Source organism: Lontra canadensis, unplaced genomic scaffold, assembly GCF_010015895.1.
Source record: "Lontra canadensis isolate GAN:19392208 unplaced genomic scaffold, GSC_riverotter_1.0 scaffold2, whole genome shotgun sequence".
Taxonomy (NCBI): Eukaryota; Metazoa; Chordata; class Mammalia; order Carnivora; family Mustelidae; genus Lontra; species Lontra canadensis.
Genome location: NW_022630996.1, coordinates 50180844 through 50252599, shown reverse-complemented (window position 1 = coordinate 50252599; position 71756 = coordinate 50180844). Strand labels below are relative to the sequence as shown.

Below are 71756 nucleotides of genomic sequence, written 5' to 3'. Positions count from 1 at the left end.
GGAGAGGATTTCTGGGTTGGAAAAAGATGTTGTTTTTAATTCTATTTCCCCAGCAATTTATACCATGATATAGTAGCCACATTTTAAAGATCGTGTTCAGGGCCACCTGGGTGGCTCAGTTGGTTAAGCTTCTGACTCTTGATGCCAACTCTGGTCTTGATCTCAAGGTTGTGAGTTCAAGCCTTGTACTGGGCTGCAATGCTGGATGTGGAGTCTACTTAAAAAAATAAAATAAAGAGAATATTCAGCCAATTTTAACTCTTTCCTACAAAACTTTTTGCTTGATAGTGATAAATTTCAATTAATGGTAAAGTAACTCTTTGCATAAAATACGTGCCACTTGTATCCGTAATATGTGTACCTCTTAAATATTGCTGCATAAGTCAGAGACCGCTGGGGTGGAGCGTGTAAGGGATGATATTTGAGTAAAATGAAAGAAAATATAAAGAAATTTTCTAAAGTCAATAACAAAAGGTAAAGAGAAAAAAAGGAAAAGATCAGGGCTGAGCTCATCTGAGAGGTTATTTAATGAGTGTGACGGTTAATTTTAGTCAAGTCAACTTCAGTGGACTATGGGGGGCCCAGAAAGCTGTCAAAATCCTATTTCTTGGTGTGTTCCCAAGTGTGTTTTAAGAGACTAGCATTTGAATTGGTAAACAGAGTAAGGAAGATCTACTTCACCAAGGCGGGTAGGGGTCACCCAATTGTTTGAGTGCCTAAATAGATCCAAAAGGCAGAGGAAGGTCTAATTCACTCCTTTTGCTGGAGGTGGGACATCCATCTTCTCTGGCCCTTGAACATCAGCACTTCTGGTTCTCCGGTTTTCAGCCTTGGACCTAGACTTAAATCATTGGCCCCTCTCTGATTTGGGAGCCTTTGAACTCAGACATATCATAGGCTCCCTTGGTTCTCAGGCCTTGTGACTCAAACTGAATTATGCAAGGGCTTTTCCTGCTTTTCCAGCTTTCAGACAGCAAATCATGGGACTTTTTGGCCTCCATAATTATATAAGTGGATTCTTATAAATAAATCTCCTCCTTTCTCCCTCTCTATGCTGTTGGTTCTGTTTTTTTCTGGACAACTCTGACACATAAAATGAGACTCATTACAATGTTCCCATAGAGTTACCAATTTTAATTCAGTTAAGATCACAAACATACACGCTATCATGTAAACTCAGTTTTATCCAGGCCTTTGAATGAAGCTTTGTTGGTGACCTCACTGCATATATTTGAACTTACTGTACATGTTATAGACCTTCAGGTATTTTCAGAATTTAGGTGTTCAATCTGTTAAAATATCTTTGGTTGCCCAGAGAATACTTGACTCAATGGCTTTATGAAGACTTACGCGGGTCTCCTCTGTCTGCAAGTGTAGAAGAAGGACAGGGCTTCATGATTGACTCAATCCAGTGACTCAGACTCCATTTCTTTTTTATTCTATTGGTTGTGACTTCTTTGTGTTACCCTCATCCTCATGCTTATCACAGCACATTCCATGCTTTACATCCACCCACTATGAAAGGAAACTTTTGCCCAACTATTTCAAGCAAGACTGCTGAGAGTCTCCTTAATCAGACCACTTTTTTCACATGTCTACATCTGAATTAGAGCTGCTGGCCAAGGGAAGGCTATTAAACCATCGAAGACTCATCCTTGTAGATAGAGTGAGATTACCTTCTCCTATATTACATGTACTGCTTGGGAAATTAGTGTATATGTTTATCAAGGGAGAAGGTAGTTGGAGTAAATGGATACTGGGAGGTGCCCAACCCATAATGCATAGTATAGGCCAACCCATGTCTGTTACATAAAATTGTGCAATGTACAATCTACCAAGGAACACAGGAGTTTGTCGTACTAGATTCCAGAAGTTTTTTTTTTTTTTTTAAAGACTTTATTTATTTTTGAGAGAGAGAGAGAGAGAGCATGAGCAGGGGAAAGGGGCAGAGGGAGATGAAGACTTCCTGCTCTGGAGGGAGCCCAATGCAGGACTCGATCTCAGGACCCTGGGATCATGACCTGAGCCAAAGACACTTAACAACTAAGCCACCCAGGTGCCCAAAAGTATATGTTATTTTTATGACTAAAATTCCCAAGTTTTTAAATATGAGTTTCAGGGTAAAGGATTCAAGTAACTACTATGAAGAAGTCCACTTAAGAGCACAAATGAGCTGCACTGAAAATATTGCTTTTTTGCCACTAAGTTGAGAATATATAACAAGGTTTCATATTCTCATACTATTTTCTTGTTTTTTTAGACTTTTTTCTGTATGTTTTATCTCTTTTTCTCTTCACTATGATTTAATGAGGTATTACAAGTAGAGTATAATTGTAGGTTCTAGATGAGTAAAATGAGGGTCATGCTTAACCAAGGTCTAATCTGTGGCTAAAACAAGATTTATAGACTCCCAAATCAGTGGTATTTGTATCATGCCACATGTCAAAACCACTTCTCTAAATAAATATAATAGTCATATTTCCTATGATTTTCTTTAAAAATGAGGCAATAGTTAGACTTCCTTTTAACAGCATAAACTAATTTACTTCATTTTGCTTTAGCTAATTGGTTAAAACTGGAAGTTTACTTTGTGTTTGTCAAGAAACACAAGAGTGATTGAAAACTCTCTTATTGGTGTTATTTTGTAAGTAAGCTCCGAATTTAAAACTATGTATCTCTAAAAATTAGCATTGAAATATTTTATAATACAAATGTTACTTATAAAAAGATTTATTTTCCCACTGAAAACCTAAGTTTACAATGAACATACTTCAGGACCTAGTAGGGTAGTTAGCATAGTGTATTAGATACTGTGGTGGGGGTCCCCAAGCCCACCCTTGGGCTCCATGAGTTACTAGAAGGATTCAGAAAGGCTGTTATACGCATGGTTGCACTTTATTACAGTGAAAGGATACAGACCAGTCAGCCAAGGAAAAAGGTGCATGGGGAGAGGCCTAGGGGTAATCAGGTGTAAGTTTTCAGGAGTTCCTTCTCCGGGGGTCTCACAGGGAGGACACACTTAATTCTCCCAACAATACTGGTGTGACAACACATGCCAAGGGTTGCCAACCATGGAAGTTCACCTAAGCCTCCACGTCCAGGGCTTTTATTGGGGGTCAGTCCCGTAGATGAGCAGTCCAGTATGACTGACCGCCACTCAGACTCCAGGATCTTCCCTGCCCACATGCCCTGCCAGAACAAAACAGACATTTACTATAAAAACATGTAGCCCATGACCTCAGGCATGCAAACACATGTAAGTAAGCTATTCAAAGGGTTCAGGCCATCTTGGAGGAACTGGTCCAGGGCAATCCTCAAGACTGGCTTTTCTTTAGAATGCAGGGTTTGAGTGACTCAGACCTGCACAGAATAATGAACCCTTTTGTACCTAGATGTAGACTGGGACCTGGAATTAGAACCAAGCTGCTCTGTTATATGACCAGTAACGAATTCCTTATGATCCCTAAAACCTCAACTTTGTGGTCCTTAAAATAGAGTAAATAACATTAAAAATTACAGTGCTTTCATTGGAGTATAGTACAAAAACAAGTGAAGGAATAGATAAAAATAAGTGTTATAATTTATATTTTATTCAGGGCATTATAGAAAGTCAGGGCTAGAAATCTTGTAATAAACACGTAATAGTGTCAATATTTTGTGCATTTGTTTATTCATTCAATAAACATGAACTGAGTGTCTAGAATTTGCTGAGACTAGGGGAGAACAAAATGTTAAACTATACTAATATGCTTCCTTCTCTCATGAAATTTATCATATATCAATAAAACAAAGGGAGTTAAGCAAAAGACCTACGAATGTTAGGATGAAGATGGCAACGGGGCTGGTAGAAGCTGGGATGAGGGTTGCTTTGATGAATAATGTGACCAAGTTAGTGGTGTTCACCAATTGTTCCAATTATTCGATTCATTCTAGTCAAGAGACAGTGAATAGAAGGTGCATGGATCCCTTTTGACTGGAGGCTTTAATGGCAGGTGTGTGTTCTCCAGGCTCTTGGGTCACTGCACAGAAGACAGATGTTCGGACTTTGAATTTTGCATGTGTGAGGAATAAAGGTCTATATTTTTAGGATTATGAAAGTCAATGGTCAAACTTCTGTTGTAGCTTAGTCTACCATACTTAACTATTAGAGAACCCAACACAGACCTAGGAGTTAAGAAGACCTAGAGAGAAAGAATATCAGGGAATTAAAATAATACAGAGTGATTGGATTAAGGAGTGCTTGAAGGCAGTGAGAAGTATTAGGATGAGAGATGGGTATGGTCCAAGCTTTGAAAAGAGCCTTGTAGGGGCACCTCACTGGCTCAGTCAGTTAAGCATCTGCCTTCTGCTCAGGTCATGATCCCAGGGTCCTGCGATGGAGCCCCGCCATCAGGCTCCCCGCTCAGCAGGAAGCCTGCTTCTCCCTCTCCCTCTGCTCCTCTGCCCCTCTGCCCTGCTTGTGTGCTCTCTCTCTCTCTCAATCTATTTCAAATAAATAAATAAAATCTTTTAAAAAAGAAAAGAGCCTTGTAAGCCATGTTAAGGCATTGGACAAATGGCAAAGAGCCAGTAAAATTTTAAGCTAGCCTGATAATCAGGTCATATCTTTTCTATGTTTTAGAATGATTACTCTTGTTGTAGGACAGAGAATAGATTGAAGCAGGCTAAAATCCGAGGTGAGGAGGCTAGTTATAGAGGCTAGCACAGCAAGCCCCGGGAAAGCTGTCCTGAATTGATGGAGAGTCTAGGAATGAAGGGTGGGGGTGGGGTGGAGAAGAATATGAATAAGACATTTCGCTGGCTTTGGGAGGGATTCTAGCAATGTATTCAAATAGTTCAGTGTCTTTTTTTTTTTTTTTACGATTTTATTTATTCATTTGACAGAGAGAGATCACAAGTAGGCAGAGAGGCAGGCAGAGAGAGAGGAGGAAGCATGTTCCCTGCTGAGCAGAGAGCCCAATACAGGCCTGGATCCCAGGACCCCGAGATCATGACCTGAGCTGAAGGCAGAGGCTCAACCCACTGAGCCACCCAGGCGCCCTAGTTCAGTGTTTTTGTAAAATTTGCGAACATAAGATATTTTAACCCTCATCACTTGACTCTCTCTATGCCAACTTCCCCCTCTGTTAATCTGCTCCCTTTTGTTGAATGGCTTTGTAGAGCCTGTCAACATATTTGGATTGAATTAGGGGAAGTTGAGTTGGGGATGTATTTCATTTAGGTTCACTGTGAATAGTTGTGTATCCTGCAGCCTCTGCCATATATCATTAGTTATCCCACCCATATTTCATATATAGTTTAGCCAGTCCCGTGTAGGATTGGCTTCCAGGAAAATTCATACCGACACTGGGTCACCTCACCCCATGAAACAGGAAGGTGCAGTGCTAGAAGTCATAATGTGTTATGGCTTTATCCTATGGAACCCAGCGCAAAAAGAATATTAAAAAAAAAAAAAGATTTGTGAGTATAGGGCCAGAAGGCTGTAGAAAATTTTTTCAATCATTGGATATATAAAATTGTAAATGGAAGATTTTGCCTCAACCACACTTCATCAAAATGGAAGTTTTCTCATATCGGAATTACATAAAACTCCTAATATTTCACTACACATGGACATCAATGCAAACTTCTTGAGTGTTGTCAATTCAAGAGTATTTAAGATTATGAAATGCCCTGAAATTAAAGATATTTATTATAGGGTAGCATCTAGCATCAAAGATAAACCCCAGTGCCTCGTGGGGGCTGTGCCCTTCTATAAGGGCTAAGTCTCCTCTCCTGAAATCTGGGTTGGCCATATCAGGGTTTTGACCAATAAAGTAGTGTAGAGCTGATAGAGGTGACTTCTGAAGCTACGTTCTAAGAAGTTTTGCAGCTTCTGTCTGGATCTCTTGAAACATACACTCCAGGAACAGCAATAGATTACGGGAGAAGTCCACTTTCCCTGAGATTACCATGCTATTCATGTGAGGAGCCTGCATCCCCCACCTGCTCAGCCATCCCAGCTCCTGACGTGTGATAAGGAAGCCATCTTGTATGTCTGGCCAATCTGAGCCTCCAGATCACTCTAATGTTAGCCTCCAACTGCCAGCAACAGAATGAGAACTCTCAAGTGAGAGATGACAAGCTGAGTACACAAAACACACAAAACCATAAGTGCTGATAACAAATTATTTTTTTAAATTTCTGTGTTTTAGGGGTGATTTGTTAGGTAGCTGAGAGATAACTGAAATAGGATCACTGTGGTATAATTAAAAACAGCCACAAAATCTTCACCACACTCCTATCAAGAGTTCTGGTCTCTTTTCCTCTCCCCTTGAATTTGGCCTAGCCTCTGGCAGCTCTGCCTGATAAGTCCAGTGGAGATACTGTGCCTGTTCCGAGTCCCACTTTTTAAGAGGATTGTTAGTGTCCACCTTGCTCTTAGAGCACTGAGCCACATGTGGTAAATTCACAGAGATTGCATGGAGAGGCCCTGAAATGACATGGAGAAAGGACGTCCCAGGTGAGCCCCAGCCTGTGAGGACGGACCCTCCAGGCCACCTGGCTGCTACCTGAATATCACCAGTGGCTCTGGCAATACCATGCGGAGCAGAAGAATTGGCCAGCCAAGCCCTGTTCAAATACTTGACCTCTAACGTTAAGAGATATAATATAATGGTTATTGTCTTGAGCTACTAAATATGGGGGTAATGTGTTCTGTAGAAATAGATAATGATGAGGGGTTTTCCCCACATGTATATAGAATTACCAATAATGAATTGTGACTGTAAGTTGTAAAGCAGAAAATGTTCGTTTAAATCACTGATAATAAAAACTAAACTTCAAGCAACTGTGCTGAGGAAAGATTAAATTACGCTTCTATCTTTTTTGTAGAAAACACTATAAAATGGTTTTCATATAAAGAAGAAATCCGAGAGTAAGAAGACAAAATATCGTGAACATGTATTATAGGATTGTATCAAATGGCTAATTAATAAAAACAATATGATTTTTTTTTGTATTTTGTGAGGTTTGTAGTACTTATCGTTTGTTTTAAAAATTAAGAATTCATTGTTTTCTTTTTCCATTTTAAACAATTATTTTTGGTACTTAAGTTCATTTATTTTTGTACTTTGGTATTCTTTTTCTTAAAGAGATCCTCCAAGTTTTCGGAAAACTGAAGTCAAAGGGAAGATTTTACAAGCTTCCAAAGAGAAAAAAATACAAATTGTTGTAAGCAAAGTATCAGGAGGGGCACGTGAGTGTACAATTCTTGGTTGATTTTGGCACAGGTCATAATCTCAGGATTGTGGGATCGAGCCCCTGCTCAGGCTTCATGCTCAGCGTGGAGTCAGCTGGAGATTCTCTCCCTCTGCTCCTCCCCATGCTTTCACTCTCTCTCAAATAAGTATATATTAAAAAAAAAAAAAAAAAACCTTCAAAGTATCAGAATCAGAAAGATTGTGGAATTTTCAAAAGCAAAGCAAGATAAATTTTATTAGAGAAAGCCCTTCAAACTTAGAAGGAGAAACCATATTCAACCTGGATTTCAATATACTACGAGATATTAATAAAATGACAAAGAAGAATGAAAATATTTTCTGGCCACTGTATGATCTCAGAAAATTTACCATGCTCCCTATTTCAAGAAAGTTTTAACCAACGTGCGCCAGTATATTTAAGCCTGTGTGTAAACAGGATATGACCTAACTCTGGCACACTTTTAATTCCTAAAACTAGGTCTTGCTGCCCTAAATTGTACATGGTAGACTTTGCCAAAAATATCATGAAGACACAATTGGCACTTTATGGCAATAACGGCTAGTACCCAAAACCCTCTGATGTGAAATGACAAAGGTCAATTTATCAGCTTCCTTCCCTAAAAAACAGTTACCATTCAAACAAAAAATCTGTGCAAGTAACCAGTTTTGAAAAATACACAGATGTGTTTACTATTTTTTTCTAGAATAACAAGAGTATTGTTTAAATAGTATAAAATCTGAGATTACTTCAGGCTATAAATTTTTCTCCCCTCCTCCACTCTTTCACAATGTAATCACAAAGGGATCCTCTAGGACCATGATTGACACCCCAGGAGTCCCCCTGTGCCTTTTTCCAATCACTGTTTCCACACATAGCTCCTCAAATGCCTGATTCTCCTGACATGTTTATCAATCCCTTGCTTTTATTTCTAGTTTTGACCCTCTAGTACTCATCTCTAAATATTGCATTAGAATTGGTGTTTTTGAGCTTTATATAAATGGAATTATACAATATACATTCTTATATTTCTGGTTTCTTCTAACTCAGTGTTTGTAAGACACATCTATATTGTTGAGGTAGCTGTGTTTTATTCACTTTCAGTTTGGACATAGGTTTCCATCATGTGACTGTAGCATGATTTCATTATGCATTTCCAGTATTGATGGACATCTGAGTGGTTTCCAGCTTGAATGATTTCCACTGTGCCAGGAGCTACATTATGCTATATCAATCTTACTTTTAGAACTCATAAGCTGTTTATAGATAAGAAGCAGAAAGATAGTTTTTTAAAAAATTTCACATCTGGTCCCCCTTATACAGGTCGGGTTTCCTTCCATTTTCTCAAACATAATGTCAGCTTATTTAAATAAATTCAGTTGACCCCTTTAATTGCACCTTTTCCTATTCAATTCTACCTATTGTTCTCTGATACATATGTATTCACTAAGGCAGTATTATTAGCTTTTGATATAAAAATTATATTTTTACTGAAGTAGTTATTGGACTAAATAAATACAATGTAAGTGGATTTACAATACTCAGAATGGAAACAGATCAGGCCTTAGAATCAGTAGGGTAGATTTCCAGAAAGTTCTTTCAGATGTGATTGGAACCTTAAAAATATCAATTCATGGGCGCCTGGGTGGCTCAGTGGGTTAAGCCTCTGCCTTCGGCTCAGGTCATGATCTCAGGGTCCTGGGGTCGAGTCCCGCATCGGGCTCTCTGCTCTGCAGGGAGCCTGCTTCCTCCTTTCTCTCTCTCTCTCTCTCTCTCTGCCTGCCTCTCTGCCTACTTGTGATCTCTGTCTGTCAAGTAAATAAATAAAATCTTTAAAAAAAAATATCAATTCATTTCAAATTGTACTCTCACTGGTACTTCATTAATGTAGCATATGAAAAAAAATTTGGAAGGGAAGATGTGGAGAAAACAGAGGCAAGGAGTAAGCAGATTATCTCCTCCTGAAAGCTGATTGTCTCCCATCATTTGAGGCAGCTGATCAGTGGTCTGGTTGCATTTGTCTGGCCATCAAGCTGGATTTGCCCATTAGTCCCTGGAATTGCGTGCAGTGCTATCATAGCTGAATCTACCACTAAAAATAGTCACAGAAATTCAAAATTGAGATTTTAGTGCCATAGCATATGACAAAATGGTCCTATAGATGCATACCTTTAGTCCCGTTGACATCATAGGGGAGGAAAAAAAAGTAGTTGGTAAAAGCAAAAACAAAACAAAATAAAACAAAAACAAAAAACCTTCAAGTTTAATTTGTGGTTGGAAGAAAAAAATTTCCTGTAAATGAACTATTATTTAAAATCCTTTGGCATCAATAATGAAACATCCTGCATAGCAAAAGGGAGACAATATTATTGTAGGATGGAAGAATATGTTGCTTTCAATCGCTGAAGTCTGGCATAACATCAAAAAGAATAACACAGAGAAAACAGCGGAAGAGATAGAGTCGGAAGGAGAGAAGCAGCTACTGATCAGTTTCTTTGTCTTTTTCTTGGCCAAGAAACTCATTTCTTATGCTTCACTGAATCCAAAAGATTACAAATCATTTCAAAGGAAAGATTCTACAGTTCTTTCCTTTATTTGTCCTGGAGATAGTAGAATATCAGAGGAATAATGGACAAAAAAAAATGTGTAATAGAAAAAAAATCTATCGGGCATTAGAAATCATTTAGCTGGATCAATTTTAGTTAAAATCACTGACAGATATTTTAACAATTGGCATTTGATTTATTTAATAATGATTTCAGGAAACATACTAGGGTTTAGCATAGCAAGGTGTACTGCAGTTGAAGTGATTTAAAATGTGCTATATCACAGATATTTTATGTGACTATAAAATGCATATGAACAATTTCATGTTTATCTAATTCATGTTCATATTTCTGAGAAGTCCAGGAAGTCTTTTGGTAGAGCAGTTAACACTGCTGTACAAAAGCTTAGGAATTATTTTGCTCAAGATTTATTGAAAACACACACACACACACACACACACACACACACACACACACGATTTATTAAGCATGGGGTGCCTGGGTGGCTCAGTCAGTTAAGCGGCTGTCTTCTGCTCAGGTCTTGATCCCAGAGTTCTGGGATCAAGCCTCACATCAGACTCTTTGCTTCACGGGAAGCCTGCTTCTTCCCTTTCCCTCTGCCAGCAGTTCCCCTTGCTTGTGCTCTCTCTCTCTCTGTCAAATAAATAAATCTTAAAAAAAAAAAAAAATTGAACACAATGAAGTCCTTGTATTGAATTATTTCAAAAAATGTTGACCTTAAACTTGAATGGCAAAAAAACAATAAAAATTTCAGGACAATGTCAAGCTCAATCTAAAGCATGAAGAGTTTTTATTAAAAAAAAAATTAACAGCTTTTCTTTTCTTTTTCTTTTTCTTTTTTTTTTTTTTTAGGTAAACTCTATGCCCAGTGCGGGGCTCCAACTCATGACCCCAAGATCAAGAGTCACATGATCTACTGACAGAGCCAGCCAGGCATCCCTATGAAGAGTTTTTAAATGTTTGTTAAAACCTGAAATGGATTACCCAGAAGAACTTAGAGAATTTCCTTCCCTAATAAAATGATGAGGACTGAAAAATTGAAAGATGGTTTGAAATGTGACCACAGAAATATTTTTAGGACATAAGGGCAAAATATAGTTAGAATTATTTTTCAAGAAAATGCACCTCTCAGATCTGTTGTGAAGAGCATAATTGAAGCTAGTCTCAATTTTATATTCTGATATCCATCCTTGCATTTGTGCTGATGTTTCCAGCCAATAAGTATGGTAGGGATACTGAAGCAACTGCATTCCAGGGGAGTATGCTAGATTTTTAGGACACCTGATTTTGTCTCAAAAACTCTCTTCTGGCCTTGCCAAATCTTAAAACTGCCCTGAAGTTTATATCTCCCTTTCTCCCTCTTTCTTCTTTTTCTTCTTCCCCCTCTGCCTCCCTCTCTCCCTCCTTCTCTCTCCTTCCTTCCTTCTCTACTTCACAGAGGTCAGACCTCCATTATGTTCTTTTAGTGCTCACAACTTCCTGTAGCTCGTAGGAAAGCTCACAGATGTGTCTTCCAATAAATCTCTTGCACTGGGAGAGTCCAGTCTTGGTGTCTGCCTCTCCGAGGATCTGGACCAATGCATAAGAACATAAGAATGGTGTTTCCCTGGGTCAAAATAAATAAATAAGTAAACAAAATAATAAAAATAAAACAAAGGAGTAGGAGAAGAAGAAAGAGGGTACCAATCTCCTCAATTGTTAACATTTCATTTCATATTAAAGACTTATTTAAGAACCAATAAATTACATGTAAAACTGATTAAATTAGTTTATCTTTCTTACTCCCATTTATTTTATTTTTTTAAAAGATTTTTAAAAATTTATTTGTCAGAGAGAGAGAGAGAGAGAGACTGCACAAGCAGGGGAAGTGGCAGGCAGAGCAGACAGAGGGAGAAGCAGGCTCCCTGCTGAGCAAGGAGCCCCGATATGGGACTTGATCCCAGGACCCTGAGTTTGAAGGCAGATGCCCAGCTGACTGAGTTACCCAAGCATCCCACTTATTCCCATTTAAACATTATTAAAAATGGTTTGCTTAGGAGACCCAATTTTTTTAATTTTTAATTTTTTTATTAACATATAATGTATTATTAGCCCCAGGGGTACAGGTCTGTGAATCACCAGGTTTACACACTTCACAGCACTCACCGTAGCACATACCTTCCCCAGTGTCCATAACTGAACCACCCTCTCCCTACCCCCCTTCCCCAAGCAACCCTCAGTTTGTTTTGTGAGATTAAGAGTCTCTTATGGTTTGTCTCCCTCCCAATCCCATCTTGTTTCATTTATTCCTTTCCTACCCCCCAGGCCCCCAAATTGCCTCTCAACTTCCTCGTATCAGGGAGATCATATGATAATTGTCTTTCTCTGATTGACTTATTTCACTAAGCATAATACCCTCTAGTTCCATTCACGTCGTTGCAAATGGCAAGATTTCATTTCTTTTGATGGCTGCATAGTATTCCATTGTATATATATACACCACATCTTCTTTATCCATTCATCTGTTGATGGACATCTAGGTTCTTTCCATAGTTTGGCTATTGTGGACATTGCTGCTATAAACATTTGGGTGCACGTACCCCTTCGGATCACTATGTTTGTATCTTTAGGGTAAATACCCAGTAGTGCAATCGCTGGGTCATAGGGTAGCTCTATTTTCAACTTTTTGAGGAACCTCCATGCTGTTTTCCAGAGTGGTTGTACCAGCTTGCATTCCCACCAACAGTGTAGGAGGGTTCCCCTTTAGGAGACCCAATTTTTAAAGAAAATAAGTTTCAGGGACCCCTGGGTGCCTCAGTCGGTTAAGCTTCTGTCTTCGGCTCAGGTCATGATCCCAGGGTCTTGGGATCGAATCCCGCATCTGGTTCCTTGCTTAGCAGGAAGCCTAGTTCTGCCTCTGCCTGCTGTTTTCTGTGCTTGTGCTCATTCTCTTGTCCTCTCTTTTTCTCTCTTTGACAAATAAATAAATAAAATCTTAAAAAATAAAAATGAAAAGAAATTTCAGTTATCCATTCTATTGATTTTATGGCCAAAGATAAATTTATTATATAAACATAAAACTTCCTCTTCCACTGAATAAAATGTAGTCTCTTAGCTTCGTCTCCATTGAAACTCTCTGAGAACTACAGTCTAATGTTCTGTTCTTTTTCTTCACATAAACAAAGGAAATTTGTAGGGTGGCTCAGCTGATTAATCATCTGACTCTTGGTTTTGGCTCCAGTCATGATGTTAGGGTCTTGAGCTTGAGTCCCATGTTGGAATCCATGCTGGACATGGAGCCTACTAGATTCTCTCTCTGCCCCTCCCCCATCATCTGCTCTTGCACTCTCTCACTCTCTCTAAAAAGAGAGGGCAATTTGTCAACAAAGGGGCAGTTTGGAGGCATAATATGGAAAAAGGATATTACTTGTGGCAGATTTTATTTTCCAAAGATACACTGAAGTTTTTCCCATATTTGTGCTCCTCTATAATGTGACCTTGCAATCCTCCCATAATAGGTGGAGTCTGTGTTCCCCTCATGTTGAATCTGGGCAGGCTTATGTTCCTCTGCTCAGTAGGGGATGGTGCAAATGACCATTTTTGGATCGTGGGTTGATAGTTCTAAGTTTGGAAGATTCCTAAACATTGTTCTCTTTATATATGTCTTCTCTCTGATTTTTTTTGTCTTCTGCACACACACTACTCGATCTTGTCTCACAGGTATCAGAGGCCCTGGTGCATTTTTTGGAGGGGGGGCTCTTTTTATCTTTGTGTTTTAGTTTGAGCAATTTCTGTTGACCTACTTTCAACTGATTTTTTTCCTTCTGTTTTATCCAGTTTGCTTAAATCACATTTAAAAATTTTCTGAGTATATCTCTCATTTCATTTAAAAATTTTTCCAACAATCTTGATTTTCAAAAGTCCCCATATGTTCCTACTTGTTTTTCATGGAATTCTTTAACACATTTGTCACATTGAGTTTTTGGGACCTGTCTGATAATTCTAACATCAGGATCATCTCTGGGTCTGGTTCTATTTGCCATTTCTTCTTTTGACCATAAGCCCCAAGTTTTTTATCATCCACAACCTTCATAACTTTTTATTATGTGTCAAATAGTATGTATAAAAGAACTATTGAGAATAAATTAAGTAATATTTAGTCCCAGAAAATGGTACATGCCTTATTCTATCAGGTTGCTATACTGGGTGCTTAACTCGGTCTAAACTATAGTTGGGAGGGGTCAGAATTTGTTAGAGGTTTAATTAGATTCAATCAGCATTGGCTTCACATATTTTTGAGGGAATGATCAAGACTTTTTTCCTACAGAAAGGAGGTCTGTGGAGAGAGCTTTTGTATCTTATACCCAGTCACCAGCTTTCTGACCCCTGGAAGGTCTCTGTGCTTTACAACCTAGCTGTTACCATTTTGTTTGCTGGGGAGTGGTCTTTGTTCTCCAGTCATGTTCTTGGTTTTCATTCATGTCCTTGTGAGGTCTCTCCTTATCCTACTGTTCTAGCTCATGTTTGGAGGGCTGTAACAGTGTACCATAGAGGGATTTTTTTCTTCTGCTGCTCCCTTAGTCTTCAGCAGCCAATGCCTTGGATTAGTTAAAGACCCATATCGTTCTGTAGGGGTCTTTCTCATCTTTCTCACCTTTCCCATCCTTACCCCAGCTGTTAATCACTTTTTTGGGCTGGCAGGGGGGAGATCTGTTAACCTGGAGATAGTTGGGAAAGACCACTCTTCTCTGACCACAGACTTTGAAACATGTAACCCTTGTACTAAGTGAAGGTTCATGAGTTAAAGCTGGCAAGTAGTTGTAGACTCACTCTGTGGCTGGGGCCTCCTGGAACTGTCATAGTTCACATGTGGACATTAAAAGATGGTTAAATGATCAGCTAGTTATTCTTTGTCTCTCATTTGATGTAGTGTTCTTTCTGCAACCAATCCATATGAGATAAAAGCAGCTGTGAACTCTTCTTCCTAAGAATGTCTTATTTCCTCCTGGATTTTAGTTCTTTTAGGTGTCTTTGGATCTTCAGTTCTCTGATAGCTTTTTTTTTTTTTTTTTGTAAACTGAATTTGTAGTGTTTCTTGCTCATTGTTGTTAGGATGGAATTAAATGATCTTTTATAAATCCTAAAAAGAAACCCATTGTATTCATTTTTTTTTCTAATTTGCAGTAGTTCCTTCGTTTTCTCTATTAAAGCCCATAACTCTTATCTGACAATGTTTCTACAGCTACAGCTCTTGCTTGACTTTTGTAACTGTTTCCTAAATTGCTGTTCAGACTTAAGGGAAGTGGCAATTACGTATTCTTGCTAGATCTGAGCTGCTCCACTATTCTTTATTGGCTTCCTTTAAACTTGTCCACACTTTTAAAAATAGCCTCTTTATTAAACTCTTTTTAATTATGATATTTGAATGAGCTCTATCCTTCCACTGGACCCTGACCAATATATTGGTGGCATTTCTCTGAGATAAAGATTCAACCCACACGGAGATAGGAGAGGGTATTACGAAGAAGTCAAAGAAGAGTTGCCATGGTTGGGGGAGCAATGAAGTGGTAGCAGTGTTGGCAGCATCCAGGAATGAGAAGAGGAAAAATAGATCTTCCTGCTAATATCTCTTTAATAAGTCTCTGGCTTTGAAAAAGGAAAGCTGGCCAGCACTGTATTGTTTGAGTTGGAAGGTCATTTTCCAGAGTATTTTTTGGAATGCTTCTGAGTGTCTACAAAAGGTTAATGTGGAATACAAAAGCTAAAGAATCAATGAAGCCTTCTTGGTGTGGTAGGGTTTGGAGAGGTAAAGAGAGCTTAGAAGCGGGAGCAGAAAACTACATGAACGCTATTTTGATCAGCTGCAATGTTCTATTTAACATATATTTAGCATTTGCTATCACATAATTTATTCAACATGAACCCTTAGGCTCCACATAAGTATCTGAACATTTCTTTATATAAAAGGAACCTTTTTTGGGAGAAGGTACTAGGAAACAACCAAGCCTTTATTGGCTTAGTTTACTGCCTGGAACACAGCAGGTATTAAAACACTGTTAGATCTACAAATACTAGCTGACATGCACTGAGCACTTACTTTGTGCCAGGCACTGTGCAAAAAGTGCTTAACATAGTAACTCAATCTATAGGTGAGGGATCTGAGAATACAGATGTATTTCCAGAGTAGACACTCAATAGTGCCAATGCAAAGACTGACGTGAAGACTCTATCATTTAAAAAAATTTGCACAATCCTTATTTGTGAAAAAAGAAAAGCTTATTGAAATTCAAGATTGAAAGACAAAAATTACCTCTCCTGATTTTCTCTTGCATGCACATATTCATAGTTCCTAGTATTTTGCAAATCCTTGTAGAAAAAATTTTGACCTGACAGGAGTCATCACATTTATAGGCCATGTACTTTACCTATTTCCTAAGAGTAGCAGAGATTTCATTCTCTCCTTTTATTCTTTCACTTATTTTCTTCTTTTCATTTTCCCTCACTTCGTTGTCTCTTTTAAATCTTTCACATTCATTAATTTCTCCACCTATTCATTCAAACAAGGCTAGGTGCTTAATTTTCAAATCTCATTCAAAATGGTGCCACGTCATCCACCAGGGCCAAGAACCGAGAGGTGCTGTCATATTCTGCCCTGCCAGCGTGGATCTCCGTCGGGCCCCGCCCTCTTCTCCTCACCTGCTCCCCAGGAAACGACAGCGAGGCGGCTGTCACACGCTCTGGCCTGGAGCTAGGTCCCATACGGCCTCCGCCCCCTCCCCCTCGCCCCCGGGCCGCCCCGCCCCTCCCGGCTGCAGGCTGGCGGAGCGCATTTATTTGCATATTTCTACCTTTGTTCCCTGCCGGCGGCCAATCAGCGCGCGGGGCGAGGCGGGGGGGGGGGGCTGGGCGGGGCTCGAGCTCCGGCTCCAGCTGCGGCGGCCGCAGGTTCCAGAGCGAGTTCGAGCCGCGGCGGGCGCGCAGCGCACTGCAGCCTCAGCCCAGGGCCCCCCACCCCGGCCTCGGCCAGGCCCCGAAGGCGAGGACAAAGAGGCTGTCCCGGAGGCTCCGCTCGAGCCACGTTTACCTGCGGTTGCGGGAACCACAGGGTCCAAGATGGTTTGCGGGGGCTTCGCGTGTTCCAAGAACTGCCTGTGTGCGCTGAACCTGCTCTACACAGTGAGTACCCTTGAGCCCGGTCGTCCCCTCCCGGGGGCTTTGCACCTGCTCGGTTCCTCCTTGGTTTTCCTGCCTGACCAGCGACTCTGACTTCATTCCGCACCCGGTTCCCGTCTTCCCACGCTCGGCGCGCCCCTGGCGTCCTCATCAGTGCCCGCCGGAGACCAGGAGCCGGCGCTTGTCGCAGTCTCTTCCTTTCCTTCATTGTGAAGCCGTCGTCTTTCTGGCTCACTGGCCACGGCGCTGCCACATTGCTCTACCCCGCCCCCTCACCCACCGCCTTGTTTTTCAGTCATTTGACCAGACCTTCCCACTTTCCTTCCCATCGCTGTTCCTTCTGATACTCCCTCCTGGCTTCCAGACCCATCTGGGGCGAATTTGGAGGCGGGAGAGCCGCCTCAGGTTTGAGGAGAGTTTTGCAAAAATAGCGTGGTCTGAAACTGACAAGGCGGCATTATGGATAGTGAGCATTTTGCTTAGCTCTGCGTGGTCTTGTGATTTGAATTGAGGTCACCGAGTAGGTTTACAGGATATCCGCAGCTTCCGAAGTTTGTTTCGTGCTTACATAAAGGGTTCTCTTTTCTTTTTTTTTCCCCCCCTCTTTTTCTTTTTCTTCTTCTGCTTTTTTTTTTTTTTTCTTGTCAGTTTGCTCATACTGGGTGCTTTTTCCATGTGGTCTCCCATCTTATTAACATCCTAACTCCATTTTAAGCGAGATCCTCCAGTAAATAAGCCTCCACCCAAGTCATTTCTTTCTTACTTTCTTTCTTTTTTCTTTTCTCTTTCTTTCTTTCTTTTTTTTTTTTTTTTTTTGCTAACAGGCTTGGGCCTTTTAGTTTAAAGGGGCAGTCTATCTCTATGATTTTTGAGACGCAGTTCTAGGCGAACAGGAGAATAGGGGAGCAGGTTGACGCTTATCCATTGCCTACTACATCCCAGGATTTTGTTCCTCGTTCTGACAGCCATCCAAGGCAAGGGGCATTGTCTACATTTTATACTTAAGATAATAGACCAAAAAGCCCCCCCCCCCCCCCCCCCCCCCTTTACATAGTTGGCAAGTCAGGACTAGAACCTAGACTGTGGGATCCAGATCTTTCCACAGGCTTCTCTCCCAGGTGGAAGAAACTTCCTATTCTGTCATCATCCCTCCATCCTAGTCTTGCTCCCTTCTATAAATACACCTGGCGGTTTGCAGCACCCACCCTGAAAACAAACCCAGCTCGCCTGCATTAGCAGAAGCTAGGCCATCTGTGCAAGCTTAGGTTACATCCTTGGAATGGAGAGGCTGCCTTGTGGTCACCAACAGAAGAGTAAGCCTGGATCATTTTACCATTATTGTTCCTTTGTATATGAACATGCTTGTTAAGCTTCAAAGGCAAGACAGTGGAATAAAGTCTGCTTTTCTGGCTGGTTAGTAGGAATCTAATCAGCATGTTCATCGATAGTAGGCATGGGGGAGGGGAATTGTAAAAACACCTGGTGATGTATCTCCTTGTAATTGGAGAGTGTGTCAAGTTTCTGAGCAAAATTCACCTTTGTCTCACCTGAAGCATGTTGATCATATTGATTGTTTATTAAGTAAGTGCTGACCACTTCTCCGGGTATTTTCTTTTATTAGCATGGATGGCCTGCTTAGAACTTCAAATTCACCATTTTGTGCCCTGACTTTTGCTCCCACCCCATGATTTAGTCATCTGCTCACCAGACACTTAGCCTTATAATGTGTGCTTACAGTGGAAGATCTGCTTTGCATGCTTACTTGACTGTAGAAATTAAGGTGCTATATATATATATATATATATATATACACACACACACACATAATACAGTTGATTTATATAGATTAATGTGCAGTATATATTAAAAGGCAAGTTTTTTTTTTTTTAAAGATTTTATTTATTTATTTGACAGACAGAGATTACAAGTAGGCAGAGAGGCAGTCAGAGAGAGGAGGAAGCAGGCTCCCTGCCGAGCAGAGAGCCCGATGTGGGGCTTGATCCCAGGATCCTGGGATCATGACCTGAGCCAAAGGCAGAGGCTTTAACCCACTGAGCCACCCAGGCGCCCCAAAAGGCAAGTTATTTTTAAGTCTAATTGTTTTCAAGATATGTCCCTTCTAGTTGTATTCACTGTGTATTAGGAAAGCAAGGAGAAAGGTGATTCTAAAGGAACATTTTAAGACTTATATAGCTAATTCAACTTACTGACCTTCAAAGTGTATTCTATTGATTTGAATAGCTATTGCAGTAAACCTTAATTAGAAATTTATAAGGCTGTAAAATGGTTAGCATCCTTTTAAATCCTAGACTTTTTAGATAAAAAGGATATTTCTTAAGATGAATTAAGGTCTACTTCTTATATATTGTGAGCAAGCTTAAATAAGGTGAGCAGTTTAGATTGGAGGTGAATGAAAGGTAAAAAAGTTGGACCAGGTCTTAAACAGATGGCGAAAATTAGCCACTACTCTTACTGAGATTCTGTATCTTCCCTCGTCTCCCTCCATAACTGAAGGTGAGAATTGCGAAGTGGTTGGGGGCAGGGCTGAAGTTGAAGACTTGGGAGATACTTCTAAGGTACAAATAGGTAGACCTTTCATAGGTTCCAATCTCACCAGGATAACTACCTCTAAAATTGCACAGAGTTGAAGGATTGAGTCTGAGGTCATTTCTAAAAGTCTTAGTAAAGCCAGGATTGCATATGGGAGTGGCGGGTGTAAAGGCCACGGCCTGCTTTCGTGTTGAAGCATTTTCTTGAGGAACTTAGGACTCTGTGAGCCAGACTGTCCACATGCTCAGGTGGCCTGCGGATGAGCCTCAGATGAGAGCGAATTCATGATTGGACCAGAAAGCATGTCACTCAAATAGCTTGAAGGAACATCCCTCAAACTTGTCATGGTCTTCTGATCACTAGCCAAAGGTGCAGTTGATTCTTGTTATTTATGGTTTGGTCATTTTATTTTATTTATTCATTTATTTTTAAAGATTTTATTTATTTATTTGACAGAGTGAGATCACAAATAGGCAGAGAGGCAGGTCTTAGGCTTCCTGCCGAGCGGAGAGCCCGATGCAGGCCTTGATCCCAGGACCCTGAGATCATGACCTGAGCTGAAGGCAGAAGCTTAACCCACTGAGCCACCCAAGCACCCCTGGTAATTTGATTTAATTTAATTTTAAATATTTTATTTATTTGACAGAAACACAGCCAGAGAAGGGACACAGAGAGAGTGGGAGAGGGAGAAGCAGGCTTCCCACCCAGCAGGGAGCCCAATATGGAGCTTGGTCCCAGGACCCTGGGATCTTGACCTGAGATGACGCTTAACAACTGAGCCAGCCAGGCTCCCTGGGTTTGGTCATTTTAATCCATAGGATCCCTAGTACTGTATAAGTTCGTGTAGTGAACATAAACTGTTTATAGATATGGTACGAAGAGGAGAAGCATAATTCTTTTCCTTGCACCTTCATGGTGTTAGCAGAAAGAAGAAAACTGGCTTCAGAACTTCTGTATATTTCAAGAAACTGAATGTTTGTTTACTCTCAGTTTGGGAAGTAAGGCCCAGTGAAACAAACTGGGCCTTAAAATCAATATGGCTTTGAGAAGTCGCGCGCTCTCTTTTTTTTTTTTTTAATTACCCTTCTCTTTGTATGACCTCAGGAGCTTTATTCAGTCAATAAACATTTGCCTACTGTGTAGACTCTGCTGAGAACTGTGGGAAGTAATAAACAGATACAAAGACAAAAACCTCCCCACTGTGTGAAAACAGGATCTAGTTAGGATTCATGGAATGGGAAAATTAAGTGTGATAGAAGGGAATGACTGACTCGAGGTACCTTAAAGTTTAGGATGAGGGGACATCTTCGTGGGTTAGAGAAGTCAGGGGAGTGAAGAAGTTATAAAGAAATTGGAGAAAATGTAGAAATAGCATGAATCTTTTTCATACTGCTTACGACATAAATGCAAATGAAAAGTACTTTGGGAAATGGCCTATTTTATGTTTAGTAGTTTGTTTTAGAATACTTCTGATTGAAAATGCTTTGACAAAGAGTGACAAACAACTTTTTAAAATTGTACTTATGATTTGTGGGGAATTTTAAGAATATGAAATATGTGAACATTTAGAAGATTTATAATTTTTGCCCTTGTGCTTCCTTAGCAGAGAAGAAGAGACTTTTAGGAGTTGCACTGCTGATTTTTAATATATGTATTAAATATTATATATATAATATATATTCATATATATGATTAGTTTTAATTTAGAATGTAAAGAACATAAGTACCTGATCTTAAAATGACAAGGGTCATTTCAGAGGTTTCTTCTTCCATATTCTTCTTCTAAATTCTTTCCAAGTTTGTTTTCTTGATTTTTTTTTTTTTTGAGATTTTATTTATTTATTTGACAGAGATCACAAGTAGGCAGAGAGGCAGGCGGAGAGAGAGAAAGGGAAGCAGGCTCCCTGCTGAGCAGAGAGCCTGCCGTGCACCCAAGACCCTGGGATCATGACCTGAGCTGAAGGCAGAGGCTTTAACCCACTGAGCCACCCAGGCACCCCTTGATTTTTTTTTTTTTTCCCCCCTATAACTTTGCTTGCTTTGGGAAAAATTCCCATACAGCATCAAAAATTATACTGATTTATATCCATTCTCAGACCCTGATTTATAAGAATTTACATTTTAATATCTCTGAAACTGAATTGTCTTAAAGTAGATAAAACATACTATACATAAAGGTAAAAAAAAATATCTCTGCAGTCTATAGGAAGAGAAAGAATTGGGTTCAGGAAGAAAACTTAAGTTTTTTTTTTTTTTTAAGTTTGAATATCAACTCTACAACTTGCTTGGAATTTAACCTTGGGCAAACAGCTTACTTTATTCAAGCTTCAGTTTTTCCATTTATAAACTGGTGATGATATTTTTCATCCTTCCCTCATGAGTTTTTAGGATAAAATGGGAAAATGTGGATAAATGCTTTGGATGTTCCACAGAAAGAAAAAATTAAGTTGTTACGGCTTCAAGAGGAAAAAGTTTATTTTAAATTTCTGAATTACAAACCTGCTTGTGATAATGAAGATTTTTTAAGCTATTGGAATTCTAGCACTTAATGAGAGCTGGTGTTGACTCAAGCAGGCTCTATGGAGGCAGCAAAGTTGTAATATTAATCTTTAGTTGTAAGAAAAAAATGATTGTGGTATAGTAAGTAAAATATGGAATGATTTACCTATACATTTTTTTGAGTCTCATTCTGGTTATTAGAGTGCTGGAAAACTATAATTTTGTTCTGTCTTAACTCAAAAATAAATGAGAAACACTAGTATTTCAGCCAAAGAAAAATCTATTCATTGCTGTTTCTTTCAAATACACTGTTATTTTTCAAAATTCTGATCATCGTTTTTCAAATTATTCTTGTTTAATACATTCCTGTGTGGTTAGGTTTGTGTTATTTCTCTCCATGTTCTTGCTCGAACTATTGAATGAATTTAAAATGTTTAAGTGGTGCCTGGTTATTTTCTTGCATTTTTTATTTAAAAATGATTCCCTGTTTATAGAACCTGAGATTTTCATGTGATGTTGCTGTGCTGATATTTATAGTCTGCCTTTTTGCCAAGTATGTTTGTAAAATTTCCAGCCTTTTGATTTAAAAACGGTAACAAAAATGTGCTATTTATGCCATTTCTCTACTTAGAGTGAGGTTATTGACTTTCATAAAGTTTAACGATGTAAGAGGCATTACAAAGAAAGAAACAATTCATTCTGGGAAAATTGTATTTCAGCCCATATTTGAAAAGTGAGATTTGAATACTTTGGTGGCTTGATTTGCATACAGTTTTAAGGGGTTTAAAAATGGGCTATTATCACTTCAAACACACACACAAACACACACACACACACACACACACACACACGACTGGTGACGGCAGGTTAGGTTTAGATCCTCTTTGTTCGTGTCCCATTTCATCTGAATTTATGCTCCAGATTATGTTACCACTGTAAAACAAGTGATCCAAACCCATTTATGATAACAGGTGAAAATTCTTAGAGAATCAACCCAAATTCCTTACATGTCCTTCGAGATCTTTCACCATCTGCCACTCCCATCTGCAGCCCTGGACATCTTTTCACCACAGAGAATTCCCCACACAAAATGCCCTTTGTTGCCTGTTTTTGCTGATCCTCTGCCCTCAGCCTAGAATACCTTGCTCTGTCTTTGTAAAGTTACTCAAATAAAGCCTCTTATTTTTCCTCAGTCAGAAGGCATTGTTTCCTCACATTTTTACTTGGGAATCTTACTACTTGAGTGCCACTCCAGATTAATTCAGTCAGATCCGGGGAGAAAGTGAAGGCATGTGATTATTTTTTTCCTACCTAATTCTAAATTACAGTGAGGGCTGAGAGTCGGTATTGTAAGATTTTGTTTTACTGTGTCTTTGCCATTGACCATCCCAACTTTCCATGTCGTAGACAGCTTTGTGTTTGCTTTTTACCCCAGCTAGATCATTAACCTTTTTTTTTTTTTTTTTTTTGTCGTTGTTGGCAGGGATCATAGCTTTCTCTTTGCTGGATCCTTCAGTGTGTAACATTTTCTTTAAAAAGAAAAACAGAAACAATTGTAGAGTGTATAGTAAAAGCCATACAACTCTAAATACTCCTCAAATTGATTTTACAGAAATGGTTGTTCCCTTTTCACCACCAGCAAAACATACCTAATGAAAACTTCATAAACATGATAAAAATGATTATAATATTTAACCATGAGAAATAATTAAATATTAGGGGTGCCTGGGTGGCTCAGTCAGTTGAGCATCTGACCTTTGGTTTTGGCTCAGGCTGTCATCTCAGGGTTGTGAGGTCAGGCCGTATGTTGGGCTCTGGGTTCAGTACAGAGTCTGCTTGAGATTCTCTGTCCTCTCCCTCTTCTTCTCCCCCTGCCCTCATGCTCACTGTCTCTCTAAATAAATAAATAAAATCTTAAAAAAATATATTCAAAGTCAAATCTAGAAGGCAGGCAAATATTTTAAAACATTAAAGTTAGCATTGGGTTAAAAAATAATAATAAGTAGACATTACTTTTATATATCCTATGTTTTGGATCTAATAGGTTTCTTTTCTTTTCTTTTTTAAGATTTTATTTATTTATTTGACAGACAGAGATCACAAGTAGGCAGACAGGCAGGCAAAGAGAGAGAGAGAGAGAGGAGGAAGCAGGCTCCCCTCTATGCAGAGAGCCCGATGCGGGGCTCGATCCCAGGACCCTGGGATCATGACCTGAGCTGAAGGCAGAGGCTTTAACCCACTGAACCACCCAGGTGCCCTGGATCTAATAAGTTTCTTAAAATACTCTTTTATCCTCTGTTGTTGGCCAACCTTTCATACACTTCCCGGGTTTTCCTAAAACGTTTCCAAAGAACAAATCCACTTCCTATAAAACTGTACTCTAAATCATAGTTGGCTAGGATTTTTTACATTATTAGTCTAATACATTATTTTTAGTCTTATATAAATATAAGATGATCCCAAATAATGTTTTATTTTATTCATTCCAAAAATAAAGATTAACTGAGCATTAAGAGCAATAAGCAAAACAAACCAAAATGTGCTGCTTTCATGGTGGTCTTAAGTTTACGGGATGAAGTAGATGGTGAGCGAGTAAGTAAATAAATTATACATCATATGAAAAGGTAAGAAAATGCTGTGGAGAGAAATGGCGCAAGAAGAATGAAGTATGGTGAGGTGTGCATGGGTAGGGGAGGTTAAATCCATATTTAATATATGGCCAGGATTAGCCTGCTTGGGAAGACAAACACTGGGACAAAGATTTGAAGGAGATGAAAGACAGGTATCTGGGAACCGCGTTTCAGATAGATGGAACTTTGAAAAGACCGAGGAAGAGGAGTATGCCTGGTTTATGCAAGGGACAGAGATGAGTCCATTGTGACTGGGACAGAGTGAGCAGGGCATGGAGGGGTGTAGGATGTGAGTCAGAGAAGGTGTGAGATGCAGGTATGAAAGCCTTGAGTCCTCTGGAAGGATAAGAGCTTTTATATAGAGTGAAACGGGTAGCCATTGGTAGCTTTGGGCCTGATTTTTCCTTTAAAATGTTGTTTGGCCACTGAATTGAGAATGGATTATAGACCACTGCAGTGGAAGTAGTGAGATCATATGGAAGGCTACTGCAGTAATTTAGGGAAGAGATGTGGAGGGCTTGGACCAGTGTGATGTCAGTGTAAGGGAGATAGTCCAATTTGGGGTGTATTTTGAAAGTGGAGCCAACGTAACTTTCTGGTGGATTGGAACGGGGTGTGAGAAAAAGAGAGGAGCCATGGATTACTCATGATTTATGGCCCAAGCAACTGGCAGGATGGATCTTCTATTAATAGGAATGGGGAGACTGTGGGTAGAGGAGGCTTTGGGAGGAAGATAAGGGGTTCAATATTAGATGTGGTTCCAATCAGATACCCAAACAGAGATGTCACCCAGTAGGGAGGCTGACAACAATGGAGTTCAGGGGAGAGGAGTAGCTGGAAGTTAAAATCCTGGTGGCCACCAACATACAGAATGGGCTTTAGGGTTGATGCTGGATGAGATCCACAAGTTAGTGAGGATAGATGGAAAAGTGCAGTCATCTGTGGTGTGAACCAAGGGGCCTTTTAAATAAGAGCTCAGAAGACAAGTAGGAACAAGGAAAGGAGCCTGAGAAGTTAAGAGGTAGAGGTTGGTGTCCTCGACGCCAAATGCAAGTTATTTTAAGGAAGCAAAATTGAACATCTGTCTCAAATGCTGTTAAGTAAGATGGGGGCTAAGACTCAGTTCTGGAATTGATCAGTGAGGTCGTTGGAAAGAGCAGTTACCCTGCTTTTCATAGGGCAAACTCTTTGCCCCTCAACAGTATGGACAGGGTCCTCATCACTTTTCCTCTCCTGACTGCCCAGCACAGCCCTGGCATATGGTTGACATTTAGTTAATTGAATGAGAGAATCAGTGCAGGGCTGTTGTGCCTGTAACTCCACTTCTTGTCTACCAGAACTGCTCCACGGTGGGCAGGAGTAGGGGGGAATTTGGCACTTGGTTGGTAGCTGTGAGTGCCACCTCGAACTCTTACCCTTGGAACATGAGTCAGGATCCCATACTTTTGAATCCTTTTATATAACGTCTTCTTAGCAGATATTATGTAACATGTATATGTGTTTTGTGAATAGAAAATCTGCTTGGCACCATGGAGAACATAAGGAAGGAAAATATGTGACAAAGGCACGTGGGGCGTCTTTGTGTCATTTGAAGAATAAAAACAAAACCAGGAACGGAGGTCCTGGCTTCAACACGAAACGTGTGGATATTTAACAAGATCTAGATTATTTATAGAATTTTCAAGTTTCTATCCAGATGTTTGGCATCATAGAAACACATGCTTGATCATAGCTGAGTTGTTCTTCAGTTTTCCACATTAGGCAGAAGTTCAGAGGGAGAGTTCAGTGATGAAGTGTAATTGCTTGTGATGAATGTTGAAGCAGGAACAGGGAAGGCTGTCTTGCAGTCTTTGCTTTCCTCATGTGTCTGTGGATGCTGGGCTACATTTTGGTGGTCTAGTCCCTCTGAATCTTACTCCTGTCTTAGATTTCTTATCCTCAACTATTTTTTTTTAAAGATTTTATTTATTTATTTGAAAAACAGAGATCACAAGTAGGCAGAAAGGCAGGCAGAGAGAGAGGAGGAAGCAGGGTCCCTGCCAAGCAGAGAGCCCGATGTGGGGCTCGATCCCAAGACCCTGGAATTATGACCTGAGCTGAGGGCAGAGGCTTTTAACCTGCTGAGCCACCCAGGTGCCCCTATCCTCCACTATTATCATCACTTCCCTGTCTTTAGTGCCGACAAAATATTTTTGAAGAACTTAATACAAAATCAAATCCAGTTTTGTCCAATGTTCTATATTCCTCTTTCATCCTCAAAGCAATTCACTTACCCTGGTAGAATTCAGAGGCTAAAAAAAACCATGTAGAAGTAATGAGAAATATTTTAAGAATAGTTCAAGTTGCTCTTTGCCTCTTGTTTTGAAATGTGGTGGGTATCTGATGAAAGAATGGAAGAAAGAAAGAAATTTTTTTAAATTATTTTTTAAATTTTATTTGACACAGAGAAAGAGATCACAAGTAGGCAGTGGGGGCGGGGAGCAGGCTCCCCACTGAGCAGAGAGCCCAATGCAGGGCTTGATCCCAGGACCCTGAAATCATGACCCGAGCTGAAGGCAGAGACTTAACCCACTAAGCCACCCAGATGCCCCAATTTTTATAGGTTATATAGAGAAAGAATAATCTGGGACATCATTAGGCTGAGTTTCTTTCCCCCAAATATTACTGTTTAGGGAAGAAGCATTTACCTGTCCTTAAAGCATAGTGAGCAATTTCATAAGCTCTTTGATTCAGCAGTGTATTTTGAGTACCTCTTCTGTACCAGGCACTTTGCCAGGAGCTAGGAATATCAGAAAAACATGTGCCTCGCTTATATGGCACTTAAAGTATAGAAGGCTCTTTGAAAGAATTTGAAGTCTGGCTGGAAGTGGGGAATAGTGGCTAATGAATTACCTCCAGCAGTCATCCAGGCTCTTCACGTCCTTGAATTTGTTAGCCTGGGATTTGGACCTTATTCCAAAATGAGAAACAACTGATCGCCAGCCGGGGAAGGACCAGATCTTACTGGCTTTAGAAAAAGACCGAAGACCACTGTATCTGGAATAGAGTCCAGCCCCTGGTAATACAAACCCAGTTACTGCTGCTTAAAGTAGTAAACCTTATTATTTTCACGTAGATAAATGTCCAGAAGCAGGTAGTCTAGAGCAGCAGCATGATTCAAGGGTCTTATCAATGTCCCAGTCATCATTGTGTTCCTGCTTTACCCTTCTTGGCGTCTAACTTTCTTCCTTTTCACTAAGTTGCATTGGCAACTCTAGGCATTATGATTTGCTCCATTCCCGAAGAAGGATGATACTGTAAAATGCTTTTTCTTGGAAAATGCTTTTTCTTGGAAAGGTGTGTCTTTTGTTAAAAGTTTTATTGAGGTATTATTTATACCATAAGCTGCATGTGTTTACAGTAGAAATTTAGTAAATTTTGTATATACATTAACCTCTGAACCCCATGGCCACATTCAAGACCTTGTCCCCCACCGTTTGCTTATCCTCCCTTGTAGTCCCTCCCTCCTGCTGCACAACCCCTGCTCCCAATCTGCAAGCAACCACTGACCTGCTCTGTGGTAGAGTTCAGGCTGGAGTTAAGTTTGGTAAGTCTAGACAGGCTGTTTGCAGACAGAAGATGGTGTAGGGCATTTCTCTGGATCACTGATTTCCCTTCTTGTTTTGTCCTTCAAGTTTCCAGGAGGTCTTTTCAGCCAAAAGGGGGGTGCTTATGTTTTTTAAAAGCCTACATTCAAGGTGAAGTGCTTTGAGTTAGTCTAGGTGGGGAAAGTGGTCCTAATTGTGAAGGTAGACAAAAGCTCTGAAAGTTGGAAGGTATTAAAAAATTTATGATCAACACTTGGGAGATGAAGCTTACATTAACCAGAATTCTTTATGGGTTTTAGATGAGCTTTAAAGAATATGTTTTTGAGAGAGCACAAACCCTTGTAAGCATACATGGAATTGGGACATCCAAACAGGTGGATTGTCAAGTATGGCTGGATCAAGGGTCTCAGAAAGGGTCAGAACTCTCTTGCTCCTTTTTTCTCAGCTCAGCTTGACACTGCTTACATTCTTTTTGAAGATAGATTTTTTCCATGTGCCAAAGTGGCCACTAGTAGCATCAATTTTAATTGTTCTTATAGCTTGGTATGCCAGAGGAACCCATTTATTTTCCTTTCAATATCCTTTCATTATGGAAAGGAACCGCTGATTGACCCATCGTTTATGGACCCATTCCATGGACCAGTCACTGTGGATAGGAGGCCAGGCAACCAGGATTGAGAGGCCTATGTTGTGTGTCTCTGTGCTGGTGGTGGTCAGATGAGGCTGTAAAACACCACGATTAAGAGGCTTATAGGAGATGGATGTGCTGGGTTGTAAAGGCAAAATATGTCTATTACAGAGGTCATTCCTCTTCTGGGCAGTAATTTTGTTCTTCTATTCCTCCTTCTAGAATATTCTAGCAACTTCATCATTTGAAAAGTTTAGTGTAGTGGTTTAATATTTCCACACAGTTAAGCTAGATTATAAAGATCATTATGCACAACGTATTTTTTTCTTTGTTCTGTAATGGTGTTGCATGTATCCACAAGTGTACAAGTACATGCATGCTTATTTTGAACAATTTTATGTGCTAGAGTGATGTCGAAGATAAACACTTTCCTTCTTGCTCCCTTATTCTGGACAGTGCACTATGGACTTTTGTGTGAATGTCAGTGTAAGTGCCAACATTTCTGGGTTGGATAAAGGGAAAGTAAAAAATACAAAATGAATTTGGTAGTTAACAAATGGAAAAGTCATATAAGTAGAAGACTTCACTCTTCTGTTTTTATGTGGCTATGCAACCAAGTCTCCTGGGGAGTAAGCTGAAGAGATGCTATGCAAACCCACAAGGGTCTGGCTACAAAGCAAGAACTGTATCTTACGCATTATAACATTGGTCTTAGTATTATATCTCGGTGTAAAAATTGCGTAAATATAATGCTACACACTATGATATGCTCCCACAGGGAGAAGAAAAAACAACAACACACCAAACAGAAAGTTTGCCACATTTCTGCCTCCGTGTCACTGGGCATGGAATTTTGTTACTTTTATCACCTATAAAATGGAAGGGAATAGATGACTGGCCAGGTAGCCTTGGGCTTTGGTGTTCTGTGAATTTCTGCTATCTTGTGAGCCCTGGTTAGGATTGCCTTGTCTCTTCCACTAGCATCTTCCTCACAGTCCACCCCCTGTGAACTATTGCTTCTGCCCCCACCTCCTCCTTTCAGGGTTTGGCTAGGGAAGTAATGCCAGTTGTAGATACTTTTCTAATCCTGCTTTGTGTGTCTTTTCCATTATAGCTCTTCTAATCTCTCTTTTTAGAAGCTCTTTTCATGCGATGCACTTCTCTTTGTTTTAAAGAGAAAACAGGAAAGGTTGGTGCTTCCTGCTCATAAAAACATTGCTATCAACGAGTTAACAGATCCATAATCTGTTTTTATCAGTATCTGTATCCCAAAGGAAGGAAACTATTTGTCATAGGTCTAAATTTACTTTCTATTACAATTGGTCTCATAGGAAACTGTTGTTATTATCGAACAAAGGATTCTTGCAGTTCCTTTGTCTACCAAGTTCTAGGGACAAACTTAGGCTTTTTAATTATATAGTTAGAATTAATTTTATCAGAATCAATAATTTTTAGATCACTAGTTTGGAAGACTTCATATAGCCCCATTATCTTCAAAATTACAAGCCAACCAAAACATATAATTACCACTAGTCAGAAATAAATGGTTTCATTACTATCTTTAAAGGGTTTCTTTACAGTAAAAGTTAAAGAAACTCTGATAGGCAAATTTAATTAATTGAATTTAATTAAAGACATAACATAAACCTTTGGGTGCTATTTCTAATTTTAAAAATTAATTATGAATGCTTGTGGGCTCTGTGTTGCAGTGTGTTAGAAACATTAGCCACACAGAATGTAACGTTTATGTTGTTTTCAATTATTTTATTAAAAGATATTTTGGGGGCTTATCACAAAATTGACTAGCCCAAGTAAGTTTATGTTTGGACAGTCATACTGTTGTAGTTATAACTGCAAAATTTGTTTTGGATTGGACAGTTAACTCAGTGTTCTGTTCCAGCTTACAGATGAGAATGTGTATTTGTGTGTGTGTCCACATGCCTATGCCTGGGAGTTAGGCACAAGAAGGAGAAACAGGGTGGTATCTTTTTCACACATGCAACCATCCAAGTGTGACTGGTCCAAACCTTTGCTTTCTGTTGTAAACAAGTGAAAATACAACAAATCATTGGCTACTGCCTTCAGGTGTATACTACCATCATTTGAAAGCCTTCCTTTTTCCTAACTGGGAGCCCATCATAGGAGAGAATATGGACAGTCCTTGAAGAGGCACAGATTAAAATTAACATGAAATATTTGAGAGATGATTGAGAATATTTTGATTTATGTGCCTGTGTTTGGGGAACAGTGGAAACAAAGGCTGGATGAGGAAAGTTGGACCAATTGACAGAGGAAAGCAAAATAGGAGAATTTAAAATTGGTGCCATCGTAAGAAAGAAGCTGTTACATTTTCAAGGCTGGTTTTAATTAGGAAATATTTCATGTGCAGAGAAGATATAATGGTAGACTCTTGGGAACTCAAAGGCTGATTCCACAGATGCCAGTGTTTTGCCACATCTCCCTGTTTTTTAGAAGTTAAGTGTTACACAGCTAAAGGCCTCCTCCATCTCCTTTCCCATTTTTTCCCCTTCTCAAAAGTCATCACTGTTCTAAAATCAACATCTGTCATTTCCATGCACGTTTATGTACCTATGACAGTTTGAGCTATTAGTCAACCACAAAGACTATCAGGTGACTTTTTGTGGGGCACCTGGGTGACTGAGTCAGTTAAGCATCTGACTCTTGCTTTCAGCTCAGATTTGTGAGATGGAGCCCTGTGTCAGGTTCAGTGCTGGGTGAGGAGCTTGCTTGAGATTTTCTCTCTCTTTCTCTCCCCCCACTTCAAAACAAAACAAAACAAAACATAAATAGGGTAACTTTTTGTGTGCTTGAATTATTAAGTGGTATGTCTTATATATTTATGTAATTTATTTGAAATTTATTGATTTAATAGAAATAGATCAAAATCTTTTGTATTCTACTGTGTGATCACATGAGTGTTTATGAATGCCATAGTCATGGTTTCTGAAGTGGTTTTTAGTTTTTTACTGTGACAAGGCTGCAGCAAAATCCTGATGTATGATGTCTAGTTGGGGACATGGGTATTTCTTTTGGGTATTAATCTAGAAGCAAAATTGCTGGTTAATAAGGGATATGTATTTTTAGTTTTCTTAGGTGCTTCCAGATTGTTCTATGAAGTGGCTTCAAAAATTTACACTTTGACTTGAATAAATTCTAGATTCTCCACATCCTTGGTGTCATCAGGCTTAATTTTGCCCAATCTGGTGCATGTGAGATGATTTTCCATTGCTGTGATTTTTGTTTTCTTGATTATATAATGAGATTTAACATCTTTCAGGTATTGATTGCCTTTTGGACTCTTCCTTGGCAGATTGCCTCTTATTACCTTTGTCTGCTTTACTGTGTGCTTTTTGTTCTTATAAATTGATTTGTAGGCATTCTTTGATATATATGAGCTCAAAATATCTTCTAGTTCTGGGCTTATCCTGCATTTTCTGATGATTTTTTTAAAAGATTTTATTTATTTAACAGAGAGAGAGAGAGAGAGATCACAAGTAGGCAGAGAAGCAGGCAGGGAGAGAGGAGGAAGCAGGTTCCCCACTGAGCAGAGAGCCCAATGCGGAGCTCAATCCCAGGACCCTGGGATCATGACCTGAGCTAAAGGCAGAGGCTTTAACACACTGAGCCACCCAGGTGCCCCTGTCTGATGATTTTTATTGTGTAGAATCAAAAAATTTAATGTGGTATATAGAGTGATAGGTAAGAACACAGAATCTGCAGCCATACAGCCTGAATTCATATCCCAGTTCTTTCCTTGCTGTGTAATCTTGGGCAAGTTTCTTAACATCTTTGTGTCTGACTTTCCCTGTCTGGAAAATGGAGGCAGTAGTACTACCTACCTCTGAGGGTTATTGTGAAGATGAAATTAGTTAGTAAATGAAAGCATTTAGAATATTTCCTTGCACATAGTAGACACTACATTAGTATAATACTTGATTGGGGGGGGTTGTTTAAGAAGTTTTTCTTTAACTACAAAGTCAAAACATTTTTCTTTATTTTTTTTCCTAAAAGTTTGGTTTTATTTCATATTTAGGATTTAAATCTATGGTGTGCGGTAGGGACTACTCCTATTCTTTTTCAGAATGTGCAGGTAATTATCACAGTGCTATTATTGAAAGTCTCCTCTCTCCCTACTGATTTGGAATTCCATCTCCCTCCAAGCCTACACTGTTGGTTTATTTAGATTTGTGTCAACTACTTGGTTTTAATCATTGAACCATTACAACAAGTTGTTATATTTGTTTGAATTTTTAACTTAGTTTTTTAGTTTTATTTGTATGTTTAATTTTACTGATTAAAAAAATAAATAAAACCTGCCCAAAGGATGTAGAGTCAGGCCCAGGTTTTGCAGAGCTTGGTGAAAACAACAACAAATAGAGAGTCTGGAATGGTTAGTTGAAGGCTGATTTGCTACTAAGAGCATTTCTTAAGCATGGTGCTGGCAAAGGTACCTCTGGGCTGAGAAGGAGTGGAGCAAATACAGCTTTTCTCTTTAATCTTAAAAGATGTTCCTAGTCCTTGGGTGACAAGTGACATTTATTCTACCATGGAAATTAATGGATCGTTGTATCAAGTTCCACCCTAAAAAAAAGTTATTGAGACTTTAATTAGAAATAGATTGAATTTGGGCACGTGGGTGGCTCAGTGGGTTAAGCCTCTGCCTTCAGCTGGGGTCATGATCTCAGGTCATGATCTCAGCTTACTCCCTTTTCTCTCTCTGCCTGCCTCTCTGCCTACTTGTGATCTCTCTGTGTCAAATAAATAAATAAAATCTTAAAAAAAAAAGAAATAGATTGAATTTGTAGGCTAAATTGGAGGCAACTCGATGGTTTATTATAAATAAGTGTTCCCCCCATGAATATGTTATATCTCTTCATTAATGCAGTTTTTTATGTGCTTCAATTAATTTCACAATTTTCTCCTTGAAGGTCTTATAATACCTTTCTTAGATTTACTTATATATACCTGATATTTGTGGGGCCCATTACAAATCACATCCTAAAAAAATGCATAACAAATTTTGGGGGGTGTGCATCAGGATGCTGTTGATGTTTGTGTATTGTTTCTAGTCATAGTAATTTTTCTCTATCTTACCAGTTTTAATATTTGCAGTCTCTTGTTTTATTTCTCATGTGGCTACTGCTGTTAATATGAATAATGACAGCTGTGTTTCCTTTGAAGCTTCACTCTTACTCAGTTGTCTAAGATCTCCACTATAATGCTGAATAGAAGGGGTGAAAACACCCTGGTCTTAATCCTAAATTTTGAAGGAAATGTTTCTCAGGTTTTATCATTGAATATGATTTTGGTTTTGAGTTTTTGATAGCTATTCTTAATCAGCTAATGACATTTTGGGAGAATTTAGCCTTATTCTTTTTCTGAAAAAATAATTTTTCTGAAGGCCTATCATTCTTTTCTTTTTTAAGGAAGCTTTATTTATCTTTCCTCTAATACGTTTCTCTTCTTTCTACGTTGGCTTTGCTCTATTGGCTCTTTTTCAAGTCTCTCTTTTTAAAATTTTTTTTTTGTCCATATTGTTTTTATCCTTTTATCTTTTTAGTCCGTTTAAACATCATAATTTTAGTTAGTTCATAATTTTGGTTAGTTCTATTATCTCAGCTTCTTGGGGGTGCTAATTCTTTTGCTGTGTCTGTCTTCTCTCTCTAGTATAGTTTTTTGTTTTTTTTTCCCCCTTACGTGTTTTGTGATTTTTGATTGACAGAAAAGTTTTTCTTTTGTCTTTGGGACTGGTGTGAGGGCTCCAATTTGCAAATGTCCTTCCTGAATTATTCTGGATTTCCTTCTGAGAGTTTTCCTTCCCTAGATCCCATCACTGCCTGTGATCAGCTTTTATCTGAATTGCTTGGCTGATTGATCAGAATCAGCTTCCTGCATGCCTGGGTAGTGACATTTAGACTCCAGACTCTAGGCCTAGAGCCTCTCTTTCTGGCAAAAAACTTTCTGAAGGGACTCAAATGTCTTTGCTATCACCCTGGGTGTGGTGGTATAGTTTTTCTATAACACCTTACACTGAAAATACAGCTTTCTAGAAATGCTCGTAATTGGTCTTAGCTCTCCATCCCAGTCCTGCCTGGTTTGAAACCCAAGTACTTCCTCTTTAGGGACTGTTCTGATCTAGGAACTCCTTCCTACCCTTCCCATCCAGAACTCCTGCCCCACCTCTACCAGCTCTATGCTTGTATTTTTGACTTTGCAGTTCCCCTTCCTTTCTGGCCTATAGGACTTTCCCATTGTTTCTTGGTGCTCAGGTATATATTTAAATAAAATATTACAATCTTTTACAATATCTTAAAGTATTTGGAGTAGGAAAGATTCTATGGTTGCTCAGTTGCCGATGACCTCAGAACCCTCTAAAGTAGGCTCAATAATATCCCTCTGCCCCCAAAGGTACACATCCTAATCTTTGGCTATGGATTGTTATGTGACCTTACACAGCAATAGGGACTTTGCCGTGTGATTAAGTAAAGCATTTTGAGATGGGGCAATTATTCTGGATTATCTGGGAAAGCCCTATGTAATCACAAAGGTCCTTATAAGAGAATGCAGGAGAGCTATCCTCAAAGTAAGAGATGTGCTTGGGGAAACAGGTTGTAGACTAAGAGATTTGAATATGCTACGATGTTGGCTTTGAAGATGGTGGAAGTGGTTACAGGCAATGGAATGCAAGTGTCTTCTAGAAGGTGGAAAAGGCAAGGAAAGGGATTTGCCTCCAGAGCTTCCAGAAGGAATGCAGCCTTATTGACATGTGATTTAACAACCCATGTTGGACTTCTGACCTCCAAAATTGCAGCAGAATAAATCTGTTCTTTTAAGCCATGAAACTGATGATGATTTGTAAAGTGACATGCTGATAAACTCTCTTCAGTGTTTTTCAAGAAGGAGCACTTTGTATTAGCGATAGGGATGGATTGATGCCTATGTGAGAGACACAGCAGAGTGAATTTGGTGAAAAGTACTTTTGACAGAGAGGTCTACTGATGGGAGTAGCCCCTTTCTTCCCCTACTTAGAAAAGAAAAATCTGAGCGGAGATATTTGTGAATGTTCTAGATAATGTTCTCAATAATAGCATAATGCCTAATCTGAGACCTGGAAGAGTATTCCTCTCTTTTAGTTGTAGATGTTGTTTTTCAAAAGGGAAAATATTCTTATTATTAATGACCCTGTAAGTTGGTAACTGACAGAGCAGAAGACATTTTTCACATTTTGTTGAGATGCTGAAGCTATAAATACAGCATTTGTTCTTCTAGGAGGGTGCTGACAAGGATACCTGAATACTTCACTCCAGCCGCATGGTAGGATTCCACTAGTGGTAAAATAGCAGGCAGCTTTCTGTAAAACGGAGATTCCTTACTTGTCCAGTGCCCACTGTGCAAACTGTTCTGTGTTAGTTTCCTAGGGTTTCTTGGATGAATTACCACAAACATGGCAGCTTAAACACAATAGAAATTTATTCCCACAGTTTAGGAGACCAGAAGTCCAAAACGAAGGTGTCATCATGGTTGCACTCTCTCTGAGAGCCCCAGGGGAGAATCTGTTCCTTGCCTCTTCTATCTTCAGGTGGCTGAGGGCATTCCTTGACTTCGAGCCATGCCACCCTCTGCCTCTGTCATTACGTGGCCGTCTCCTCTCTGTGTGTCTCCTTCTGCCTCTCTTATAAAGATACTTGTGATGACATTTAAGGTCTACCTGATAAGCCAGGATAAACTCCTCTTTTTAAGATTTTTTAATTTAGTCACATCTTTTGCCATATAAAATAATATTTATGAAATGTTTTATAAATATTATTATATGTTTATTATAAATAATAGAATATTTATATCCTATTCTTTTGTTGTATAATGTAGTATTTACAGTATAGTCATTTTTTTTCAGCCCATTACCTGCTCCTTTACTATTTCTTTGCAGCCTCTGACCTATTCTATTTATCTAGATTTTTTGGATTATTGTTCCATCCTCGGACCCATCTTGTAAAAATATCCGGTAAGGCAATTATTCATCCCATTTTAACGTTTTAGTCTCTGCTACCCTGACTCCTAGAGCAAGGGTCAGCAAACTATGGCTCATGGGTCATATCCATTCCACTGCTTGTTATTGGATAGCCTGCCAACAAAGAAGGGCTTTAAAGTTTTAAATGATTAAAAAAATCATAGGAAGAATAGTATTTGGTGCACGTGAAAATTACGTGAATTTCAATTTCAGTGTCTGTAAATGAAGTGTTATTGGAACACGGCTCTGCTCATTGGTTTACTGCTGCTTTTGTGTTAGAGTTGCAAAATCGACTAGTTGTGGCAGAGACCGTGTGATCCACGCGGACAGATGATCACTATCTAGGCTTATATAGAGAAAATTTGCTAACCTTTGTTCTAGTAGGGATATCTTGTCTCTGGCTTTGGGTGTACAGTGGGCAGTAGTCACTTTGTTGTTGGTTATTTGGACTTGTAAGAATTTCATTAATATAGGAAGGATTTGGTAGACTTCCAAAAGGATTTTTTGAAACTATGGGGTTAAAAGAATTATAACTATCATATTATTCATGCTTCTGATCTTTTTGACTCTAAGACTCAAATAAAGAAATAGAGAGTGACAATCCTGCTCCCAAATTTAATTGAATTGGGAAATAGGCATCAAACCCAAGAATTGAAGTTTGCACGTGCACTGGTTTATTTTATCTGTCAATTTGGCCAGGCCATGGTGCTGAATGTTTGTCTGGTTGAATGCTAGTGTAGCTACTGATTTGAAGGCATTGTTTTAGACTTAACCTTTACACTCAATTAACTTTAAGTTTAGCAGATTACTCCCATTGTGGTCTGCCTTACCCAGTCTGTGGAAAAACTTAAGAACAAAGACAGGCTCTCCTTTTTTTTTTTTTTTTTAGAAGATTTTATTTACTGGAAAGAGAGCGTGTGAGCGAGGGCAGGAGCAGGAAGGAGGGGCAGAGGGAGAAGGAGAAGCAGACTCCCCACTGAGCAGGGAGCCTGATGTGGGGCTCAATTCCAGGACCCTGTATCATGACCGGAGCTGAAGGCAGACGCTCAACCAGCTGAGTCACCCAGGTGCCCCAAAACTGAGGTTTCTTTTCTTTTTTTTAAAGATTTTATTTATTTATCTGATAGAGAGATCACAAGTAGGCAGAGAGGCAGGCAGAGAGAGAGAGGAGGAAGCAGGCTCCCTGCTGAGCAGAGAGCCCAATATGGGGCTCGATCCCAGGACCCGAGATCATGACCTGAGCCCAAGGCAGAGGCTTAACCCACTGAGCCACCCAGGCATCCCAAGACTGAGGTTTCTTCAGGAAGACAGAATTCTTCCTCCAGACTGTATCAGAGAAAACCTGCCTGAATTATCAAGCTGCTTTCCTCCCACACATTTTGGACATGCTGGCCCCACAAATGCATGAGCCAATTCCTTAAAATAAATCTCTTCTTCTAAATATATATCCTGTTAGATCTCCTTCTCAGAAGAACCCTGACGGATAGAGCACATTGCATTGCTCTGATGTGCTGTGAACGCAGAGCACCTTCTGTGTTTGGTCCCATGATGCAGTGCGGAGGCCTGTCCCCGCATCCTCTCACCTCTTCTTTGACCCCTCATGGAAGGAAACATGCTGTATTTGGATGCCACGGAGTCGGAAGTAAGCTTGCTGGTGATGGATCAGAGGACTTTTTCTCAGTCCAGTATAGCTGGAAGCCATAAGAAGATGGTGAGTGAGAAGAGAAAAACAAGCCAGAAGCAAATGGACCTGTTGATGAGGAGCACTTCAGAAAATGAGAGGGACCAGGCAATTTTTGGGTGGCAAAGATTCTGAGAATTTCTTCCCTCTCCTTCTCCCTCTGAAAACAAAAGACTTCTGTGTGTACTCAGTACCGCGGAGAACAGCAACTCCGTGTAACTCCGTGACTTGGTTCTAGCATGCTACAGACAGTTTCTTTCTTCTCTAGATCTGCTTTGTCATAAGTGATAAGAAACAGGTGGGGCGCCTGGTGGCTCAGTGGGTTAAGTGTCTGCCTTCGGCTCTGGTCATGATCCTAGAGTCCAGGGATCGAGTCCCATATTGAGCCCCGCATCAGGCTTCCTGCTCAGTGGGGAGTCTGCTTCTCCCTCTCCCTCTGCCTCCCACTCCCCCTGCTTGTGGTCTCTTGTGCTCTCTCTCTCTCAAATAAATAAAAGCTTTAAAAAATACAAATACGTGTTCTTTGTCAATATTAAGCAGTTTTACTTGTATCTGTACACGTGGAGGGCATTTTAGATATGAAGATATTTAGAATTTGTGTTCCTAAGCTATGATTTCATATATAAAAAATTAAATATTTGAGTAAAAATCCTTTTGAGTGAGTGGTGATTTATTTTATCTTTCAGAACAAAGTTTATTGGGTCTTGATGCCAGGAAGTGTATTTTATGTATTTTGATTCCTCCCTACTGTATATGACGCTATCCCCTTGCTCCAGGAAATGGCTGACTCTCAGAGGATACGGCCTCCTTCCTGCCCCAAACCCCAACCCCCATCCCTCCCACATACCTGTTTCAGCTTCATCTTATATCAGTTCAACATCACATTTACATGGTGTGTTCTTCATTTGCTATTTCAAAGAAGTGATTGTAACTTTGTGTATTACAGGTAATGGCTGATTTTCAGGCATGTGTTCTACTTCTTCAGTTGGTTTTATTTCATAAGTATATAAATAAATGGAGTATAAAATAATTTTATCTTGCTCAATATACCACTTTACTCAAAAAAAGCTAGTCTCTTACATTGTCCAAAGAGTTTTAATGACCTCTTTCTCTCTCTCTCTCTGAATTCTAATAGGATACACGATGATACCTAAAGCAATTTTTTTCAACAATTCTTTGAGAAATTTTTGATTGTTTGCAAGGCCTGGGTTCTGTGCTGGTTCTGGGGATAGAGACAGATGAGAAGATGGTTCCCCCCTCTCAAGGCGCTCTTAGTCTTCTAGGAGAGACAGGCTTGGCAACAGAATGAGAGTGTGACAAGGGGAACAATAGAACCAACTTTGAAGAACAGTTTATGGAAGACGAGGAAAGCATCATAGAGAAGGTCACAACTGGTTTTGAAAGAAGCATAAGTGATGTCCATGTGAAGAAATGAATACTTTGGACTGAGATGTGTTGGCATCTGGGAGTCTCACTTACGCCATGATTGCAAAAGCTTAGGCAGAAATCATTTAGGCTTAGTAAGCCAGATGACCTCTGAGGCGTCATAACAATTTCATAGCTCATTATTACTTATTTTAAAGCATGCCTGAGGATTAATTTACTTTGTTAAAACAATAGTATCTATTAAGATCTAGCGTGTAATCTGGTATTGAGTATGAGCAGTCATTTGTAAGATACTGAAAAATGTTCTTTGTATTATTATAGAAATTGATGTTTTCCTCCCATCCTTCTCTTCCCCTTGCCCCCATCCCATCCCTGGCCCTTTTGGTTGTCTTTGTAGTTGGTCAGTCTGTTGCTCATTGGAATCGCGGCATGGGGCATTGGTTTTGGGTTGATTTCCAGCCTCCGGGTGGTCGGCGTGGTCATCGCCGTGGGCATCTTCCTGTTCCTGATTGCGTTGGTGGGGCTGATTGGAGCCGTAAAGCACCATCAGGTGTTGCTTTTTTTTGTATCCTTTTTTAAAAGCAGAATTTTTAACCCAGTTGAGTTTGTCCTTTTATTGCTTACTCTTCTGATAACTGCCACTGATTTGGAATTCTCATTAGGAACGTCATGGCCAGAGAGCAACTCCTAGCATGCCCTATGCGTATTTGTTCCACCAACATTAGGAATATTTCTTAGGGTAAGATTACTGTATATGTTCCTGCTTTCTCCTTTTCACCTCATGAAGAATGTATTCTGCAAATTATAGTCCTATTTATACATTGCAAATTCAGAGTTAAATTGAACTGATTCAGTGACCTCTAGACCCTTTCCAAAAGGTTAGTATGTGGTTGAGAATTTCAGTGATTGTTTTTTAAGATTTTAATACTAAGAAAACCTAAGTACATTTATCTATACGTATTTCTTATTTTATACATGTAAGGATTTTTATTTCAATCTAAAAGAAATTCTAATATTTTATCCTTTAAATAGTAGTATTTTTATTATGAACTATCTACAGTATATTAGTGAAAATAATAATTGTGTATATTCTTTGTAAACTTTCTAGGTGCCATTTGTTCTGTTTCCTGGTTGAATTCCTTCTAGTACATTCCAAAGTTGTCAGTACCTCTATTTTGTTACTGTAAGAATGTTGAGAAATACCTTAACTTGAATTCTCAGTACATGATTATTCTCTTACTTGTATTTATTGTTCAGTTTTCTGTGTCATGTGCTTGCTTAGCCCTGAACCAGGAGCAACAGGTAAGCAAAGACTTTTTTTCTCTTATTTTATTACACCTCACAGTATGTGTAGGAAAAACGAGGGAGAAATGATTGGAATATATGATAACTCCTCTTCGCTCAGAATGGCATTTCACTGGAGACAGCTAGAATCTGCTGTTCCCGATTGCATTAGTGCGGCTGATTGGAGCCCTGAAATGCCATAAGGTGTTGCTACTTTTCAGCATCCTTGAAGTGAGATTTTTCCCTTCCCTGGGTAAAAAGCACCGCTGCTGAAAGATGTTTCACCCAGCCTTTTCCAACTATCACGTAGTGAAACATTTGTGATACCTTTCTAGCAATTACACTTTCCGAACTCTTAATTTGTGAAACAATATGCAGTTTTGTTTAGGACAGTTGAAAATTTGTCTTGTTTCAGTCTTAGAATCTTTTGAACTAAGTGCTGCTTTTATTTTATTTTATTTTTTTTTTTTAAGATTTTATTTATTTATTTGACAGAGAGAGATCACAAGTAGACACAGAGGCAGGCAGAGAGAGAGAGAGAGAGAGAAGCAGGCTCCCTGCTGAGCAGAGAGCCCGATGCGGGACTCGATCCCAGGACCCTGAGATCATGACCTGAGCCGAAGGCAGCGGCTTAACCCACTGAGCCACCCAGGCGCCCTAAGTGCTGCTTTTAAAGGGCATGTAAAAATGAAGACTCTTCACTCTTGGAATAGAAGCAGTGCTTTAATTTTTTTTTTTAAAGATTTTATTTATTTATTTGACAGACAGAGATCACAAGTAGGCAGAAAGGCAGGCAGAGAGAGAGGAAGGGAAGCCCGCTCCCTGCTGAGCAGAGCCCGAAGTGGGGCTCGATCCCAGGACCGTGGGATCATGACCTGAGCCGAAGGCAGAGGCTTTAACCCACTGAGCCACCCATGTGCCCCCAATGTACTTTAATTTTTGTTGTAGATTTAGGTATTACCCTTTGAAAACTTTTAATCATCTTAGGAAGAGCATTTATTTTAGGTACACTCAGTATTAAAAATTACAGGCTCTAGCTCTATACATTTTGTGCAGGGATAACACATGTCAGTGTATATATTACATGCATTTTTCAGGGTCAGCTTCTGGAAGTGGGTTGGAACAATACAGCAAGTGCTCGAAATGACATCCAGAGAAATTTAAACTGCTGTGGGTTTCGAAGTTTTAACCCAAATGACACCTGTCTGGCTGTAAGTACAAAGTATAAAATATTTTCTGGAGATGTATTATATACAGAGGAATAATGATTAACACGAAGAAAATGGAATTTCTGACGCTGAGTTGTATTTTTAAAATGCTTTACATGAACCTATATTATATTCCATATACACTGGTGTGTCATTTGTCTCTTTTCATATCCACTCCTGAGAGTACTAAGTATCCCAGAGCCCTGCCAGACACAGATGCTCACAGTTCTTTGCCCCTAATTCCTTCCCATGCAATTCCTCCTAGAACAAGTTGTGGAAGAAAAATAAGACCACATTAGCCTTAGAGGCGCAGAAGAGCTGTAGAAATATCTTGGTTTTGAAGCATCTCAGGGTAGTAGGAGGAAGGGTCTTTCCTGAATTTGGGGGCTTTTTAACCAGTTAAACATCCCCAGGGGGGAGGATACATGGAACTAACCCCTTTCCTCCCTCCCCTTGTCCCCATTACAACTTCATGCTGTTTCCATGGGAGCTGAGCTAGCGATGGACAAATTAGAGCCATACTATTGTCCCAGGACAGACCCCAATATGAGGCTAGATTTGGAGCTTGACTCTCCTAGGAAGTACATGTGTTTAAATTTCCAGGAAACTCCTATTACCGTCTCTCTGAGCCGTGAGCTGGATTTCCTTTCAACATGGCCTCTTTTGTGGGATTATTAGTTTTCTAGTGCTGTGTGACACATGAATTCTACCCAGGTGTTCTCTCAGTTTCCATGGATCAGGAGCGTGAGAATGGCTTCGTTGGGTTCTCCACTTAAGATCTCACCTGGGTGAAATCAAGGTGTTGGCCAGGGATAATCTCATCCGAGGCCTGGGGCGGGGGGGGTCTGCCAAGCTCAGCGGGTATTGGCAAAATTCAGTTTCTGGTAGTTGTAGTGCTGAAGTCCCATTTTTCTTGCTGGGTTTTCCTCAGTTCCTGGAGGCTGCTCTCAGGTTCTAACTATACAGCCATCTCACAACATGGCGGCCTCCAAGTCAGCATGAGAATCGCTCCATTCTGTTAAGATAGATGGTGTCTTGTGTAACCACATGTTAAAGATGGGAGTGACTGTCGTATTCACAAATCCCATCCATGTTCAAAGCTGGGGGCTCTGAGGGGGTATTCAAGGTGTGTATACTGGGCTTGGGAAACTTAGGAACCATTTTATTTATTTTATATATTTTTTAAGATTTTATTTATTTGACAGATCATAAGCAGGCAAAGAGGCAGGCAGAGAGAGAGAGGAGGAAGCAGACTCCCTGCCGAGCAGAGAGCCTGATGCGGGACTCGATCCCAGGACCCTGAGATCATGACCTGAGCCGAAGGCAGAGGCTTAACCCACTGAGCCACCCAGGCACCCAGTGGGAACCATTTTAGAATTTAGGATGCTACTAAACAGCCCAGGCCCAGATTGGATATAATATTCCAGCCACTCATTTTTAGGTGGGTTCAGTGTTTATCTGCTTTTCATAATTGCACTTTGATATAAAAGTTCTTTTTTTTTTTTTTTTTTTTTTCCAAATTGATACAGAGCTGTGTCAAAAGCAGCCACCCATGCTCACCGTGTGCTCCAATAATAGGAAAATACGCCGGAGAGGTTTTGAGGTTTGTCGGGGGCATTGGTCTCTTCTTCAGCTTTACAGAGGTATGTGCAAATAATTCCCTATCTTTCCATTTTCGTCAGGGGGTTTTCTGTTTTATACGGCAAGAGGGCATGGCATTTTGCCTTAGCGTGGCCCCTAATTTGGGGGATGTATTGATAAATATCTTTGTTGAGAACTAGTATTATAATCAGAGGAGCCCTGGCTTGAAATCAGAAGACCCCACAGATCTAGCATTAATTTTATACAGGGTGGAGGCTTGATTATTAAATTACGTAAAATTTAATGAACACATGAAATGGGTTTAGGCTGGGTTATTTCTAGAGTCTCTCCTATTAGAGTTGTATGATAAATTATAATTCTAAATTTAATTTTGGAATACGTAAGACATTCACACTTTAATATATATAGTATAGAACACACTCACATACATACTTAGAAAGATATGCTTTGAAAAATGGCTTTTCAAGCCCATCTCCCAAAAACTACATGTAAACACTATTATTAATTTCTTACTTGTATTACGTATATTGATACTATGTTAAAATATCTATCATATTGATTAATACATTTATGTATAATATAGGTGTCTGTAAGCAAAACCACACTCATTATTTTATAATTTTGGAGGAATGCTAATTCCGTTTGCAGTGTCTTTATTAAACTCTCAATATCTACAGATTTTTTTGCGATAGCTGACTTAACAATATGTATGAAAATTAAAATTTTTTAAATTCATACATTCTATTTATAGCACTTTATTTCATGGAGATCGTCCTATGGCTATTTAAATGACTAGAAAGGAATGTTCATTGTTTATAACTGCAAACCCTTGGGGCAGCTTATTGATCTTCAATAATGAGCTGGTTAAATTAGAGTGGGTGGGAAGGAACGCTTTTTTCTTCCCTTTAAGTTCCTTCTAGCTGGACAGAGTCAGACTGACATGAGATTGATTAACAGGAGAAAATAAAATTTAATGTGGTATATATAATGCGTAGACTGCATTTGTGTAGATTATGCATACACTCTACATGGATATGACGTCAGGTCAATATACAGCACAGTATAGATACATATATATGTATAATATATTTTATTCTCTTCAGTTTTCTTTTCTTCTCTTAAGAATGAAAAATTCACATTTGGTTGTTATTAAGAAAGTAGATATAAAAACCAAAGTTAATATTCATTTTTTACAGGAAGTCTCCCCTGACATCTCTTCTTATCCTGAGCATTTTTTTTTTTTTTCCATTTCATTTTTTCTCATGAAAGAGCTGTCTTACTTGTGGGTTGGTTGTGACATTAATTCAAGAAAATTGATGTACTGTTTAAAAACAATTCTGTGCATTATTCCTTCATTTCCTTTTTAAAAGTACGATTTTTTTTTTTTTCATGAAAACTTAAAAATACAGATAGGAGAAAAACCGGAATGAGCAATCTCCATATAGCCCGTGAGCCAGATTTTGCCACATGGCTTCCTTTTTATATTTGGCATTTATTTTGAGAATTTAATTCTTTTGAGCGGCTCCATTTTCTTTTCTTTCTTTCTCATCAGGTTACATTACCTTCAGTTGTCCCTATTTTTTTTTTCCTAAGGACTTTTTTTTTTTAAGAGCACTTTTAAGTCCTTAGCAAAATTGAGAGAAAGGTTACAGAAATTTCCCATATATCCTTTGTCCTTACATAGGCATGGTCTCCCCCATTATCACCACTACTCAACAGAGTGTGTTTTTGTTGCAGCTGATGAACCTGCATTGACATATCATAATCACTCAAGGTCCATAGTTTACATTAGGGTTGACTTTGGTACACTTTATGGATTTCAACATACATATAATGACATGTATCCATCATTAGAATATAATACAGAATATTTTCACTGCCCTAAAAATCTTCTCTGTCCTGCGTATTCATCCTTCCCCCTACTGTTTTTAAAAAAATATTAATTCTTTTAAGAATATAAACTCATGGGGGCATGCCTGGGTGTTTCAGTCAGTTGAACAACGTCTGTTCTGATTGAGGCTCAGGTCATGATCTCATGGGTCATGGGATCAAGCCCCATGTCTGGCCCTGCACTCCCTCTTACTCTCTCTCCCTGCCCCTGCCCCCCCTCACATGCACCTATGCTCTCTCTCTCAAATAAATAAAATCTTTAAAAACAAAAAGTATAAACTCATGAGTCTTAGGTGTCTTAAGAGCTAAGAAGACTTGGTGTTCTTTCATGGAATCCTGCTCTATATTTTAATATTTTACGTACGTGGCTAGAGATTTTAATAATAATTTATCCAACCTGATATTTTCTGGATAGTGAATATTTTATAGGTATACTAACTTTTTAATTTTTTGTTTTATTCAGTAGTTCACTGACTCAGAGAGATGAAGTTAATGACTTCCTTTCCTTGGTGAAACAGATTGATTTTGAAATATTTATAATAGCTGAAAATAAATTTAAACCATAAAAGAAGCTTTGATTTAGAATCTGAAAAATAGCTGAGACGTGATAACTTTTAACAAGTTAAAGTTAGTACATGTTCTTTGTAGAAACTTTAGAAAATACAGAAAATTTTGAACATGAAAATTTAGATGGATTTACTAACATGAATGAAAAATAACCAATGTTTATATTTTGGCATATTACTTTCTGCCTTTCTATATGTAATAAATAAGCATACAATTTAATAAATAAATATAAAAATAATGTATAGGCTCACTGCACATATTTCTGTGTAATATACTATATGCTTTAGTGGGCTGTATACTAGGCCTAGGTCCTAGGATCACTGGAGTTCATGATCAGTTCTAGTCAAAGTTACTCTTGAGAATTTTTAGATCATTTTAACCAGCTTTGTAAGCTTAAAATCCATTAGTTATCTAACTTTGATCTTTTTGTATTTTGGGTGTGGCATCCCCTCCAGACTCTCCTGGGGAGGGAGGGATGAGATCATGGTTCAACAATGGGACAAAGTCCTATTTTGTCACTTACAGGTGAAACGGAGGAATGAAGTTTTGGTAAAATGTGGCTTCAGATTATGAGTGTCTAATTTAATTTACCTAGTTGCTTTGTTTTCCCTGTAACTTACACTATTGGCCTATATCCAGGGCTGATAATCAAACTATTTAAAAGCTCAAAAAATTCTCACCCAAACTCTCTCCCTGTGTGCCTGTGTTTCTGAGGCGGGGGAAGGAAATGATGCTTGTGCAGATTAGGAGGGGGGTGGGGGTGTCCAAGGAGTTGCTGTCCACAACAGGTGTGCAAGTGTTTCTGTGTTGTAAAAACCAGCCTGGTTGCCATGGTGGGTAGAATGTTCACCTGAGATTGACCTTCAGTACGTCAGATTGATTACACATACAACCCCAAATATGACTGAGGGCATATAGATTGTAGGTTTGAACCATGGTTCTAGGCCTCATGACCTGTGTGACTACTACCCTCTTATTTAACCTCATTTGCCTCAGTTCCCTTGCTGGTAAAAGGAGGATACTGTTCCCATCATCCATGGTGTTTGGGAGGACTGTTTGAATTGGAAAGTGTGAACGACAGAGCCTGTCACAAAGTACTCCTTTATGTGTTTATTAAGTAACTCCCCCCATTATATATACTCCACCCCAAACTTTCCACTTCCTTAAATTAGACTTATCTTTCCTTGATTCCGCTCACAAACTATAGTTCTATCAGCTCTTTCATGTTATAACTATAATCAGTGCCAGTTGTGAATTTTAGAGTAACACAGGGATTATTACTCTGGTAATAAGAAAATTTTGGATTGATCATAATTCTCTAGAAGTAGCTTAAAGGGCTAATGGGTAGTTATGAAGTCAAAATTTAGATGAAAAGTTGGCACAAATCTAAAGTGGAAGGTATAATTTGAAATTCATTTTGTTACATTAAAATTTTGTATCTTTTTCAAAGAATTTTTGATTATTTTAAGTAAATCAACTTTGAGGTAGTGGAAACAGAATGAATACATTCTTAATTTAAAAAAATTGTATTGGTTAACGCTTTGGTGAACCTAGTGTGGGAAACAACACAGTAACAGTAACCACTCAGTAACAGTAACAACAGTATTTTTCTAAATACTAACAGTATTTAGTACTAAATACTAAAGTACTAAAAATACTAAGTACTAAACAGTAACAGTAACAACTCAGTATTTTTCTAAAATGAGAGATCCCCAGGCCTTGAGAAAGGTAGGAATTAGAGTATTTTTTAAAGATCTGCTTTAGCAAAATTTGTTATTGTGGAGTTTTCGTTATTGCTGAATTTTTCCTGAACCCGGTTTGTTTCTCAGTTATCAAAATAATGTGATATTTTAGCTATCCAGACAATTCAGTGTTTCAGCAGACAATTCAGCAGTAAAAGTTCCTCTTGTAGCTCTAGCAAATATTCACAAATGGAATTGCTTAAAGCAGCACAAATTTATTATCTTCTACTGCTAGGGGTCAGAAGCCTGAAAGGCAGGCTTCTGCGGGAGGCTTTCTGCGAGAAGCTGTGTCCTTGACTTTTGCAGCTTCTTCTGGCTTTGTCCTCCATCTTCAAGGAAGCCATGCCACGTCTTCTCTCTGACTCTGCTACCTATTGCTTCTGACATCATTTTATCTTTTCCCAATGTCTCTGATTTTGTTTTGCCTGGCTCTCTTTTATAAGGACCCTTGTGACTACATCAGTGAACCCACCCATATGATCTCCCTGTCTCAACAGCTTTAACCAAGTCACATCTGCCTGGTTCTTGTTACCATGTGAGGTAACCTATTCCCAGGTGCTGGGGATTATGATACAGACATCTCTGGAGGGCTAGTGTTCATATTACTTGTTTTTAGGGCTTTAGTTTGGGCTACTTTTAGCAATTTCAAGGGAAAAAGAATTCTCTTCCTCTTTGAACAAAGAAAGCCAAGTGCTTCAGAAGTTCCGGATTGTGTATTGATAAACTGAAGAACAGATACCACTGATACTTTCTCTTTCTTCTTTTTTTCTTTCTTCCATTCCAGATCCTGGGTGTTTGGCTGACCTACAGATACAGGAACCAGAAAGATCCTCGTGCTAATCCTAGTGCATTCCTTTGATGAGAAAACAAGAAACATCTTTCGTATTTGGATCTTGTTCACTTTCTCTAACTTAAAGTTCAACTAATTTGCCTGTTTAAGAAAGCAGTATCTGAAAAGTTACATTATTATTGACAGTGGAATTATATATTTTTACTCTTATGTTTCTCTAAATGTTTTTCTTTTCCCATTGCTGAAAAAAATTAGAAACTTGTGGTCTCCTCTGATCCTCAGTGGTACCTGTAATCTACTGTATTCACAGTGTCTGGCACTGTCCACTGTGGCCTTTCTTAGCATTTTTACCTGCAGAAAAACTTTGTATGGCACTATTGTGTTGATCATATTGTAAATCTAAGTATACATCTCACTGGAATAATTAATTGTATGTCGCACTGTGCTGTGTAGATAGTTCCTGTTGGAAAAAAGAGTTGAAGTTTATTAAAGCCAGAAAGTATGAGAGTCTATTATGTTAAATTCAGTAAGGGAAATCCAAAATCCTGCATTTTTTTTTTTTGTCTTTTTAGGAAAGATGTATTGTGAAAATTGTTAACATAAAAGTGATAATTTAGTTCTAGTAGTCTTCTATGATTACACTAATGTAGCCTAGAAATAGCTGTGTCCTTAGGAAAGTATGGTCTGGTTTTTGATTTTTATAGGTAAGTACAGAGCAGATATGATCTCATGAATGTTCTGATGTGTAACATTTGCCTTCAGCTTTTGAAATGGAATGGGTCTGAGAAATTCAGAAAGTATGACTATATAATCTTCATATTCTTTTATAATAATTTGAGGTCCAAAAGACTGCATTTTTAAACAAGTTACTATTAATGCATTGGCCCATGTAGCAAAAAGATATTTATCTTACCAATTGTTAAATACCTTTTTCATGAATTTTCTCAGTATTGTAATAGCAGCTTGTCAAATCCAAGCGTATTTGAATGTAAGCTCCCATAATTTGAAATTGAAATAGTATTGTGGTTCTGTATATTATGTTAAAAAAATTAAAGAATGGAAACCTTCCCTCGTGTATGAATGTTTCAATTAAAAGAAAGTAATGAAAGAATTGCTAAATGGATTAAGTGGAATTCTTTCCTTTAATGCTTTGTTTCCTTTGGCCTAGAACTGAGTGCTGCTGTTTCCATGTATAATACAGCTACGGAAATGAACTTCCAGCACTAATGTCTACTAGTAGTCCTCCCCAAATTCTTTCTTGAAATGTTTCAGCGTTTAATATTTTCTCCACAGTGAGAACTGTTATTTATTTATTTATTTATTTATTTATTTAAAAAAGATTTTATTTATTTATTTATTTATTTATTTATTTGACAGAGATCACAAGTAGGCAGAGAGGCAGGCAGAGAGAGAGGAGGAAGCAGGCTTCCTGCTGAGCAGAGAGCCCGATGTGGGGCTCGATCCCAGGACCCTGGGATCATGAACTGAGCCGAAGGCAGAGGCTTTAACCCACTGAGCCACCCAGGTGCCCGAGAACTGTTTTTTTAGAAGAGAGGTCATTTGTATTTATTTGGCGAAGATATGTAAGTTCTTTCGTGTTACTGACAGTTATTAAGTTCTTGTCTTGCATTCTATGTAGAATGTAGTATTTTATTGGTAATTGTCATGATGGCGGGTTTTAGGCCAAGAAAGAGGGCAAGTGGTTGATCTGTAGAATTTTAGGGTATTATGGGGTCATTTCATGTCCATGACTCTAGAAGACTGGCTGATCTTGCAAGAGAACCCGATTGTGCAATTCCCATGATAAAGTAAGGGAGGAAAAATAATTTTCCCTTTACTCTTCTGAGTTCTTGTCTTTGGCCCTGTCCAATACAAGTGAGATTAACAAGAGGAAAACAGGTTTATGAACATGCATGCATATCTGCTAACATGTATACATGTTAGCCAAAATGGAATCATTCCCCTAGATGGCCCAAGACACCATATTAGATGCTATTTTTAGCTAAAGACAAAATAAAGATGTGTGTGTTGGGGTGTGGGAATTGGAGGGAAGGACAGTTATGAAGGTAAAAGCACCAGGAAAAGCACCCCAAATAAAGATAAGACTTGTGAGATTTAAGTTAGTGACTTCTGCAGTGCTAAGTTCCTTGTGATTTAGAGTCCTCCTTCTCCTCCTGCTGCAGAGAGGAGACACTCCTAAGTACAGAGATTTCCTTCCTAAGTATAAATTTTTCTTAATGAAGGGTTAACTTCTCTGTTTACAGAGCTATTCCTGTGTCTGCATGTTTTCAGAATTAATGAGCTCAAAATAATCTTGATGTCAAAGAGTGCCATAGTCTGCTATCCTTCAATGCCATCTTGAGCTCTGGGCAACGCTAACGATGTTCCCACTTACACGGATGAGATTGTAAATGACACACGGAGCAAGTGAGCTTTTTGGATACTGTCTTCACTTTAAGGCATTCTGTATTTGCCTTGTTTGCTTCGTCAGATTTTGAAGTTCCCGTGAGAGTCTGGTATCTCTTCATGTAATACTTCTCTTGGTACAAGTGACTATATTGGGAAGAGCTCTTCCATAGGCTTGGTCTGTGCTCTGATTGCAGTCACCTTATTTGGGCCAACCCAATTACAAATCAGAGCCTGGGAAGCATGAATCTTTAGGGCTATTGAACTATAGGATTATAAGAGTGGATTGTAACTAATGACTAACCACTCAAGATATAATCCATTTTCAAGTACCAAGAGCAGCCTTGTTAGATGAATTCGGGCTTTCTGTTCCTGCGGGCAGATCTGAAGGTGATAAGACTGTCCTGGGAGGTCTCCTGTGATCTTGGTTTGTGCCTGTGTGCTGACGTACAGCTCACATTGCAGTGTATTATAAACCTGCTGGAAAGGCCTTTGACTAGGTCTATCCTGATTCCTCAGTGGCTGCGAATGAGGCTGCAGAAGTCGGGCTGATCCCATGATTCCAGGAACACCGCTGCCTGTGTGCATAGAAATGTTGCCGGTAAACACAAAGGATCAGAGGAGGGTGTTTCAGAGCAGTCTGTCCTTGAATTACAACAAGCATCCATAATGCATACTCAAGAGCTCTCTCTCTGCATCTCCCCACCTAGCATTTATTTAATAAAGAAGCTCTACTTGTTTTTAGAAGTTCTCTTATTCCCTACTTAGTATTCCATTTAGGGGAATAGTTCTTAGAACATAGCCTTGATGTGAAGGGTGAAACTTGAGTTAATAAAGTGCAAATACAAGGGAAAAATGTTAGGCTGCAATTTCTAAAACCAGAGTTCATGGGGCATAAATTCATCTCAGACACCGCGTGATCAAAACAGCCAGTTTGGTCTGAAAACCAGTTCCGCATGTTCAACCTAGGTCCTCTGCTGCTGTGTACAATCTTTCAGAGAGAGAAAAGCGTCCAGAAGTGGGGTGTCAAGTTCTTAGTTTCCTTAAGCCAAAAACCTCCTGCAATTTTTCTAAATATTTGTTTAACCCTGTTTAAGTTTATTCATCCTTTTGAAAAGGCACCAAGTAAATTTATGAAACAATTTCATTGTATAGCTGGTACTGAAGAAATTAGAGGAATTTTTTTCATAGTATTTCATAGGAGGAAAGAACACTTTCAGGCATCGTGATTGTACAAATATGATCTTTCACATGTCAGTTTTATTAGAGTTGACAGTAAAGTTAAGACCAAGTTTTTCGGATTTGTGGAAATGTTGAAGGGATTTGTGTAAAGTTGCTATGCACTCGTTATGTTGGGGGCTGGTGGTTAATTTTTACACCTGGCTACTCATGCCAAATGCAGTTATGGTATGTGTTATTGGTCAGTATTTTCTAAACAATTTTAAGGGAACAACCCAATCATGCCCTTTACTCCATTTCTCCACTGAACCGCAGGGAGAGGGAGAGAGAGAGGGAAAAGAGAAGAGAGGTCTTCCTGTTTGTCACCATCACGACTGGGTAATTGTAGTTATCAACATACCTCCTGAGACAGTGGGCAAGGAGGAAAATCAGACCTTCTGCCATATGCCAGGCTACTTCTCATCCACTCTTCTCGTGAAAATCAGCTTTGGGAATTCATTCTCGAATGAGGGTGGGAGGGAATTGCCGGAGTTAGATTATATGGCAAACAGTGGACTGTGATATCACTTGGAAGGTGAAACCACTGTTGCTTACTTTCAGGATCTAGCTTTATGGGGCCACAACTTGACAAGTGCCTTTTTAAAAAGCGAGGCTCATTTGGGGCAACTAGGTGGCTCAGTGGTTAAGCCTCTGCCTTCTGCTCAGGTCATGATCTCAGGGTCCTGGGATTGAGCCCCACATCGGGCTCTCTGCTCAGCAGGGAGCCTGCTACCCCCCTCCACCCCCGGCCTGCCTCTCTGACTACTTGTGATCTCTGTAAAATAAATAAATAAAAACAATCTTTAAAATAAGTGAGGTTCATTTTACTTGGATTTTGAAGTCTGCTTCCTTCGTGAGTAACTGAAGGAAGCTCTGTTCCTGCCTAAGAGCTTTTTTTTTTTTATTCTTCCCCCACTCCTGTGCTCACCAGTGACTGCTAAATATAAGGACCTTAGGAGATAAAAGAAGCTACTGAGGATTATTGAATGCCTGAAACACACAAAAACCCAGAGTAGAGCTAAACAGTGTAGATGATCGTTTGAGGATGGCAGTTCTCAAGCAGGTGAAAATGGTTTAACCAGAAATGTTGCTCATCATGTAAATGAATCACAGATGATTTATGTTACCAACTTTTTTGTAAATTACCCCTTCCCCTCCTCAGTTGTGGGGCCTCCAATAGGACGGATAAAACATTCTTTTCTTAGTGTGGTAAAATACACATAGTATAAAATGTATCATTTTAACTATTTTTAAGTGTGTAATACAGTGTCATTAAGTACATTCACATTGTGGCCCAACCATTATCCCCCAGGAGCTTTTTCATCTTCCCAAGCTGACAGTATGCACCTGGCAAACAATCCCCCCACCTCCACTTCCTCCCCTCCCCCTCTTCCATTAGCCCCTGACAACTACCGTTTTCCTCTGTGTCTGTGAATCTGACTCTTCCAGATCCCTCCAGTAAGTGGAAACAAAGCATTTGTCCTTATGTGACTGGTTTCTTTTTTCACTTAGCATAGTGTTTTCAAGGTTCATCCATATTGTAGCAGGTGTCAGAATGTCTTTTCTTTTAAGGGCTGAATAGTGTCCCGTTGTTGGCGTTCGCCATATTTTGTTGATGCACTCAGCGAGCGATGGAGTTTGTGTTGCTTTTGCCTCCTGGCTCTTGTGATTCGTGCTGCTATGAAAGTGAATGCACAAGTGAATGCACGGATAGAGTTTTCCTGCTTTCAGGGGTTTTGGGTACATGCTCAGAAGTGGAATTCCTGGATTGTCTGGTAATTCATTGCTAAAGTTCTTGAGCAACAGTCATACTGTTTTCCACAGCGGCTGTACCATTTTGTATTCCCACTGTGTTACCAACATTTTTCTTCAGTGGTTTGGAATAATGCTCTCTAGACCTACAGCTTTCTTCAAGTTCTGTGTGGTTGGAGAAAGGTATGCTTTCCCTTCAGTTTATTTGAACATAAGGGAAAGATTGTGAGATGACAAGAACAAACGGGCTTTGCTAATAACTCCGTAAGCTTCAAGCAGAAGTTCCTCCCTTTGCACCTTCATTTCTCATTCTAACCGGTGTGTGCACACACTTCCCGGAGCTACAGTTACAGCACAGAAATACCTACATTCTGGCTCACTTACTCTTTGTTTCTTCACAATGTTTATGTTTATAGATGAGAACAGACTGCGTTTTGTGTGAAAACACTATGTAACCACTATATTTGATAGTTGCCATTTCTTTTAAGTATGTTTAAATAATGTTGCCATTGACATCTTCACAGAACTTTGTTTCTCTTGAATGATTTCCTGATTTGCATTAGGACAAATTCTCAGAAGTAGAGGAGACCGCGACTCGTTTAACACTTTTCTAAGGGAGATTCATCTTCCTTGCAACCTTAACATTTGACTTCCCAGAGATGTATTTATATCTTAAAAATTATATATGTTGTTAAAATAACATTTTGTCATTCAACAAATTTTAAGGACTTAATCTTATTATCAGCCCAATAAAAAAACCAATTTTTTGCTGTACTATAGAGGAAACCTGAACATCTTAGAAGCTGTCATTCAAAATATTTGTATATATTGGGACACCTGGGTGGCTCAGTGGGTTAAGCCTCTGCCTTTGGCTCAGGTCATGATCTCAGGGTCCTGGGATCGAGCCCCACCTCGGGCTCTCTGCTCAGCAGGGAGCTGCTTCCCCTCTCTCTCCGCCTGCCTCTCTGCCTACTTGTGATCTCTCTCTCTCTGTCAAGTAAATAAATAAAATCTTTTAAAAAGTGTATATAAGTGAAAACGCTTTTTTCCCCTTCATTAACTCTGAGAACTTTCTGAATAGGATATTTAACCTTTTCTAAACATATGTACCCACTTGGAAGAAGAGAGCCCAATCCCTCTGCCGATATCTTTACTGAGGATTTGTATGTCATTACATCAACCATATGTGCACAGAACCTATTAGTTAGTACATAGCTTTTTGATAGTACTGTGAAAGAAAAAAGAATTTAAAATGTATATTCTGCCCTGGAAAAGATAAGAATGCCAAAGAAAAGTTTGTCAAGACAAGAAGTAGCTAATCAATATCTCAATACTCAAAGCATTGTGCAGCCCACCATGGACCAAAGAAGCCATTCGTGGACCAAAGAAGTCAGCAGCCATTCGTGGACCAAAGAAGTCAGCAGGCGCAGGGTGAAAAAGCAATTCCATGTGACAATGAATGTGAGATTAAATATGTAGTGAAGAAATTAATACACAGTTCTAATTTTTGTCATTCAGAATCAAGAGGTGAAAGTAGCAAAAGCTGCTCCGCTATTTGATGCCACTTCCTCTCTCAACTTCAAAGGTAAGTGGTGACCTCTGACCTTTGCTCTGTAGACATGATGTCATTACCCTTTGCTCTTCTTCCAGCTAGTCACATTTTGGTGAAGAAGGGAACGACTCAGCTAAATTTATCCCAGGACAGCGCTCTAAAATCTTGAGAGACCAAATGTACTGTAAGGCGAATTTTTAGGATTTCTTTAGGCTATGTTCATGGGTACAGATGTTCTTTGAATGACCTTTTCACTAAATCAGGGCTGATAGAGAAAGCTATATGTAGAGACTTACCCTGAGTTGGTTCAGTTGTGCAAAATCTAATTAAATTGAATTCTTGAAGTGAAGTGTATACCTGGGAGTTTCTGCTCAGAGTGGGAAGGGCTGTCTCCAAGGAGGTACCTGATCTTCTTGGGGTGCCTTTCTACACATTCTTTTGCACTAACACATCTTCTGTTTTGATACTTCTATTGACTAAGCTCACGCCTACTTCTCGTCACCCACGGAGAAACTCTATAGTGAAGTGATTACTTTGACTTTGGACTTCATTACCCCCAGTTAAGTCTGTTTTGTCTCCTCTTTGAACATTTCATGTGTACAGAAGTCCTGTTGGGTGAATGAACTAAATAGCTTTTCTCCGAAGGACTAAGTTAGGGGTGACAACAACAGTTTGAATACCTCAAAAGGGTTTAATTTTTTTTTTTAAAAAAGCATGGCTTACTATGCTAGTATGCAATATTATTTTCATACAGGTGTACTTGAGACCAGATTTTAAAAAAATATCTGTTGTAACAATAACCATAATCTAATCAGCATGTCCATCAGTGTGCCTGCATTCTCCAGAGTCTTCTAGGATCTCCTCTTGATCCAAGTCTCAGGGCCAGACACAGAGGGAAAAGCTTGCCGACGTTTTTTCTCTACAATTCAGTCTTCAGCAGCTTGAGAGCTTTCTTCATGTTGTCGAGCACTAACAGGGAAAAAGTTGCCAAGGTCATGATGTCGCCAGAGTTATACCGATAGCTCTAGTAAACCCCTAAACTTGGGTACTTTATTCATTATTGAATGGGGCACTATTTCATGATAGGGTGTATTGTTGGTAATTTTGTCAAACATTTTTTTCTAAAAGTATGTGACATGGCTTTTACTACAATCCAGTTTTCTCCCAATATTTCTCACATGTCTTTTCTACAAAGCGCGTGATATTACCTGTGCCAGATACGTGCTTTTAAGGAGCTCAAAGTCTTATTTCTTATTAAGACTGGCCATTATCTCGAGAAGGGCTAGTACTTGGAATGTGCTTCCCTGGTCCTCCCCGCACCCACCAGAGGCATTTCTAATGGACCATGAACATCTTTGCTGCTGCCCAGATACAGCCTCTAGTCTTCCCCAGCACACTGTTTGAGGTCGCGCCACTCAACAGGTATTTTTGTGATGAACAAAAATATTCAGTGCCTGTGCATTGAGAACTTAAACAGTGGTTAGTGTGCCTGCTGACTTGAATTTTAAATTTTAATTAATGTGATGTTAAAGAGCTACATGGAGCTCATGGCTCACATATTGGGCAGTACAGTTCCAGGCAGCCCTAGTCACTGAGCTGAATTGGTTCTTAGGACAGACCCAATTGTTTTCCCAGAAGGACTCATTAGTGACCACAACAGGAACAGTCTCCTATTGAGGTGCTCTGTCTGCTCTGAGTTAAACTTTTTTCCTTTCCATTTTATGGCAACTCCGAGGATAGTGAGTATCTTGCCAACTCCTGGGAACCATCTTTCCTACTGATCTTTAAAATTGAACTTAAACTCAGCAGCACCAAATGGACCATATCATTTTACTTTCATTATTTGGAAAAAATATTGAAGGCCTGAAGATTCCTATTACTCGTATAATAGGACAGTTACTGTATTGCACTTGATTCTGTCATAGGACTCTTTATGACAGGGTGCCTGAGGAACCCTTGAGAAGCACGTAATATGGCTATAGAATCCTCCCAGAGAAAAAGATACCCAATCAAAAGACTCTTTCATAAATTATTCACTTAAATAAATGAGACCAAAGTGAATATGATTTGCCTGAGGGCACAAGGCTAGTTAGGGTCACACTGATTCTCTGCATGTCTGAGCCCAGCTTCCTCCCTCCTCAACATGTAAGTGGACTGTAAGTGCAACAGCAAGACACGTTCACAGGAGGTGACACTTACATAGAGCTGTATCTGAAGGTTCATAAGCGTAGAGACGATTTGAGTATCTTCCAGTGATGTCAGCTCTAACTGTCAGGGATGGGTCTACAATGAAAAAGCAAATGGGAATGGAATCAATGTTTCCAAGGAAGCTCTGTTGCGCGAGGAAGCCCACGTACTTGTCCATGGCCAATGAGAGGAACACAGCATGTGATCCCCCTCATGAAGGTCTAGTTCATCTACTTGGCAACCCAGCCTGTGGCTGCCAGTCCCCAAAGCAGGGCCCAGAGCCCCCGACAGCTGCACAATGCTATTTGTAGCCAAGGTTATGAACCCTGCTATTCTATCTATAGCAACCTGAAAACAGAAGAAGACATACTGGCAGGGGAATGTTGGGTGCTTTGGTGAAAACCCTGGCATTCTATACTAAGGCATTTTGAACTTTTGAAATGCTTATGTTGTAATCACAGCCTGTTACCAGGAGCAACCTAGCTAATTAGAAACTGACTTCCAATGCTAGTTCTCGAAATAAAGGGTTGTTTTTAATGAATAAAATAATGCAAACCATTAATGGCAGCAAAGTTCAAATAAGCACGTAGGGCCCCTCTCTGTTTTTTACTTTTTTGTGATCTAGCTGTATTTAAAAAACAAAGATTTAGGAGTCTTCCTTTATGCATACCTATGATAGTCCTTAGAGTTTTAAATCCATTTTTCCATGTTTTATATTTATTTTGAAGTTATCCACTCATGGGAAAAGAAGGCATTTTTAAAATAAGGCATATCGACAAGGGAGGTACTAGGATTTACGCAGGCCTAGAAACCTCTTGTCAGAGGTTTGAAAAGGCCGAAAGAGCATGTCCTGAAAATCAGATGGAGGAGGCACGTGAGACCCAGTTGGCTGTGTGCACAGTCTGGCCCTGGTACTTAAGCGGATGATCTGTCATTTCAGAATGTTGGAATGGGTCCCACTGATGTTAATGACAAGAAGCAGACATTTATTTGTTCAACAAAGACTTAAAACCTATTATACTTCTGCTAGTGCAGAGGATACAAACACACGGTCTACTCTTTGTGATAAATTAACATAAGAAAAGCTTTTGAAACACCCAACCCTAGACTCACAAAGCTGCCCCCCTGAACCACCTGAAGAGCTTCAAGGAATACCTCCTGCCTCCCATTCCCGGCAGGATTCTGATTTAATTGGTTTGAGCTGTGGCCCAGCAGCTGGTTTTTCTAAAATCTTCCAGGTGATTCTAATCTGTAGCCGGTGTCCATGCTCCTGAGCTGTAGTTGGTTCTTTTGGAAGGCATGGAATGTGGGTTACAATGCCCTTAGACAGGAATAAATACTATAAAAAGAACTCTAGCACAAAGTGTCACAAGATGACCCATAAAGTCCCAATTTAAACGTTCTAGATTTTCTAAATCCTCACATAACTGAGTGTATAAAATTAGCTCGAGTTCAGCCTTCCTGCTTTACACTCCTTCACGTGTTCCTCTCCCCTGTCCTGTGCATTTAGTGTGGACTTGGCTGGATCCCAGCCCCGAACCACTTGATCAGTGCGAGTTCTGCCGTGTGATGGATTTATTTATGCGTTGTCCTTAAATCAGTATGACTTGGCTCAAAGCCAATCTGAATTCATGTGTCCAGTCATTTAACAAATATTTATTGCCAGCCTACAAGAGCGTCATGCTGAAAATATGATGGTCAGAAGAAACCCACACAACCCCAGCCACAAAGAGCTGTAGTCCTACAGGGTAAAATAGATACTAAACAATCACCCCCGGGATGCCTGAGTGGCTCAGTGGGTTAAGCCATTGCCTTCAGCTCAGATCATGATCCTAGGGTCCTGGGATGGAGTCCCACATCAGGCTTCTTGCTCAGTGGGGAGCCTGCTTCTCTCTCTGCCTCTGCCTGCCACTCTGCCTGCTTCTGCACGATCTCTCTCTCTGACAAATAAATAAATAAAATCTTAAACAAACAAACAAACACAATCACCCCATAAATGCAAAATTATAACTGAGGGAAGAATGACTGCTGAGAGGAGCATGGTGCCACATGGGCACATAGTGTTAGTTGTGCCAGGTCAGTGAGCGACTGTGATGACTAGGTGCATGGGGGAAGCAGGAAAAGCTTTCCAGCAGAGGGAACAGGATGTGAAAAGTACCAGCAGCTGGAAGGAGCATGGCTCCTCTGATTTCTTTTCTGGCAGTCATATTCCTAACTTGCCCAGAAATAATTACCAAAAAATGTCAGAAAGAAAAATCCAGCATACCAATTGGAAGTTCGCCTAATGAAAAAGAAGAATTTACCAGCCTGATGTTCGCAGGAAAACAGGCAATACATTTAAAAGTTAGCAGGGTGCTTCCCTCTCCGATATACTTTTGATGGGACATGATAAGTTTACATGTGCAGATGAGAAACAAATGAGGAAATAGGTAGAAGCTTGAACTTTGTAATGAAGAAATGTTGAGAAACGTAAGGGAATGTTACACTCCTTGCTAGGGTGGGCCAGTGACATTGGCCATGATAGAGTGGCAGATGAGGGAGGGGGGCTCTGAGGAAGAGATAGCAAAGTGCTTGGGCAATTATCAGTGTGCTTAATCTCATTGTCATTTTTTTTTTAAAGATTTTATTTATTTATTTGACAGAGAACACAAGTAGGCAAAGAGGCAGGCAAAGAAAGAGGAGGAAGCAGGCTCCCCGCTGAGCAGAGAGCCCAATGCGGGGCTAGATCCCAGGACCCCGGGATCATGACCCAAGCCGAAGGCAGAGGCTTTAACCCACTGAGCCACCCAGGCGCCCCTCATTGTCATTTTTACTTACCAATAAACATGATCCTGGGGACATATTGGCCATCAGGAGAAAGGTGTTTGTCAGTTGTTTCATACTAAGATTAAAAGAAAAGACAGTTTTAGCTTGTCTGTTCTTCAGGTACTGTCAAACTTGTTAATACAGAAATGTGTCTTCTACTGGGGGAGGCGTCTTGAGATACTGTAAGGCATCTCTCTTCCCCAGAGAGTTGATAATACAGATGAGGAGGTGAGTTACACACATGAAATAATAAATAAGATAGAGCCAAATGCAATGCGGAACCTGAGGTAGAGAGCTGAAGGAACATGATAAAGAGCAAAAAAATTCAAGAAGGGAGAATATAAAGGGAGTTCCAGTATGTGGGGAAGACATCTTGGATGAGAGAGGGGGAAATAGAGTAGTGAAAAAAACAGGTCAGTTTTGGAAAATTACAGAAACAAACAGGCTTGTCTGTGGCACTCATCTTTAAGGAACACCGGTCAGCTGAGAGACACAGGTAGGAAAATGAATACCGAGGATCCACTTGGTGTGGTATTGTGGAGGCCGTGCAGGTGCGGTGGGTGACCAAAGCAGGGCATTTAACCCTGTATGCAAGGTGGGCTAAGACTTAGGGAGGGAGAAGTGTTAAAAAAAAATAAATAGGATGGGACACCTGGATGGCTCAGTTGGTTGAGCGGCTGCCTTTGGCTCAGGTCATGATCCCAGTGTCCTGGGATTGAGTCCTGCATTGGGCTCCTCGCTCCACAGGGAGACTGTTCTCCCTCTGCCTCTGCCTGCCACTCTGCCTGACGGTGCTCTCTCTCACTCTAACAAATAAATAAAATTAAAAATAAATAAATGAGTAGGAGTCAGGTACATGGAACACAAGGTTACTCCAGGCAGTGGGAAGAGTTTGTCCAAAGGTAGAGGGAAGGCACAGCACTTTCTGGTAGGACTGTGTGTTTTGGGAGGATTGAAATACAGAGGACACAGGAGGCAGTGGTGAGAGAAGATGCTAGAGAGCTCCTTTGGGGTTGGCTCATGAGAGGTCTTGCACACCATGCCAGTTTTTGCCTGTGTTCATAAATAGATCAGAACCCCTGGAGGGATTTAGAAGTACCATGATCCCAGTTTGGTTTTGAGAGTCATTATCCTGAAGGCTATGTGGGATTAGCTAGGATTTATTTTGTAGGCAGGGAGCCATTTAGTAATACTGTAGTGACCTAGGCAGAGGGAGAAATCCTTACACTAAACAGTGGTCCTCACTTTATAGGGAAGTGACCTACAGCGAAAATATTTAGAAGTTAGAACGACAGGGTTTCTTGACTGCTGGAGGGGAGTAAGAGTGGAATCTCGAATGAAACTTTCAGTGAAACACGGACTAATGAAAGAAGAGCTGTGGAAAATCCCGCACCAAGCTGATAAATTCAGCACTGAGCACGTTGAGTTTAAGCTAATAATGCAAAATGTGGACGATGATCGCACACACAAGTTGGAAATTGTTGCGTGTTTGGGTAAGATTTGGCAATTACCAGTGCACGGGCATTGATTAAAGGCAGATGTAGATGAAGTTGTCCACAAAGAATATAAAACATTAAATAGAATATAAAATATTAGGAAGAGAAGCGGGCAGAGATTCACCAAGTCACTAATATTAAAAGGTAGAAAGAGGAGGAGAAGCCTCTGGAAGGAGGGTGAGGAAGAACGACTGATGTGAATGTTCTTTGAAGAAGCCAGATTTGTCAGCTTGCGAAGAGGGAGGGAGGGAGAGAGAGGGAGTGATAAGGAGAGTGAAAGGAGCTGGTGGGAAGGGGGAGGGAGGGCGGGAGAGGACCTAGGGTAGGGAGAGTGGTTTTGTGAGTTGTTTATTGTTACTTGTTTCCCTTTGGAAGGAAGGTGGAACTGTTTGCATCTGAAGAGAAAGACCTTGCGGACCGAAAGCTTGGCCAACAGAGAGGGTGTTGATGGCAAAGTAAGGTGGGAATGAGTGCTTTAGACAGCTGGGGACCTGTCACTCTCCAGGAGAGAAGAGCTGAGAACTAAGAAGGGGGGCAGAGCATCAGGACTGCAGGGAAGAGGGCACAGGAAGAGATCTGCACAGAGAGCCTTGCATTTTTACAGTAACAGAGAAAATCCTGACCACAAGAACGTATTTTTCAGACAGCCTGAAATTGTTAATTACTGAATAAAAACACAGCCATGCAAGATAGATTATGAGTAAAATATCTCTTTTTTTTTCTCTGTCATCTGTGAAATGAGCTCTCTGGAACAGCCCCCAGTCAGTGCAGTATGACTAACATGCATAGGAAACCTGAATCATCCATTTCACATAATGAGCCACGGAGAAATGTCTGTGATGACGAAAACTGAACTTACAACTAGATTGAGGAGGACAAACTGCTCTGCCAATTTCTGGATTTCTTTATTTTCAGCAAACACTTTCTTTAAAGCTAGAATAGACCAAAGAATCAGTAAATATCCATCTCATCGCTGGTTGAAACCATTGATCTCTGTTATATCTTAAGCTGGACTGTATTTTCAGTATAATATCCAACTTTGCTTTTTTAGCAAACAATTAGTGAAGTAATATCTAGGCCACTCGCTACCTTTGATGCTTGCCATTCACTCATTCATTCATTCATCCATTCATTCATTCATCCATTTTTTTCCCCAACCTATATTTATTGCTTGTCATGCGGTACAAACTGTTTTATGGAAAAAAAAAAAAAAAGAAGAAGAAGAAGAAGAAAGAAAAGTAATATGTTGTCTTCCTAGAGCTCAAATGCTTCTGTGGGAAACAGACCAAAAATAAATAAACAAATACATTATCTAATAACTTCAGTTGGAGATATGTACTTCGAAGAAAAATAAAGCAAGGCAAGAGGTTTAAGAACTCTAGACTGTTCAAGGCAGAGCTCTCCCAGGAGGTGACATCAAAGGAGAAAATGAGCCATTCGAAGATTTTGGGGTTCTGTCATGCTGGGCAGAGGAGGCCGCAAGAGCAGTGGCCTGGAGGCAGGAATGAGCTTAGAGGAAAACTGCACAAAGGCCAGGCTAGAGGGAGTAGAGAAAACACAAGGGCAGAATAGGAAGGAAAGCAAAGATAGCCAGGGGCCAGATTATGTCCAGCCTTGTAGGCCATGATCAGGAATTCAGATTTCGTTTACTTGTGATAAGAAGCCACTTGAACACATGAGCGAAAGGGTCTGATTTATGTTTAACAGCCTCAGTCTGGCTTCAGTGTGGAGAGCTGAGTATGGGCTGATTAGTTAGGTGGCTGATACAGTATTCTAGACCAGATGGAATCTTGGCTTGGATCAGGGCAGTAGAAAGGAGTCAGTAAGAAGTGGCTGGATTCGGGCAGGACCTGCACGATACATGGATCCCAGGACAAAACACAATTATGGGGTGTCTGGGTGGCTCAGTGGGTTAAACCCTCTGCTTTCAGCTCAGATCATGATCCCAGGGTCCTGGGATCAAGTCCTACATGGGGCTTTCTGCTCAGCAGGAAGTCTGCTTCCCTCTCTCTCTCTCTGCCTGCCTCTCTGCCTACTTGTGATCTCTGTCAAATGAATAAATAAAATCTTAAAAAAAAAACCCCACAATTATGGAGCCCCTTATTAAAAAATTCTACAAATTTTAAGACAACAACAACCAGAGATTTAAATCCAGCACAGAAAACTTCCAGGCCTCCCGCCTTGTGTGAATGCACAGTTTGCACATCCTTCAAGCTGGGGCTGGCTTCTGGGTATATTTGGGAGGTAAAGCAGTGGTGTTTGCTGATGTAGTAGATATGGGTTACAAGAGAAAGCAAGAAGTCAGGATGAATCCTAGAGTTTGCTTTTTTTTTTTCCCCTTCAAAATGCACCAGTGGTTAGCACAAAGTATGGAAATATTTGAAGTTACTTTAAAATATGTTTTTCTTACATGAAGATAACTGTTTTATTTAACTGTGCCAGGCGCTAAGGATAAAAAGATGAGTGACCTGAGCCTTGTCCCTAAAGCTAAAAGCCGATAAAGGAAATTATATTTAGAAGAATAAATTACCTTGACTGTGTGGACATTCATCCAAGTGATGAATAATCATTATGGGTTTGTTGCTGTAAGAGACAAAGAAAGATTGGGTCATTTTTAACGAGCAAGATTTCTTGTATAGCGACGTGCCACTAGAGGGTGCTCTTGTGAGCTTGGAGAGAACTCTGTAACCTGTATCTTTACCTTGTCTTGGATTTGTACAAAGCTTCTTCATAAGTCTGAGTCCAGATGAGTTGATCACCCCAACCTAGAGCAAAAGGAACGGGTGTATTTAAAACTATTATAATTTCTGACTAAAGCTGTTGAAAAGCAGTGGTAAAGCCTGGAATAAATATATACTGAATACCAATCAGATGCAAAACCCTCTAAAGAAAGTCGAAACAATGATCAACTTTGATAAATTTAGTTCAAAACTATTTTTTGGCACCCAAGCCTCAGGTTCTCAATGAAGGCACTGAAAGCTGACCGGAAGCGGACTCCTACCTCTGGAGAGGGTCTGGGGCAGTTTGGGTCCAGAGTCCTTGGTGTCTTTCTTAGCTCCTGATTTGGCTGTGATATCTTTGGCCAGAGTGGAAGAGAGGGCGACAAGGAGCAGGAATGCTGACACCGAGATCTTCTCCATGGCAAATCTGATATGGAAAACAAGGAAAATGACAGTGAAACAAAAGGGAATTAAGAGCCTTCTCAGTCTTCAGACTGTATCATGACCCTGGGATACAAAGGAACTGACGTTTAGCTGAGACAGAAAACATGCAGCTGGTGTGAAAAACTCCCTTCCACAGACCTTTCCTAAGAATGCTAGTGTGAGTATCTATCTACTTTTGGATCCATCAACATATACAGACCCACGTAGATATAAATATAGTGAGGGAGCTCTCCATAGAAACCTACAGTATAGAAATAGGTATATAGATGTATTTTAGGAAAATAGATGTATACACTCTTACATTCAAGGGAATTTACATTTAAATTTTATATTTTAAAAATTTTACCACTGGAAGGCACCTTGGGGCTGCCTCCTCCATTCCCACTCCCCACACCTCATTTTATAGATGAAGAGTCTGAAATTCAGGGAGATGAAGCCTCATGAGATGGGTAGAGAACCAAGTCCTCTGCATCTTGCCATTTTGCAGCGCTGGCTCCTGTTTTCCCCATCCTTGAAACAATCACCCTCAACATACGTACTTCTTTAGCCTTCTGTGAAAATGGGGCCGTTGCCATTAAAGAATAAGATCTAAGTAAAGAATCCTTATATAACTCAAAGCTGCCAACTTTGTCACATAACTGAAAACTTAGGCCCAACTAACTCTCTCCCTCATGTAACATTCACTCAAATTCCATTTATTAGTTCTGAGGTGACAAAAATATGTCCACGCAATTTTATTCTATTGAAACAATTCTTTGACTCTCTCCATGGGCCTGTATCAGTAGGTGATGGTGGGCATGGGTTTTGGGCACAAAAATATTCTATGGGGCTTATAAGACAGAGAAACCAACCCCTGTGTGTCTCCTTGTTAAATATTTTTTTTCCCTTCCAGTATTTCAGTTAATTCTTCAGGAACGTTACACCACTACAAAGCAGATGCCCATAAACAGGAAAGGGAAAGGTTAGTTAAGGTCGATGAGTGAGCGAGGGAGTTGCTAACTAGTTAAGAGAGAGTTGCACTAGCAGATCACTACAGTTACCCATCGCGTGCACGATTAGAGGTGGGATTCCAGGAAAGACAAAGACTGAACTCGCTTCACAAAATCCTCACTAACATGGGTGTAGGCCTCAGCAAAGTGCAAAGGAAGCAGGATGGACTATCAATGCTTGGTATTTTCAAGGTGGGAAAGCTTCTCACGTTCTGATAGCTTGAGTGGGAATTTTTGCTGAGCGTTTGCTCTTTTTTTAAAAAAAGTGTTTGAAGCTACCAAATTCCGATGATGCCTTGGCTTCACCTGACCAATTATCATCTATCCCAGTCATACTATGTGGCCACAAAATGTCTTACTCGAAAGAAGACCTAAACAAAAAGCAAAGATACACTTGCTTCATTTTCTACTCGGATAAGAATGTGTACTATAGGTCAGCAATTCCCAGCCTTCTTAGTACAAAGACTTCTTTTTCATATAGAAGAGAAACACACACACACACACACACACACACACACACACACGCCAGGAACTTTGATGTGAGCCTAATTGTACTTTCAAAATATGAGTTGATTCAGAAACCTATGACCTATAACCTATAACTGGCAAATAACTCCTTGGAATTTATCAACAAACATTTGCTTTTGTCTTTTATATATAGCAATAGCCTCTCTTTATGTTAGGAAAAAATCGTGACTCGGGGGTGAAACATTTGATCTGTGCTGCTCCTGGAGGGTTCTTGCGGCGTGCTCCCTTGTCACAGTCCTGTTGCTCAGCGGTTGGAAGATGCACTTAATGCCTGTGTTTCTGCAGGATGACTCACTGAAGCCTATGGTCGCTCCTGCTGTATAAACACATTGCTGTGGCCTCACTTTCTGAGATTCATTCTATTGGGTTCTCATAGTAAGTAGACTCTGCTCTGCAAGGGTCCTGCCCGAACCACCTCAAAACAGAACGCTAACTGGGAGAGAGAGAATTTGGATGCACACGTGTGTGCGCGTGCACACACACTCTATGGAACCAGCCCTTTTTACTGGTCACTGTACGTCTGTCTTCTTATCTTTAGCAGGGAATGAACCTGCAGAAGGTTTCAGTGTCCCTGCTCATAAATGCTTCCAGAAAGCAGCCAGATCTCTCCTCTTAGATCCCATGCCGTGAATTTCAAGACTGCAAATGCAACAAGAATATCTTCACGGCAGATGGAGAGACAGAACTGTGTTTCCTGAGGTGCAGTGATAATCGTGAAATGCAGTTCCCAGCGGGCAGTCCGAGCTGAGGTTTGCCAGGCCCATGAGTCTGTGCTCCAGCCGTGGGTGAGAGGCAGAGAATTAGATGTGACCAGTGCACAGTAGCAGAGGACGCTGGGTCCTGTCCCAGGCCTGAACGCCGTTAGAGCTCACCCGACCCTAAACCCCTTGTTTCTAGAGGGAGAAAGCATTACCTTGAAACAGCTCAGGAATGCAGCCCTCTACCAGCTCTGCCCAAAGAGAGGCCCCAGTAAGCCTTGGATGAAAAGTCCATTATTCCCCGTCCAAGTCCCTGGGAACTCTCTCCTTGAATTCCTGCAACTTTACGACGTAATCAGAGTGAGAGCCCTGCAGGACAGTCTTGTCAGGAGTCTTACCTGGTTTCCCCACCCACCTGTCAGTGTGAGCCAGCGGCCTCTGTGCTGTCCGAGCCTCCTGGTGTGCTGGCTCCCTTTGAGCTTCTATTTATGTGTGGCGCACACCTCAATCCCACCCACTGATCCCGTATTTACATGTTGCAAACCCAGAAAGGAACTTTCCTTTTCCCCAGCGATGATCTTCCCTGGGCTAAAGAGTTCCATGTTTTTAAAAATAACAGTGCAAAGGATATGTTTTTCAGTATGCATATTTTTATCTGTTTGTGAAAGTATATTGTGAAGAGATTTGGAAAAGATGGGCAGAGTGCCAAATCCAGGTAAACTTTAAATGAAGACATTTGATTTGCCTGAAGGCTGATTTGTCTTTACATGATTGGATGGAGTGTGTGGTTTGTAGATTTTTTTCCCCCTCCCCCTTGGGCAGATTGCCTTTACGTAGTTGAGAACACACAAGAGATGATTCACAATTCTTAACTCCGCCAGTCTTTGACCTGCTACCCTCCATTGTAGTACACATTATTTTCCACCCTACACTTCCTCTTCCTGGCAAACAAAATGTATATTCACAATGGCAGTGAAGAAATTACAAATCAAGTAATCACAAAGTATTTCAAAGTTGAGGAAGTTACTGAAAAAACCCTAATACTATGGGTTTTTATTAATTACACTGTAGTTGAATCTATGCAGCAATTTCACTCAGAAAAGTTCAAAAGTAATTCACAGGTATTCTCTCATTTAACTGCAAACTTTCCTGTGAGGCATGCAGAAAGCCATTTACCTCATTTTTCAGACCTAGAAACTAAGGTCTGCAACTAGTTTTTTTCACTCAAGATTACACAGTCATTCACTAAAGATTTTTAGACTGTCTTTTTTTTTTAAGATTTTATTTATTTCTTTGACAGATAGAGATCACAAGTAGGCAGAGGCAGGCAGAGAGAGAGAGAGAGAGAGAGAGAGAGAAGGAAGCAGGCTCCCTGCTGAGCAGAGAGCCCGATGCGGGACTCGATTCCAGGACTCTGGGATCATGACCAGAGCTGAAGGCAGAGGCTTAACCCACTGAGCCACCCAGGCGCCCAAGACTGATTTCCTATAAAAAATTTCAATCCTGAGTTTTGTTGATGAAGCCATATACAATCCTTAAAGCTCAGAATGGGTAAGTCTTTAGCAATAGAAAATTAACTAATGAGATACAAACCCTATAAAATAACTTTTTAAGATGGGTTAAGATCATAATATTTCAAAACATTTTCAAGTGTATATATATTTTTATAAAGCCAAAATTCCCATGGGCAAAATAGTGATTCCCCAAATACTGAACTTTCTTTCACTTCTGAGTTTACAGAGGTAATTTCTTCAGAAGTTTGACTGAAGACTGGTTCGCTCAGTCGGTTGAGCTTCTGACTCTTGCTTTCTGCTCAGGTCTTGAACTCGGGGCTGTGGGATGAGCCCTACGCGGGACTGCACACTCAGCAGGGGTCTGCTGGTGATTCTCTCTCTCCCTCTCCCTCTGTCTGTGCACGAGCACTTTCTCTCTCAAGTCATTAAATAAATCTTAAACAAAAAACAGTTTTGGAAGACAGTGATTTGAGCTAAACTTTAAAACTGGGAAGGCTTATGTGAGCCCTTAGTCTATTCAGCCTGTAGAATATTCAACTCAACCTCCTCAACTGTGCAGAGAAAAAAACAAAGATGATAAAAAGTTATGACTCCGAGGGTCCCCACAACTCCTTTAGGGCATTGCTGGGACCAAAGCCCAGGGGTCCTCTAGTCCATCACCTGCTCAGAGTAGCAAGTAGGCAGGATTTGGGACCACAAGATTTCAGTCTGAATCCTGCATCCTGGTGCGTGCTCACAGGATAAGCAGAGATGCCATTTAACTTCCCTGAAACTTCAGTTTCCTTTTCTATAAAAAGGGGTTACTGTTACCATATATAATTGTTTTGACTACTAAACGGGATTTGAATGAATTAAGAAATGAGAAAGTACCTGGTGTGTTAGTTTGCTAGATGAGCTGGAACACAGTTCCACAGAGTGGGCGGCTTAGACAACAGAAATTCATTTTCTCAGTTTTGGATACCAGAAGACTGAGATCAAGATGTTGGCAAATTTGATTTCTTGTGAGGCCTCTCCTTGGCTCCTCGATGCCATCTTCTTCCTACATATTCACCTGGCCTTTCTTCTGTGCCAGTGTCCTAATTTGTTCTTATAAGGACACCAGTCATCTTGGATTAGGGCCCATCCTAATGACTTATTTTACCTTACTTACATCTCTAAAGACCCTGTCTCCAAATATGGCCATATTCTGAGGTACTGGGTATTATGATTTTAACATGTGAATTTTGAGGGGAGAACTCAGACCATACACTTGGTAATTGAAAACATCTTGCATTTGTTATAATTAATTATAATGGTATCATAATTATTCAACTGTATTCCTGTGCCTGATCTTGTGCCATTAGTATTTGTCATAGTGACCAAAGTATGACAGGGAGAAAGTAATTATTAGAACATACCTTACACACGTCATGACTGTGGTATCCTCAGCATACGTATCTGTCTTGGTGTGAAGCAATGAGGGTTTTGTAGATGGTACCAGTTTTTCTTTTATATTTCATTACTTTAAACAGTGATATCATGTAATCAGTCTTCCAGATTTGCCAAATAGTGTAAAAATCTATTGTTCATAAATTACTTTATCTTATTTTAAAAATAGACTCCACACCTAGCGTGCAGCCCAACATGGGGCTTGAAATCATGACTCTGAAATCAAGACCTGAGCTGAGATCTAGCAGCAAACGCTTAACTGACTAAGCCACCCAGGTGCCCCAATAAATAAACATTTTGATTCCCCAAGTAGGATTTGATAATGTGATATATAAGATAATGTTTGGCAAGTGAAACTACACATAGGACCAGTGACCCTAACAATAAGTTATTTAAGTGCATGCTATACATTTGTGTTTTATGCATTTATGTTATCATACTTTTGGAGGCTTTTACTTAAGCATGTTTTAAAGTAGATTATTTTCTATTTTTTAGCAGAATTTGGAGAATTACAACAATAACTAGCAATTACTGAAATCAGTAGACACTGGGCATGTGACTATATTACTTCATGTATTTACACATTATTTTGTTTCTTCACCAAATAGTCACTGAACCTATTCGTGTAGCAAATAGCATGCCAGACACTAAAGATAGAAAGGTGAATAAGAAATGGTCAATTATTGAGGTAGTCAGACATATACATAGAAAATTGTCATTCAGGGCAGTAAACCATGGCATGGAACACCCAAAGAAGTTGAAGACATTGTCGCTGTCCTAAGGTTACGCACAATCTGATTGAAAAATGAAGATAGAAACTCACTGAAAATTAACCATCCATGTGCGAATTTCATCCAATAAGGGACAAGTAATTGATATAGACATTAGCTGTTGTTATTTTAAAGAGAAGGTAGAGATTTCTATCCACTACAATGGTTACAGTGGTAGTGGAAAGCAAGATTTCCAGATGGAGAAAATGAAGATTTTG

At 39.8% G+C, this 71756-nt stretch overlaps 2 protein-coding genes across 3 annotated transcripts; one reads left to right on the top strand and one right to left on the bottom strand.

The window, feature by feature from the left end:
- Positions 1-16718: 16718 nt before the first annotated feature.
- Positions 16719-50097, top strand: TSPAN13 (tetraspanin 13). Its single transcript, XM_032873875.1, has 6 exons — positions 16719-16961; positions 40346-40513; positions 41170-41250; positions 42330-42443; positions 43970-44083; positions 49026-50097. The coding sequence occupies exons 1-6, from the start codon at positions 16899-16901 to the stop codon at positions 49098-49100; spliced, it is 615 nt and encodes a 204-aa protein (XP_032729766.1). The 5' UTR covers positions 16719-16898; the 3' UTR covers positions 49101-50097.
- A 6281-nt stretch (positions 50098-56378) lies between these two features.
- Positions 56379-68275, bottom strand: AGR2 (anterior gradient 2, protein disulphide isomerase family member). 2 transcript variants are annotated; one of them, XM_032865857.1, is made up of 8 exons: positions 68225-68275; positions 65449-65594; positions 65149-65212; positions 64978-65030; positions 63307-63380; positions 60964-61027; positions 58159-58242; positions 56379-56928 (listed from the first exon to the last, which is right to left on the bottom strand). In XM_032865857.1, the coding sequence occupies exons 2-8, from the start codon at positions 65585-65587 to the stop codon at positions 56879-56881; spliced, it is 528 nt and encodes a 175-aa protein (XP_032721748.1). In that variant the 5' UTR covers positions 65588-65594; positions 68225-68275; the 3' UTR covers positions 56379-56878. The 2 variants fall into 2 exon arrangements, with proteins under 2 accessions (XP_032721748.1, XP_032721758.1); XM_032865867.1 differs by having other exon boundaries at positions 56380-56928; positions 68242-68274.
- Between the last annotated feature and the right edge of the window lie 3481 nt (positions 68276-71756).

Coding starts and splice junctions, on each gene's coding strand:
- AGR2 (XM_032865857.1), bottom strand. CDS start 65,587: ATGGAGAAGATCTCGGTGTCAGCATTCCTGCTCCTTGTCGCCCTCTCT. Junction 61,028..63,306: donor TTGTCCTCCTCAATCTAGTT/GTAAGTTCAGTT, acceptor TTTTAATCTTAG/TATGAAACAACTGACAAACA. Junction 56,929..58,158: donor ACCTTCAGATACAGCTCTAT/GTAAGTGTCACC, acceptor TTTCCCTGTTAG/TGCTCGACAACATGAAGAAA.
- TSPAN13 (XM_032873875.1), top strand. CDS start 16,899: ATGGTTTGCGGGGGCTTCGCGTGTTCCAAGAACTGCCTGTGTGCGCTG. Junction 16,962..40,345: donor CGCTGAACCTGCTCTACACA/GTGAGTACCCTT, acceptor TTGTCTTTGTAG/TTGGTCAGTCTGTTGCTCAT. Junction 44,084..49,025: donor TCTTCTTCAGCTTTACAGAG/GTATGTGCAAAT, acceptor CTTCCATTCCAG/ATCCTGGGTGTTTGGCTGAC.